Raw genomic sequence first — 72,089 nt, forward strand, 5'->3', positions numbered from 1 at the left:
TTTTGTCTGCTTCTTCCAGTCAGAGTATGGTAAAGAGTTCAGTTCAGCCTCTGATCCCATGGAGCAGATCATTCTTAAATGATGGACAACAAGGCGATGAACGCTGAGAGCGAGACTTGGATTAATCCTCTGCATAAGAACAATAAAGCTTTCCTTCTGGAGTGGATGGAAAGGTGTAATATTAATCTTGTACAGGTGGGGGGCGTGGCCTAGCAGGGCATGTGAACAGTCGTGTTCGACGGAGCTCCCGCTGTTCATCCTACAGAGAATCCTTTCCTCGCCACACACAGCACCCGCAAACGCATGGAACCGACCCCTAACAGGCTCCAGATGCCAGCGGACCCTAAAGCAGCAATTAGAACGGGTATGATGACCCGGGGGAACCGAGGAGACGCCGCAGCTTCGGCCTCCCAGGAATTCCAAGATGGCGCCGGGCACCCTCAGCCGCAGAGGACTCCACGAGGCCAGGACAAGAAACCGGAGCAAGGGGGTAAGCTACCTAAACTCCCTAAAACAAAAGACCAGCCCAAAGACATGATATATTATGCTCAGAAAATGGCAGGAACTCTGGAAGTTACACAGGCTGATTCACAGCACACAACAGTACCAGCGGTGCAGGCAGACAGAGATAGTGCTGACAGGCTGGAAGACACTGATTCCATGGAGTCTGTTCCTGATCCTATGCCTGCCTTGTTTGATATGCAGACAGAGGACAGCCCCCAACCATCACTGAGTGATATTCTGCAGGCAGTTCATAAATGCACAGCATCGGTGGATGATCTCAAAGAGAAATTTGGGGGGCTGAGGGAGACAGTCTCTCTACTACGCCATGATCTGCAAAAAATCAGAGAGAGAACCACCGCAGTAGAAGGGAGAGTGAGTGACATAGAGGACCACATGCCTCATCTGAACAGGGAAGTGAGAGTAGCAGCTCAGCAGGCCCACCAGGCGTTTGATAAAACAGATGACATCGAGAACCGCCTGTGACGCAACAACGTTCGTATTGTGGGGCTCCCTGAGAAGGTGGAGGGAAGGGACCCCACTAATTTTGTTGAAGGCTGGCTGCAGGAAGTCTTTGGGAAAGAAGCGTTCTCACCCCTATACGCGGTGGAAAGGGCATACCGGGTGCCGCCACGTCCTCTTCCGCCCGGCAGCCCCCCGAGGTCAGTGCTTGCCAGACTCCTGAATTACAGGGATCGGGAGGTGGTGCTTCGTTTGGCCAGGGAAAAGGGAGCAATACACTTTAATGGAGCCAAAATATCCTTTTACCCAGACTTTTCCGCGGAAGTGCAGTGAAAAAGGTCTAAATTTATGGATGTCAAGAAAAGGTTACAACGTCTACAGTTAAAGTACGCCATGCTTTTTCCGGCCAGGCTGCGCATTACAGCAGGAGATCAAAATCACTTCTTTGAAAACGCCCAAGATGCAGCTGATTGGCTAGACCGCAATGAGCAGGGCCTCCGAAGACCAGGAAGGGAAAATGGAGACGGATGACAGAGTCGAATCCACAATAATTGGGCAGGATGGGCACCCCATCACCTGTGCAGTCTTACAGAGTTCAAAGAGGACTTATGCTAAAATTCCACCATCAGCGAATGCCAGTTTAATTGCAATCTGTGTTTGAACACTCATAAGTTTAACCGCCTATTTGGCATGCATGTCAGTGCAATGTGCGTTTCCAACCTACTGTTCAGGTTGCTGTGGCACAGATATCTTTGCCCTGTTGGCAAAAAGTTGAAGGTTATTGGTCAAAACCTGTGGATGCTGAGAATCTTTTACTGTGCCAAGTTAGCAACTACAGGAACAATGACTGTAACTCACTTACTGATCCAACAGTATAATCGCAGGAAAGCGCAGTGGCGCAGATGTTCGTTTATCAGTTTTCTACCGCATCTCCGGTGTACGTGCCTCTAAATGATCCTTTGAAGAGAACAATGATATCTACGGTCATGCGAAGGATCCACCCCGCCATAATTGGCCTGCAGGAGACTCACCTGCAGGACAATACGGTTGGCTTTCTGCAATATGCATGGGTGGGGAAGGCATATCATTCCACATACTCTGCTTTTTCCCGCGGAGTAAGTGTACTGATACACAAGGCCATAGCATACCAAGAGCTAGACTCTCTGATAGATATATCCGGCAGGTTTATCTTTCTCCATTGCAAAATATATACAATTACCATGATTCTGGCATTTATTTACATACCACCCCCGTTCTCGCGGGAAGTGTTGCAACTACTGGTTTCATATGTGACTAATAAACCTGACATTCCGATACTAATTATGGGGGACTTTAACTGTTGCCTGGACCCAAGAATAGACAGACACCCTCCTATGGTTCCACCCAGGGGTGGTCGGGGAACTGCCCTTAGCCGTCTATTAATGGAAATGGGATGGACTGACTTATGGCGGGTCCGTTACCCAAACCATAAGCAGTTTTCATGCTTCTCCAAGACACATGGTTCTCTGTCCCGTATAGACCTATGTATTGGCACCCCAGATATGGTGGGATACACCTCGAGGGTGGAGTACTACCCACGGGGGGTATCTGATCATTCCCCACTAGTCATATGGCTGAATGCACAACCCTCCAGTCTACTATCTAAGGCCCCATGGAAACTAAATGCCTTCTGGCTTAAATTATTTACTTCGCATGAACGGATAGAGGCCCAGATTCATAAATTTCTTAGACTACATAGACAGCACACAGATATCCTGTACAAATGGGAACAGCTTAAAGCATATTCTAAAGGATTATTTATTCAGGAAATAAATGTGGTTAAACAAAATACCTCGGTCCTGCTAGAGCAGGCAGAGGACTTGGTGAGTCAACTAGAGTTGGCATTTGTGAATGATCCCACTGACTCTGCAAGGGAGGCATGGATCGCGGCTCAGGACTCATTAGACCGTGTGCGATCCTCCGCTGCAGAACGTAAGAGATTTTTTTCGAAACTGGCGTTTTACGAGGAGGGGGAAAAGACATTTAGCAAAAATCGCAAAATCACAACAACAATCACCGGCTATAGGAGCCATACGAGCTGCCAATGGCAGGATAGTTAACGCTCCCGATGATATCATCTCTGAGCTGGCAAATTTTTATAGGGATCTATACAAATCTAGAGAGACCTACTCTGATGAAGATCTCAACGCTTTTATGGCTAACATAAATCTACCCACACTGTCTGTTGAGGCGAGACAGCACCTGGACGCTCCAATAACCATAGAGGAGCTCCAGGTGGCGGTGAGTTCTTTCCCTACCTGTAAGGCGCCAGGGGAGGATGGTCTCCCAATGGAGGTATACTCACAGTACGGAGAAAAATTGTTGCCAGAACTAATAAAGGTTTTCAACACCAGCTTGGCTGAGGGTAGACTGCCAGACTCCATGACCAGAGCAAATGTGATTTTATTGCTTAAGCCAGGGAAGGATCCTGTTGACCCGGGTTCGTATAGGCCCATATCCTTACTCCAAAGTGATGTAAAAATCCTTGCTAAGGTCCTGGCAATTCGGGTCAATGGGATAATATCCTCAATCATACACCCAGATCAGGCTGGCTTTATGCCACAGAAATCCACAGCTACAAATCTTAGAAGGCTATATATGAATATGCAAATACAGGCGGACAATGAGGGACACAGAGCCCTTCTATCCTTAGATGCCAATAAGGCGTTTGACAGCGTTAGCTGGAGATACTTATGGGCGACACTGGACAAATTTGGCTTTGGACGGCGGTTTATAGCATGGACAAAACTGCTGTATGCGGTCCCTCAAGCCAACATTAGAGTAGCGAATAGGATGTCAGACGCTTTTGCTCTGGGTAGGGGGACGAGGCAAGGTTGCCCGCTGTCCCCCCTGCTCTTTGTGATCGCTATAGAACCTCTGGCGGCTTGGATAAGGGATAGTCCACAGATAGTGGGATTCAGGTACGGTGACTTGCATGAAAAGCTCATGTTATACGCGGATGACATGTTGCTATTCCTGGGAGACACTAGTCAATCACTGCTGGGGGTGATGGATATAATAGAGCAATTTGGACATTTCTCAGGCCTGACTATAAATTGGTCCAAATCGGCCCTGATGATGTTGGACGAGAGCCGGGATGTGAGTCTGCCTGACTCTTGCCCCATTCCAACCACCACTGGATTTAAATACCTGGGTGTCCAGATATCCCCACGCGTTGGGGACTTCTGCTCTTTAAATATATTCCCATTGCTATCCCGCTTTTGAGACAAAATAAATACATGGAACAACCTAATGATGTCGCTAGTGGGTAAGGCAAATCTCATTAAAATTATTTTAATGCCCCAGTTGTTATATTTCCTCCACAACTCACCAGTAGTGATACATTTAAAAGTTTTCAGAGTAGTCAATACCCTTTTTGGCGACTACTATGGCACAACAAAGCACCCAGAGTTCGGCTAGAGCAGTTGCAGTATCCAAAAGACGGCGGAGGGTTGGCGGTCCCCAACCCTTGGCTGTACTACATTGCGGCACAGTTGCAACACCTTGTGGGTTCTATGACACATGAACCAATGGGCTCAGCAGCGCAATTGATGCTTTTTGCTATGGGTGCTGAAACCATTCCTTTGGGTCTAGAAGCACAAATATTCGCGAAGTCTAACAAAAAAACTCCGACATTATCCCTGGTACAGAAAGTATGGAACAAAAGTAGACAATTACAAGGGGTGCAGGGATTTACAGAATACAGCCCAATATGGGGAAATCGCACATATGTTGAGCTAGCTAAGTTACAGCGTGAGCCCAGATGGAGGTCCCACGGGGTGACCATGCTCTTTCACATATTTAAACATGGTAGGCTGCTGTCCTTTGCAGAATTGCAGACCACATTTGGGCTCCCAGACACTATGTACTATCCCTATATACAGCTTCGGCACGCAATTGCGGCGCAGGGAGACACAGGTGAGTGGGAACTTTGTCCCACGCCTGTGTTCCATGTGTTGCAGTCATCCAGTGTAACCAAAGGGATTATCTCCATGTGTTACCAAATGCTACTCACCAAGTACCTAGGTGCTTACCCATGTAAGGCAATTGATGCATGGAGAAGGGACCTGGGTTAGATAACTGAGGATCAATGGGAGGAAGCGTTACAAGCCATACCTACGTGTTCCCTCAATGTTGCGCAAAAAGTGTCCCAAGTATATATAATACTTAGAGTGCACTACACTCCATCCAAGTTGCACAGGATAGGCAGAGTAACGGACCCCCTGTGCTGTCGATGTCGGCAACATAGTGCGGATCTTATACATCTTCTGTGGCATTGTCCGAAGCTCCATCGGTACTGGTATGAGGTGATTATTACACTAAATGGAGTGTTCCAAACGACGGTACCTGTAGATCCTATGTACTGTTTGTTAGGGGTACTGGATGAGGTAATCCCAGAGGAACAAACTAAAGTGTCTTTCTCCAGGGCTTTATTTCAAGCTAGAAAACTTATACTAATGGCATGGAAGTCTGCAGTACCGCCCTCTGTCAAAATGTGGATATCGCATATGGGTAAAACTCTAACTATGGAAAAATACATATATCAACATAGAGGTTGCCCACATAGGTTTGAACGCATCTGGTCAAGTTGGTTAGACACACCAGGACTTAGTCCGAGAGAACTAGTCATGACAAGGCTCTTACAGGGTCCTTAGATAAATAAATTAATGAAAATGGGAAGGATGTATAATATATGCGAATTGGAAGGATGTTGGGAGTCAATTATATTTAAAATTGTATAATGAAAATTAGAGGGCTACGTAGTAATACTATAAGAACCTATGCTATACACATTGTATGAATATGACACTGAAATGTAGAAAACTGTGCACCGGAAGATGTATTTACTTAAAATGTTCAATAAAGACCTTTTTGATTTAAAAAAAAATCTTGTACAGGTGAATGGTCAGAGGAAATATGGTGGCTCTCCTGCAGATCGGGTTGGAGAAGCTTCTCCACTTGGGACAGAAATATTTATCAACAATATCCCTCAAGAAATCTATGAAGATAAATGAATTCCACTTTTTCAGACTGCTGGAACATTATGTGAGTTTTGCCTCATAGACTGTTGTAGACTTTTACCGGACAGTCTAAGGTTGGGTAGGATCCCTGATTAATCAAATCATTGTCTGGGTGGGCAGTGACCTGAGTTACCTTGGCTTGTCTAGGTGACTGGTTGTTAATTAGCTTACTGTTTAATTAGATTACTGTTTATGTTGGCTGTTCGTTAGATATATTAATTATATTACTATTTACAGTTTGCATTATTTAGGATAACTTGATCAAACTGTTATCCTATTTTGTGTGGTATATATTCTGTATGAGTTTACAATAAAGTCAGTTCCAGTTTGCACCTAAGCTAGCGTTGTCTGGTTCTTCGATGCAATAGTCAGCTATAATACCTTGTTCCTGGTTCCAGATTAGAGGAAGCTGTATCTTGGCGGATTAACCCAGGCTGGGTGCTAGTTGTCCATCTCACATCTGCATATATGTGAATGGCCTCCATATAAACTCCTATTATTTCGCTTGTCATGCGATTCCATGTGTTCAGGAATGCATCAGAAATTGCATCAGTGTGAACCAGGGCTGACAGGCTAGGTTCACACTATTGCGAGTGGTTATGGGTGCAGGAATCACACCTGTTCTAGCACTCGCAACCACAACACGGTGCTCTTTAAAAACGGCAGGGCTGCCAGGGCACCCCCGCGCATCTAAAAATGCAGTGCGTCTGCAGGTGCGGGAACCGCCAGGAAATCACGTGGTGCAAAATCCCTGCTGCTGTGTTTTAAAAATTGTGCAGGAACCATTTTCCTGCATGAAACACAGACACAGCAGCCCAGTCTAATGAGTAGACTGTTTTGCCTTAGCAAATGCGGCTCATGGAGCCGCAATAGTGTGGACCAGGCCTTAAAAAAGGATAAAAGAAAGGTAAAAAAAACCTCACAATTGTTTGATGCACATTGCTTTAGTCAACTAAATGCCACCCAGTTAGGGTTTACATCTACTTTGATCTAAGACAAAACCATGGCTTTGATTACTAGTTTAAAAACATAAATAAATACATTATGATTGGTAATGGACATTTTAAGACTTTCAACTGTTTTATGAGAACAATGCTTTCAACTCAGCAGAAGATTGTTTTTCCTTTTTTTTAGGGGATTGTACATTAGAAATTCTATTTGTACAGTAGACACAATGCAGACACCAATATTATGACAGATCAGCGCATGCTATATAATTTAGTAGAAAACACTACTGATGCCAATGCAACTTTTGTGCCAAGTTTTGGCTTGTAGAGTCTTTCTGACAAGTGAATAAAGTCTGTGACTATCGTCATTCCCTTCTTACTACAAAATTATGTTTCTGAATGGCAGCTTTGTTGAATGTGACAGATAGTCATAACTAGAGATATCAATCTTCCGAATGTGAAACGCCTATGAAAAACACTCCAGAAAGAGATTGATGGTAAAATTAGGCAGTATTGAATGAAGTTTTGTAACGTCTCTATTGCACCGTGGCCTATTTATGCAGAAAAATAAGATCTCAATGTTCATCTCAAAAATGAAAAAGAAAGTCAAACACAATAAACCTTGTCAAAGTATACACAGTGCCTTGAGAAAGTATTCATACCCCTTGAAATTTTCCACATTTTGTCATGTTACAACTAAAGACATAAATTGGGATTTTATGTGATAGACCAACACAAAGTGGCATATAATTGTGAAGTTGAATGAAAATGATAAATGGTTTTCTAAATTTTTTGCAAATATGTGAAAAGTGTGGCGTACATTTGTATTCAGCCCCCCTGAGTCAATACTTTGTAGAACCACCTTTCTCTGCAATTAGAGCTACAAGTCTTTTTGGGTATGTCTCTACCCAGGGCCAGCCCAAGACATTGTGCTGCCTGGCCCAAGAATGAAATGCTGCCCCCCCACCCCACAAAAAAAAAAAAATCACACCCACCAAAAGGCCCCCACATTCATTTTTTTATATAATGATAACTAAAATTAAATTTATCAGAAAATCAGATTAAAAATGCCATAAATCTATTCCCTATTTTGTAGATGCTATTAAACAAACCAATCAATATACACTTGTTGAGATTTTTTTTTTTAACCAAAAATATGTAGCAGAATACATATTGGCCTAAGCTGGTGAAGACATTTTGTTTAGAGCTAATATCTATAGGAGTGGTTTTCACCATTGTTAGGGGCAACTCTTAAATAAGTTGCTTTAAGTTTATATTGCTTTATCAAATTATTGCTTCTATAAGAATAATGACACGGATTCAGATATGTCTGTGTCACAGTCTGGAGCAAGGAGAGGACTGCACCCTTTACTTCTTTCAAAGGCCTTTTATAGGCAGCTCTACAAGCAGTAATCTTATCGGCATTACCAAATGAGGTTAAGGTACAAAGAGTTTCTTATCAGCGAACATGTAATGATTATTCAGCAGTTCCAAATTCCATCTAGATACAGATTGATACGTACACAGAAGAGAAAAGCACAAACAATTTAAATAGAACAATTGATACGTACACAGGTAAGAAAAAAGCACAAACAATTTAAATAGAACAATTGATACGTACACAATTTAAGTGGAACTCTAAGTCATTATTTCAACCCTATCAATTTCCCCCTTTGACATCATCCTCTCCCTCCCCCTGGGTCCTCATGAATAAGTTCTAGTCAGTTTTTCCCCAGAGTCCTTTCCCTGACCGCGAGTTGTCAGAGGGGTAGAACCCATCCCCCTAGGTATTACCAACATCTTAAAATTCAAGAAGAGGAGTTTTATAGGAGTAGGGTGATGTCAATACACATTTATCGGTATGCCCTGTCTATTCTCCTAATTTTCCTATTTATTTTCCTGTATACACATATATTTGTGATTGTAAGTGATATTAATATTAGAATAATAATTACCATTGGACTTAACAACCAGTGAAAGGTATTGGTTGCTGTAGAAGACATTCCACTAAATATATCCCACCAATGTGGTGCAGTATCCTGTTGTATCTGTGAGGAAAGATGTACTAGTCTACCTTTGTCAATAATCATTTGCTACTTTAGGATCATCTATAGCCCATTCGAAAGTTGTTGTTTCCTCTATTTCAAGTACATTAATACCAGGAGTCCATGCATATATTTGTAAAACAACAATCTGCAACAACCAATATGTAAGTAGATATTTGATCATGTTGTTTTCTCAGGTTGTTTCTTGCAATGTGATGCGTGTATCCAGGTAGGTTTTCCTTCCAGCTTTACTGAGGTGGCTGTGGTCAAGAGTACTTGATAAGGACCTTCAAACCTGGGTTCCAATGTCTTTCTGGTGTGTTTCTTTACATATACATAATCCCCTGGTAGCAGCGTATGTGTACCTGTTATTGAATTAGGGTCTGGAAGAGAAGAATACACACTTTTGTGGATCTTAGTTAGACGTTGTTGTAATTGTATCACATATGCAGTCAAACTATCACATTGCAATTGCATACTCTGTGGAAAGTATAAACCTAATCTAGGTGCATTCCCAAAAAGTATTTCGTATGGGGATAATCCTGTTTTTCCTGTTGGAGTGTACCTTATAGAGAATAAAGCCAGAGGCAGGCATTCTGGCCAAGGCTTGTTTAACTCTTGCATGGCTTTTTGTATTTTTAACTTTATTGTCCCATTTACTCTCTCCACTGATCCTGAACTCTGTGGGTGGTAAGGGGTGTGAAAACTTTGTTGAACCCCTAACATGGTCATCACATTCTGCATGTTTTCTCCTGTAAAGTGTGTCCCCCTATCTGATTCTATGGTTTCAGGAAGACCAAACCTAGGTATTAACTCAGTGATCAGTTTCTTAGCTGTGGCTTTAGCTGTAGCCGATTTTACTGGATAACTTTCGGGCCAACCTGAGAATAAATCGATACACACGAGGACAAATTCAAAGGGGCCGCTCTTAGGCATTTGTATGTAGTCAATTTGCAGTCTCTGGAAGGGGTATTGGGCCCGGACCTGGGGTTTTCGTGGGGTTTTCACTTTCTGTCCTGGGTTATTCAGGAGACAGATTTGGCAGGCTGCACAGTAGTTTCTTGCAGTGCTACTGAATCCAGGGGTGAGCCATCCTTGGTTCACAATCCTGTACATGGAATTGGAACTGACATGTGTGGGTAAGTGAACTGCCGCTGCCATTGCTGGGTACAGAGAGGCAGGTAGGCATATTTTGCCTCCTTCCCTCCATACATTGTCAAGGTCTGGTGCTGCTCCCATCCTGGCCCACTTATCTTTCTCGCTCTCCCCTGCTTGCTCCTGTAATTTACTCAACTGCTGCCATGTTGGTTCTGGGATACTCACCTCTACCGCTGCTAAGGTCTCAGGGCTTCCTTCCCCTAGAGCTGCCTGTTTTGCAGTCAAATCTGCAAATGCATTTCCTTTTGCCTCAATTGTTTTTGCGCTCGTGTGTGCCGCTATCTTCATAATGGCCACTCGTTTAACCTTTTGAAGATTGTTCAGGACTCTCTTAATCCCTTCTCCATGTTTTACAGGTGTACCTGCTGCTGTCAGATAACCTCTAGCCTCTAGGGCTTGTTCTAAAGCTTTTAATTCTGCTTCCTGTGCTGACATGTGGGCTGGTAAGGGCTGTGCTTCAATTACCTGCGTATCAGTCACTACAGCATACCCTGTGTGATATTTACCCTTGTCATCAGCAAACCTGCTGCCATCTATATACAAGGTGTACTCAGCGTTTAAAATTGGTGTATCTGTAACGTGTGGGAATCCCATTGTCTCCTGTTCCATGAGCTGAAAACAATCGTGTTCATCTACTTCTTTAAACAAAAGAGTGTCAGTGTCCTCATTTCTTTTCTCACTAGTACTATTAGCACTATCATTCCCCCTTGCCAAATCTGGTGACTGAAGAGGCAAAAAGGTGGCCAAATTTAAGGTTGTACAGCGCTGAAAAGTGACATTTGGAGGTAAGAGTAAAGTACACTGTAACCTTAATTGCCTAGCCATTGAAATGTGTTTGGGCTGTACCTGAGACAAGATTGCATGTATGTCATGTGTGGTATGCACTACGACTGGATTGTCTAGAACAATCTCTGATGACTTATCTATGATAATTGACACTGCAGCTACTGCCCGTACACAGGACGGTGAACCTCTAGATACTGGATCTAATGCTGCTGAAAAGTAAGCGACTGGTCTTTGTTTTACATGTGCCTGTGTCAGAACACCTGTGGCGTGTCCAGTGATCTCAGCAATGTACAGATTAAATATCTTGGTGTAATCTGGTATACCAATAGCCGGGGCAGAAATCAACAACTTTTTCAAAGTGACAAATGACTCATAAGCTACTTCTGTAAGCATATACGGTACAATTTTCAAACAATCGTATAATGGCTGCATCAAAGTGCTAGCATGTGGTATCCACTGTCTACAATATGACACGATACCTAAAAACATACGCAATTGTTTGAAATTCCGTGGGGGTAACATTCCCTTTATCACTTGAACCCTCTCCTCAGTGAGATGTCTCGTACCCTGTGATATACAATGTCCCAAAAAGTTAACTTTTTCCTGGCACACCTGCAACTTTTTCTTATTAACCTTACAACCCTTTTCTGCCAAAAATCGCAACAAATTAAGGGTGGTGTGCAAGCTTTCAGTCTTTCACTTATCTGTGGAATTAATCCTTCCATAAACTGTCTATTGAAGGCTCGGATCGTGACTGGCAGAGCCAAATCCAATCCCTCATCTGCCATCATACTTTCCATAGATAAGTAAAATTCTGATACAGTCTGTCCTGGCATTTGTTTCATGGGTGATATTGACCCCCTCTCCTGTTGTTTTGCCTGACAGAAAGCTTCTAATCTAGCAATAAAAGGGGCCCTTGAGTCTATGTGTCTGACGTGTCCTGTCTCCAGATTGCCATCCCCCTCAGCTCGGTCTGCAGGTCAGTCATAAACTGGTTAAACAGGGTCAGAGTCATTTTATGTCTGCATGAATCCTCCCCATCCTGCCAGGTTGCTTCATGTGTATTCATTAACTGTGTCACAAATCTACAGAAAGCAGCTGGCTTTGCTATAATGCGTGTATCAGTGCGTACGGGAGCTACAGTTTCTGGATGAGGTTTTTGTGCCCCACAATGCTGACAAACCCATCCTCTCCCCTCAAGTACAGGATATATCTTGTGTGGTTTACGTTCTATGTCAGTATATGGGGGTGGGATGGCTGAGCTAAGATTATTTAAAATTTCAAAATTTTTTGTTCTTCTATCTTTCATATCCCAACCATCACAGTCTGGATTATATTTCCACCCCTCTTCTTTTGCTCTATTTGAAACCTTAATTAAGCATTGAACCTGACTCATCCATTGCTTCTCTAACACCTCTCCTTGTCTGTCCCTTTTTATTTCACTTTTTTTCACTATTTTTTTTCACTATTTCACTCCATACATCCGGGTCTAAACCCGCTGCTCCTTTCACCTTAAATTTACGAAAGACATCCTTTAAGTCCTATGCTTCATCTTTCCCACAGATGTTTTTAATTATCTGTGGCACCGTATAGTGCGCCACAATTCCCTGACGGGGTTTTGTGTTCCTCTGGCCCATTCTAACAGTCCTGCCTAGGTAGCGTGTGGGACACTTAGTGTACAATATAATGCGGCTACAACATATACAAGAATGAATAATTACTTTATATGCTAGCCCAATAACAAACCAGCTAAGTTACACTAGTTCCTCATTGCCTTCCTCCTAGGGTGCTAGAATACTAAAAACCTCTCCGGGAATGAGATTTCTAAAACCGAATTACCTTATATGCTAGCCCAATAATAAATAATTACTTTATATGCTAGCCCAATAACAAACCAGAATGCGGCTACAACATATACAAGCATTCCTTTAAGTGGCCAGGTATCCGACTAGATCTCCGGACTTTATGGAGACCTTATTCCCTCCCCGTATCTGGGATTCCTCTCATGCACTCTTATCCCTGCTTTATGGAGCAGACAGGGCTTATACTCTCAACCCGTCTATGGTTTATGAACTAAATTGAATATCAAACTTAAGCGTCAGACCCCCCGAAAGGCGCATTCCGTTGCTCATTGGGATGATATTCTTTCAATTCATACCAACCTTGGCAAGGCTCATTCACTTTCTCAACAAGACAGACAGACAGACAGACACAGACAACAAACAAACAAATAATTCCAGCAATATAAACTAAAATATGCAGTAATTCTAGACTCACCACTACAGAGGCTGGTGTTTTAAAACCAGGAGAACCGTAACTGACAGAACGGATAGGCACAAATCAGGGGAGCACAGAATATAAGAAAAATAAAGCTTTTTCTTACCTGCGCAGGTTTTCGATCTGTGGTTCCCGGAATGCCTGTCCTTTTGTTCCATCAGCGTAGCTCAGCCACCTCTTGTAGTATCATCGGTGAGTCCCTGTTCGGGCGCCAAAATGTTAGGGGCAACTCTTAAATAAGTTGCTTTAAGTTTATATTGCTTTGTCAAATTATTGCTTCTATAAGAATAATGACACGGATTCAGATATGTCTGTGTCACAGTCTGGAGCAAGGAGAGGACTGCACCCTTTACTTCTTTCAAAGGCCTTTTATAGGCAGCTCTACAAGCAGTAATCTTATCGGCATTACCAAATGAGGTTAAGGTACAAAGAGTTTCTTATCAGCGAACATGTAATGATTATTCAGCAGTTCCAAATTCCATCTAGATACAGATTGATACGTACACAGAAGAGAAAAGCACAAACAATTTAAATAGAACAATTGATACGTACACAGGTAAGAAAAAAGCACAAACAATTTAAATAGAACAATTGATACGTACACAATTTAAGTGGAACGCTAAGTCATTATTTCAACCCTATCACCATCCCTGCTAAGTTTCATTTTATACAGCATGTCTTGTTTTCAGTCTGATGTGTATTATATGTGAAGTTGCGTAACAGAGACCGGTATTGTCATAATTTTGAAGCCTATTGAGATTTCTATACATTAGAGGATTCCACCATTGTTAAGTTATTGATCAGTAAGTTAGCGTTGCACTTTTTTTTTTGTGGTTTGGGAACACATAACCGTGCTTAGCGGCAGGCCTTTTACTGACACTTTTTTAAAATTTACCCCAGTAGTTTATTGCAAATAGGAGTGTGGTGATTACCTATAATACTAAAGATTGGCCTGTGGAATTAACCCTGGTGGTAATCCCAAGTGTGGCTCTGGGTTAAATGTCAGTACCATTAGCGGTAACCCCCGAGCCACACTTGGGATTGCATTGCAGAATCCTGGTCCAGGTAACTTACTTTGTCCTCAGTATCCTGCAATGTCATCCCCGCTGTGCGTGCTCTGTCCTATGTCCGATGCCTCTGTGTGCCAGGCTCCATTCCCTGTGAGTGTTGCAACCAGGGCCGATCCTGGCCGGGGTGCACGGGGTGCACCGCACCCCAGCGCTGTAATCTCTTTGCAGAAGAGGGGCGCCGAGCTAGAATCGCCTGCCACCCGGCCGGCGTCTAGCTATCGAACAGTGACGTCAGTCAGGGACGCCGCCCCAGCATTCAGAGCGCACCGCGGCCGCCCCAGCATTCTTTGCACGCCGCCTCCGCAGCTAGTAAACAAGCTCCGCCCACCTCTGCCATCTTCAGACAGCGTGGCTAAGAGGGAGCGGAGCCGGAGAGGACTAGTGCCTGGCTGGTCTGAAGTGGGAGGTCTCATGGAGTGGCGGCTGCTGGTGCTAGGGATGGATCCCGGGTTGGTGTGATCCCCGCTGTCATCTAGTTGAAGTTCCTGGCTGTGTGTGCGGAGTTGCGGCGTGTGTAGTAGGCGGAGTCGGACCCTGTGCTTTGTTGGGAGAAGTGCCCAGAGTGGTTGCCTCCTGTCCTGTGTGTAGAGGTGTGAGTGGGGTCCCCCTCCTCCTCCCCGTCCTCTGATCATCATGCCGAATCAGATCAGTGTGTCGGAATTTATCACAGAGACCAATGAGGATTACAAGTCCCCCACCACCTCCAACTTCACCACCTGGCTCAGCCAATGCCGGAGCACCATCACCGCCATCGAGGAGGTAAGGGGGGGGCACTCTGAGTGGGGGAGAGGGCAGAGTAGGTGGTGGATGTGATGATTGGCAGTGCCATGGTGGAGATCACACACTCGGCTCCACCATGAGGAGGACCTGGGATCATAGAGAGCAGATCAATGTCCAATGTGTCTATACAATGTATACTACACCTGAGGGGTGTCACCTCTCATCTCCTCCTACTATAGTCATACTACACTCAGTGTACAATATCTCAGTGCACCAGTTCTTAGTGGTGGTTGCATTAGTTTTTCTTTATTTCCCCACTTTATTTTCACCTGTGATCCTGCAAGTAAGTCTGTTGTTTTTCAACTTTCTTTAACAGACCTTTCTGTCGCAAACGCAGCCACTGTGCCTATCAAACACTGCCACTGTGCTCATCAAACACTACCACTGTGCCATCAAAGGCAGCCACTGTGCAAATCAAACGCAGCCACTGTGCCATCAAACACTGCCACTGTGCCCATTAAATGCAGCCACTGTGCCCATCAAACGCTGCCACTGTGCCATCAAACGCTGCCACTGTGCCATCAAACGCAGCCACTGTGTCCATCAACCACAGCCACTGTGCCCATCAAACGCTGCCTCTGTGCCATCAAACGCAGCCACTGTCCCCATCAAATGCTGCCACTGTGCCCATCAAACGCTGCCACTGTGCCATCAAACGCAGCCACTGTGTCCATCAACCGCAGCCACTGTGCCCATCAAACGCTGCCTCTGTGCCATCAAACGCAGCCACTGTCCCCATCAAATGCTGCCACTGTGCCCATCAAATGCTGCCACTGTGCCCATCAAACGCAGCGACTGTGCCCATCAACCGCAGCCACTGTGCCCATAAAACGCTGCCACTGTGCCATCAAATGTAGCCACTGTGCCCATTAAAAGCAGCTACTGTGCCCATCAAACGTAGCCACTGTGCCCATTAAAAGCAGCTACTGTGCCCATCAAACACAGCCACTGTTCCCATCAAACGCTGCCACTGTGCCCATCAAACGCAGCCAGTCTCTGACCAACTCCCCACCTAAAAGCAGCCACTGTGCCCATTAAAAGCAGCCACTGTGCCCATTAAAAGCAGCCACTGTGCCCATAAAACGCTGCCACTGTGCCATAAGACGCAGCCACTGTGCCCATCAAACGCAGCCACTGTGCCCATCAAACGCTGCCTCTGTGCCATCAAACGCAGCCACTGTCCCCATCAAATGCTGCCACTGTGCCCATCAAACGCTGCCACTGTGCCCATCAAACGCAGCGACTGTGCCCATCAACTGCAGCCACTGTGCCCATCAAACGCTGCCACTGTGCCATCAAACGCAGCCACTGTGCCCATTAAAAGCAGCTACTGTGCCCATCAAACGTAGCCACTGTGCCCATTAAAAGCAGCTACTGTGCCCATCAAACACAGCCACTGTGCCCATCAAACGCAGCCAGTCTCTGACCAACTCCCCACCTAAAAGCAGTCACTGTGCCCATTAAAAGCAGCCACTGTGCCCATTAAAAGCAGCCACTGTGCCCATAAAATGCTGCCACTGTGCCATAAGACGCAGCCACTGTGCCCATCAAAAGCAGCCACTGTGCCCATTAAAAGCAGCTACTGTGCCCATCAAATGTAGCCACTGTGCCCATCAAACGCAGCCACTGTGCCCCGCCTAAAAGAAGCCACAGTGCCCATCAAACGCAGCCACTGTGTCCATCAAACCCAGCCACTGTGCCCATTAAAAGCAGCTACTGTGTCCATCAAACACAGCCACTGTTCCCATCAAATGCTGCCACTGTGCCCATCAAACGCAGCCACTGTGCCCATCAAACGCAGCCACTGTGCCCATCAAACGCAGCCACTGTGCTCATCAAACGTAGCCAGTCTCTGACAATTTCTTGTATCATGTCTGCAGTCTCTGACCAACTCCTGTAGTATTTCTACAGTCTCTGACCATCTCTTGTACTATGTCTGCAGTCTCTGACCATCTCCTGTACTATGTCTGCAGTCTCTGACCATCTTCTGTACTATGTCTGCAGTCTCTGACCATCTCTTGTATCATAACTGCAGTCCCTGACCATCTCTTGTATCATGTCTGTAGTCTATGACCATCTTCTGTAGTATGTCGGCAGTCTCTGACCAGCTCTTGTATCATATATGCAGTCTCTGACCGTCTCTTGTATCATGTCTGCAGTCTCTGACCATCTCTTGTATCATGTCTGCAGTCTTTGACCATCTTCTGTAGTATGTCTGCAGTCTCTGACCATCTCTTGTGCTATGTCTGCAGTCTCTAACCATCTCTTGTACTATGTCTGCAGTCTCTGACCATCTCTTGTACTATGTTTGCAGTCTCTGACCATCTCTTGTATCATGTCTGCAGTCTCTGACCATCTCTTGTACTATGTCTGCAGTCTCTGATCATCTCTTTTACTATGTCTGCAGTCTTTGACCATCTTCTGTAGTATGTCTGCAGTCTCTGACCATATCTTGTACTATCTCTGCAGTCTCTGACCATCTCTTGTACTATGTCTGCAGTCTCTGACCATCTCTTGTACTACGTCTGCAGTCTCTGACCATCTCTTGTACTACGTCTGCAGTCTCTGACCATCTCTTGTACTACATCTGCAGTCTCTGACCATCTCTTGTACTATGTCTGCAGTCTCTGACCATCTCTTGCATTAAGTCTGCAGTCCCTGACCATCTTTTGTATTATGTCTGCAGTCTCTGACCATCTCTTGTATTATGTCTGCAGTCCCTGACCATTTTTTGTATCATGTCTGCAGTCTCTGACCATCTTATGTATCATGTCTGCAGTCTCTGACCATCTCTTGTATCATAACTGCAGCCTCTGACCATCTTATGTATCATGTCTGCAGTCTCTGACCATCTCTTGCATCATAACTGCAGCCTCTGACCATCTTCTGTAGCATGTTTGCAGTCTCTGACCATCTTATGTATCATGTCTGCAGTCTCTGACCATCTTATGTATCATGTCTGCAGTCTCTGACCATCTCTTGTATCATGTCTGCAGTCTTTGACCATCTTCTGTAGTATGTCTGCAGTCTCTGACCATCTCTTGTACTGTTTATGCAGTCTCTGACCATCTCTTGTACTATGTCTGCAGTCTCTGACCATCTCTTGTATTATGTATGTAGTCTCTGACCATTTCTTGTATCGTGTCTGCAGTCTCTGACCATTTCTTGTATCATGTCTGCAGTCTCTGACCATCTCTTGTACCACGTCTGCAGTCTCTGACCATCTCTTGTATCATGTCTGCAGTCTCTGACCATCTCTTGTATCATGTCTGCAGTCTCTGACCATCTCTTGTATCATGTCTGCAGTCTCTGACCATCTCTTGTATCATGTCTGCAGTCTCTGACCATTTCTTGTATCATGTCTGCAGTCTCTGACCATCCCCTGTAGTATGTTTGCAGTCTCTGACTATCTTGTTCACTTTATTGTTAAGAGATCATGGGAGGATCCCAGGTTAACAAAGACTCTTTAGGGGAGCATATCTGTGTTTGAGTCATTGCCATAGAAACATTTGCAAAGGGGAGGAGTTAGTAAGATGACCACGCCCCCATAGGGGGCGCCCAAAATATTTCTGCACCCAGGCGTCTGTGACCCTAGGATCGGCCCTGGTTGCAACGCATGGGGGTGGAGCCCGGCGGCAAAATCAATAAGTACACAAAACATAACACATACAGTACACTGTAATCTTAGAGATTACATTATTGTATCAAATAATTTCACATCCCTTTTGTCCCTAATGCTTTGTCCAGTGCCCTGCATGCACTTTTAATATTATATATACTGTTTTTTCTACCTGGAAACTTGAGAATGTCCATGGCAACCAAAAAGTGTCCCTTTTTGTCTAAAGTGGTTTTAGACCAGCTAGAAAACAGCGATAGTAAATTGGAACACTTGCAGAATTAAGTGATAGTGAATCATGGAGAAATTAATTTTTTTATTATTATTATATTATTATTTTTTATAATTATTTATAGTTATTTATTATATTATAATTTATGATTTTGTGTTTCAAACTTTATCATACCTGGATGTCTACTAGACTCTTGGACAGATTTAAGTGAGTTATTCCTAAGAATTACAAGCCTACACTATAAAACGCCAAATTTCAAAGCAATGTACCGCTTTGAGCTTCAAAAATCTGACATACCACCAGGGTGGCTACTAAACATCAACAGATTTCAGTTGTACCGCACCAGGCCGTCCCCCCATGGACAATGTGCCTGGCTGCTGAGCTCATTGCCCCATCCCTGCACTCAGTGCACTGATTGGCACTGATTGGCAGCACTGACAGGCAGTAATGATTGGCACTGATAGGTGGCACTGATTGGCACTAATAGAAAGCACTGACACTGATTGGCAGCACTGATGGGCCCTGATTGGCACTGATAGGTAGCACTGATTGGCAGCACTAATGGCACTGATAGGCAGCACTAATGACACTGATAGGCAGTACTAATGGCACTGATAGGCAGCACTGATTGGGACTGATAGGCAGCACTGATAGGCAGCACTGATTGGCAGCATTTAGTGGCACTGATGGGCACTAATTGGCAGCACTGATGGGCACTGATAGGCAGCACTGATAGTTAGCACTGATGGGGGCTGATAGGAGGCACTCATAGGCATTGATTGGCAGCACTGATGGGCACTGATAGGTGGCACTGATGGGCACTGATTGGAAGCACTGGCACCAATTTGCGGCACTGATTGGCACTGGTAGGTGGCACTGATTGGAAACACTGGCACTAATAGGCGGCACTGATTGACACTGACAGGTGGCACTTATTGGAAGCACCGATTGGCACTGACAGGTGGCACTGATTGGAAACAGTGATTAGAACTGACTGGCACTGACAGATGGCACTGATTGCCACTGATTGGCACTGACAGGTGACACTGATTGGAAACACTGACACTGACAGGTGGCACTGATTGGCACTGATAGGTGGCACTGATTGGCACTGACAGGTGGCACTGATTGGAAACACTGGCACTGACAGGTGGCACTGATTGACACTGACAGGTGGCACTGGCAGGTGGCACTGATTGGCACTGACAGAGGAGAGAGAGTTTTACACTGAGCCGATACTGACGCTTGGTGAAACTGTGTGTGACACTGACAAAATTCAGCGGTTATATCGGGGTGGGCAGGGCCAGCCAATGATTGGGCTGCTTAAGAAATTGGGCGGGGCCACATACACGTAGCGGCCCGCCCAGATCCCATCCCATTGGCTGGTGTTTGATAGCTGCTGAGTCCCGCCCACCCCCGACATCAATGCTCAATTTTGACAGCTGGTCTCTCTCTGCATTCATTTACATTACATGACAATCTCACACACTCAGCGGCTCTTACAAGCAGAACGATCTTCTCAGTGTGAAACTGTCTCACAGGCAGCAGGGGCTGCACACTTATTGGATGCAGCCTTTCACAGCAGTCCCACAGGCAGATCTCAGGAGACAGCTGGCACAGGTGACTGTACAGGTACAACTTGTCACTCCTGGCTGCCTCCCCTTTTAAAATGCTGCTTGGGACCATGGGCCCCCTGGGTCCCATGGTAGGGCCAGCCCTGTCTCTACCAGCTTTGCACATCTAGAGAGTGAGATTTTTGCCCATTCTTCTTTGCAAAATAGCTCAAGCTCTGTCAGATTGAATGGAGAGTGTCTGTGAACAGCAATTTTCAAGTCTTGCCACAGATTCTCAATTGGATTTAGGTTTGGACTTTAACTGGACCATTCTAACACATGAATATGCTTTGATCTAAACCGTTCCATTGTAGCTCTGACTGTTTTCTTTTAAGATTGCCCTGTATTTGGCTCCATCCATTTTCCCACCAACTCTGACCAGCATCCCTGTACCTGCTGAACAAAAGCATCCCCACAACATGATGCTGCAGCCACCACCATATTTCATGGTGGGGATAGTGTGTTCAGGGTGATGAGCAGTGTTAGTTTTCCGTCACACATAGCGTTTTGCTTTTAGGCCAAAAAGTTCAATTTTGGTCTCATCTGACCAGAGCACCTTCTTCCACATGTTTGCTGTATCCCCCACATGGCTTCTCACAAACTGCAAATGAGGATTCTTATGGGTTTCTTTCAACAATGGCTTTTTTCTTGCCACTCTTCCATAAAGGCCAGTTTTTGTGGCTTGCACGACTAAGGCCTTATGCACACTGGACGTTATATTAACGTTAAAAAAACGCCAGTAGCTTTGCAGTTTTTGAAAGTTTTTCAACAATTTTGCAATAGTGTTTTTTAGCCTTTTTTATCATTTTTTTTTCAAAAACATAAAAAAACACTGGTGAGCCTCATTTTTTACCGTTAATCAGCGTTTATCAGCGCCCAGCCAAAACAAGTTGATAACAGCCTATGTGTACATGAACACATAGGATAACATGCTGGAGAGTTTAATGACTGTGGAAAAAAACATCTGAAGCCAAAGACAGCAGCTGTAAAAACATCCAAAAACGTCCAGTGTGCATGAGGCCTAATAAATTGTTCTGTGGACAGATTCCCCTACCTGAGCTGTAGATCTCTGCAGCTCCTCCAGAGTTGCCATGGGCCTCTTGGCTGCTTCTCTGATTAATGCTCTCCTTGTCCGGCCCATCAGTTTAGGTGGACAGCCATGTCTTGGTAGGTTTGCAGTTTTGCCATACTCTTTTAATTTTCGGTGATGAATTGAACAGTGTCACTTTGTGTTGGTCTATCACATAAAATCCCAATAAAACACTTTTATGTTTTTGGTTGTAATGTGATAAAATGTGGAAAATTTCTAGGGGTAAGAATACTTTTTCAAGGCACTGTAATACCTTGGTATCCAACTGATAATGGATGTGGCTAGTATATAAATAATGTTGGCTTATGTGTTACTTCAAGCTTGTGGGCTATAGTGACTTATATAGAGGTTACTGTTCACTTACAGTATATACTCAGTCTGAAATTATTTTTTGAAGAGGCTTCTGGTGATTTATGCACAGTTCAGGTCACATACATATATCTCTCAACTTTGTAAGATATAGCCACAATATAGCAAGAACAATATGAACAAATGACATGCCCATGTCATGCCTGCAGTAACATGGACTATGGAGATTCATGCATAAAAAATTATTTGCCTAAACTCAATTTTTTTTTTCTACTTTTCCATTATTTTAGCTTTTCGAACAACAAAGAGAATAATTTAAAGGTTGGATAAAAGGTTCAGTATACAAAGGGAAAAAAAAACTGCGCTAAAGTGCTTAGTACAAATATAAATGTAAGACAGAAGCCTCACAATTGTTTGAACACAGAGGCGTACCTAGAACCTTCAGGGACCCGGGGCAAGAAACCATAAAGGGCCCCCCCTGACCCCTGGCCAGGCCCTTCCCTCGGGGTCCAGGGTCCTTCCCACTGACTCTCGTCTCGGGACCCTTATTATGGTCTGGCAGCAGGACACTTTCACATGTTCTGCTGCGGGCCCCCCAAAGGCGGCGGAACACCAGGGTCCAGACACAAGTGCGACCTTGGTAGTTCCACCACTAGTATTGGTAGTTTTTTTATTTATTTATACTGTATTCTTTTGCCATTTTTTTTGCACTATAAACAAAAAAAGAGCGACAATTGTGAAAAAAACGCAATTTTTTTACTTTTTGCTATAATAAATATCCCTAAAAAAAGTTTTTAAAAAACAAATTTCTTCCTCAGTTTAGGTCAATATATATTCTTCTACATATTTTTGGTAAAAAAAAATTGCAATAAGCGTATATTGATTGTTTTGCTCAAAAGTTATAGCGTCTACAAACTATAGGAAAGATTTATGGCATTTTTATTATTTTTTTTTTACTAATAATGGCGGTGATCTGTGATTTTTAGCGGTACTGCAACATTGTGGCTGGCAAATCGGACACTTTTGACACACACTTTTTTGGACCATTGACATTCATACAGCAATCACTGCTATAAAAATGCACTGATTACTGTGTAAATGTCACTGGCAGGGAAGGGGTTAACACTAGGGGGCGATCAAGGGGTTAAATGTGTGTTCCCTAGGTGTGTTCTAACTGTGAGGGGAAAGGACTGACTGGGGGAGGAGACATATCGTTGTTCCTACTAGGAACAAACAATATGTCTCTTCTCTCCTGACAGAACACGGATTTGTGTGTTTACACACACAAATCCCTGTTCCTGCTCTTGTGCACACGATCGCGTGTGGCCGGCGGCGATCACGCCTGCTGGTCATACGCATTGGGATCCCCACCTGCAGCGGGAATGCCCGTGCGCCCCTCCGGCGGCACCCGCTATCACCCTTAAAAGTACAGATGTATCCATGCGACTATTCGTGGTAACTAACCACTTTGCAGCCGTATATTGGTATAGTGGTTAATATGCTTCAGTTATGAATGGACACAGAGGGATCGGTGCCAATCACTGACTCTGTCCATTTAGAAAGGGAAGTATGTAATTTACTGGCCCCTTCCCCGCTCCTCATCCTGACACATTCCCAGCAGCAGACGGCGGGAGAGGGGAGGGGGAACCCGGTAATGCTGCGGGGGGGGGGGGCAGGAGAGCACACAGGGCCCCGGGGAAGCTTGACCTGGATGTGAGGGGCAGCATGGTGGCATATACCTGTAGAAGAACAAATCCCCTCCATTTTCCTTTTGTAGCCGCTGAATACCTGTGGGAGGGTGGAAAGGAGAAACAGGTTCCCAGTGACTGCAGGAGGAAAATGGAGAGTATCGGTTCCTCTAAATTCCGTTGCCTCTCCTATCCAGGTGTACACATTGGTAACTGTCTTATGACCACATCTGCAGCTACAGTCAGGTCCATAAATATTGGGACAGTGACACAATTCTAATCTTTTTGGCTCTATACACCACCACAATGGATTTGAAATGAAACAAACAAGATGTGCTTTAACGGCAGACTTTTAGCTTTAATTTGAGGGTATTTACATCCAAATCAGGTGAACGGTGTAGGAATTACAACAGTTTGTATATGTGCCTCCCACTTTTTAAGGGACCAAAAGTAATGGGACAGATTAATAATCATCCATCAAACTTTCACTTTTTAATACTTGGTTGCAAATCCTTTTCAGCCAATTACAGCCTGAAGTCTGGAACGCATAGACATCACCAAACTCTGGGTTTCATCCCTGGTGATACTCTGCCAGGCCTCTACTGCAACTGTCTTCAGTTCCTGCTTGTTCTTGGGGCATTTTGCCTTCAGTTTTGTCTTCAGCAAGTGAAATGCATGCTCAATTGGATTTAGGTCAGGTGATTGACTTGGCCATTGCATAACATTCCACTTCATTCCCTTAAAAAACTCTTTGGTTGCTTTCGCAGTATGCTTCGGGTCATTGTCCATCTTCTCTGTGAAGCGCCGTCCAATGAGTTCTGAAGCATTTTGCTGAATATGAGCAGATAATATTGCCTGAAACACTTCAGAATTCATCCTGCTGCTTTTTGTCACTGTAACGAGCCCCTTGCTCGCTCGGTTCCACTCTCCCGACACTCCTCTGCAGCTATAGAATCAGACTGCAGATCGCAACATCTGATTGCTCAGTCATCCAATGCTCTGGGATTAGAACTACAGCTCTGTGCCGTTCTAGTCCAGTTGTGATAGCTCAGAACAAACACCAGGCAGGCTGTATGTAAGTTCGAACAGGAATCTCACTTTATTGCAAAATACAGGCTTTTATACACTAAAAGTGGAGGTGCAGACCTCCTGCTCATATTACTCTAACAATACAGCTGTAACCTAATTAACCTAATTAACATGAGCTAATGAACTAATCCCTTTAGACAGCCTAGATGACTCAGACATGACTTTTAGGCCAGACTGGCCGTCTTGTAGTTCAGAAAATCCAATCAACATTATCACAATCAACATAGACTCTTTTTCACACAATAGCAGAGTTAATTAACACAAACAACAATGGGGATCTAATGACTCTTAGATCCCATACTAGAGACTTATTTACAATACACATTTTAGCAGACAACAGACAGACAGGTGCTGGAATTTACATCAGCATCTCCTAACAGTATCTGTTCCAGCATTATGAATCAGCTACTATTCCAATATGGCAAATCCAGGGTCCCCAGAGTCTGTGTGTCCTGGGGGACCAGGACCGAATCCACAGTAATACCACCTCAAGGGTCCCCAGGCATACAGCTCACAAAGAGCACAGTTCCCCCAAATGCAAGGACCCCCGATCGATCGGCAAGAGGCTAGCATACAGTCCCCTCCAAAAGTCTCTCTCCCGGCTAGGTCTGTCACATTTCTCCCCTTTCGGCAGGAGACTAACACAGGAGGAGACCCCAGACGGGTTGACTCCGAAGTTAGTCAGTAGTTCCAGTCCTCTAATGCCTGTACCCACACAGTACCCCAAACAAATTGTTCCAAACAAAGCATTACTCACCCAGCCAACCTCTGCCTCTCTCAGAGAACATATCTGCCGCTGGGGAGAGGCCTGGACTGACCCTTCTCCCTGGAGTCCTTTCTGCCGCTGGAGAGAAGACAGGGTGTCTGGGCTCACTCCGTCATGCTGTTGGGGATCTGGGCCGACTGCCCAGCATCCCTGGGGTATACAGGTGGAGACTGAAGTCCCATCCACCTTCACAGGACATACATCCTCTGTTAGTTGAGGGAAGAGTCCAGCAGTACTCGGCCCTGTTGCCAGCCCTTCTGCTGAAAACCCCACACCATCTGCTCAGGCTAACTGTTGGGGAGGGACGACGAACACCTCCTCTCCCTTCTCCCCCTGTATCCTGATCTGCTGCTGGGAAGTGACCACCTCCTTCTCACCCTGAGCCTCCGGAACCCCGCAGGTGTAGGGCAGAGATCTTGGACCCTCTGTCCGTTTGCCAGCGCTTCAGCTGGGGAAGTTCCTTGTAACTTCACAGATACTTCTGTTGGTGCTGGGCAGAGCATAGTGAAGTTTGGCCCTAATAACAGCTCTTCTTCTGCTGGAGGCTCACCAGGTTGTTCTTCCTCAGCAGAAAAGTCTATCAAATCCCCTGTCTCTGCAACTGGTGTCTGGGGATAAAGGTTCACCATCTCCTCTCCGTGGAACCCAGAAGATGCTATCAGTGCTGGGCAGAGGTTAGCAGAGCTCTGCCCTGTTGTCAGCACTTCAGGTTTGGGAATGGCAATCTTCAGATTTTCCACTGCCAATTCTCTGGCATTCTGCTGGACAGGCACATTCCTCCATCCAAGATCATCCAATGCAGAAACAGGTTCATCAAGGTCAGTCAGCGCTTGCTGCATCTGCCATAAGACCTTCCACTCCATAGCTGCGGGTGCAGGTTGGCAAAGCACACCGTTACTCGGCCACATTGTCAACTCTTCAGCCAGGATTTCATAGTTGTCAACTGGTATTTCATGATAGTCCAAGGCAAAGGGAGCACCACCCTGCTGCTGAGCAGAGTCTAACAGCTGTTTGTAGGCGATCTCCAACTCCCATTCCTGAACGGCCAGAAACTCCAAATTTTCCAGCGCCCAGTGCACTTCTGAGACATTCAGTCTCCGCTCTCTGTGCTCCATTATTTCCTCCAAAACGCCACTCCCGATCACTTCCAAAGTCAGGGTCCCTGGACAGCCTCCAGTATAACAATCCCAGGCCATCGTAGTCAAAGCCTTCCGTGGGGCTGTCATCCGCTGTCCATGGGCACACTTGGGCTACATACCACTGGAGGGCTCTGTAGCTCTCGTCCAAACGTATTTCTGCCTGGATCAGCCTGCTTAACTCGGCTGTCCACTCCTGGTTCGGCTGTTCCCCCAAAAACAGCATTCGCACTTCATACTGCGACCAGTACCTCACATGGATGGAGGGGAGAACTTTTCCCTGGTGTCGCTGCTCACGGGCTAGAGCTTCCTTCCAGAGTTCACAGCGGATAGAATCAAACCATCCTAGCAGGACCTGCTCTGATACTGGTCCTCTGTGCTGTATCTCCTTCTCTCGCAACCTCCTTCTGAATTCCTCATCCATGGTGGCTGGTATCTCTCCTCTCCTGCTATCCTGCTACCTTGGATCCAGGTGATGGTTTGGATGTGTTCACGGCAAGGAAGCACGATCCCACCATTCCCTCCATGGCTCTCAAGTAAGTCTTTCAGCGTGGCTCTCCTGCAGGCTGGTTTGGAGTGTCCCAGTAACTGGAGAGCAAATCCCACGGCTGCCAACCAATGGAACGAGCCCCTTGCTCGCTCGGTTCCACTCTCCTGACACTCCTCTGCAGCTATAGAATCAGACTGCAGATCGCAACATCTGATTGCTCGGTCATCCAATGCTCTGGGATTAGAACTACAGCTCTGTGCCGTTCTAGTCCAGTTGTGATAGCTCAGAACAAACACCAGGCAGGCTGTATGTAAGTTCAAACAGGAATCTCACTTTATTGCAAAATACAGGCTTTTATACACTAAGTGGAGGTGCAGACCTCCTGCTCATATTACTCTAACAATACAGCTGTAACCTAATTAACCTAATTAACATGAGCTAATGAACTAATCCCTTTAGACAGCCTAGATGACTCAGACATGACTTTTAGGCCAGACTGGCCGTCTTGTAGTTCAGAAAATCCAATCAACATTATCACAATCAACATAGACTCTTTTTCACACAATAGCAGAGTTAATTAACATAAACAACAATGGGGATCTAATGACTCTTAGATCCCATACTAGAGACTTATTTACAATACACATTTTAGCAGACAACAGACAGACACGTGCTGGAATTTACATCAGCATCTCCTAACAGTATCTGTCCCAGCATTATGAATCAGCCACTATTCCAATATGGCAAATCCAGGGTCCCCAGAGTCTGTGTGTCCTTGGGGACCAGGACCCGAATCCACAGTAATACCACCTCAAGGGTCCCCAGGCATACAGCTCACAAAGAGCACCGTTCCCCCAAATGCAAGGGCCCCCGATCGATCGGCAAGAGGCTAGCATACAGTCCCCTCCAAAAGTCTTTCTCCGGGCTAGGTCTGTCACAGTCACATCATCAATAAATACAAGAGAACCAGTTTCATTGGCAGCCATACATGCCCGCGCCATGACACTACCACCACCATGCTTCACTGATGAGGTGGAATGCTTTGGATCATGAGCAGTTCCTTTCCTTCTCCATACTCTTCTCTTCCCATCACTCTGGTACAAGTTGATCTTGGTCTCATCTGTCCATAGGATGTTGTTCCAGAACTGTAAAGGCTTTTTTAGATGTTGTTTGGCAAACTCTAATCTGGCCTTCCTGTTTTTGAGGCTCACCAATGGTTTACATCTTGTGGTGAACCCTCTATATTCACTCTGGTGAAGTCTTCTCTTGATTGTTGACTTTGACACACATACACCTACCTCCTGGAGAGTGTTCTTGATCTGGCCAACTGTTGTGCAGGGTGTTTTCTTCACCAGGGAAAGAATTCTTTGGTCATCCACCACAGTTGTTTTCCATGGTCTTCTGGGTCTTTTGGCGTTGCTGAGCTCACCGGTGCGTTCTTTCTTTTTAAGGATGTTCCAAACAGTTGATTTGGCCACACCTATGTTTTTGCTATCTCTCTGATGGGTTTGTTTTGTTTTTTCAGCCTAATGATGGCTTGCTTCAATGATAGTGACAGCTCTTTGAATCTCATATTGAGAGTTGACAGCAACAGATTCCAAATGCAAATAGCACACTTGAAATGAACTCTGGACCTTTTATCTGCTCCTTGTAAATGGGATAATGAGGGAATAACACACACCTGGCCATGGAACAGCTGAGTAGCCAATCGTCCCATTACTTTTGGTCCCTTAAAAAGTGTGAGGCACATATACAAACTGTTGTAATTCCTACACCGTTCACCTGATTTGGATGTAAATACCCTCAAATTAAAGCTGAAAGTCTGCAGTTAAAGCACATCTTGTTTGTTTCATTTCAAATCCATTGTGGTGGCGTATAGAGCCAAAAAGATTAGAATTGTGTCGATGTCCCAATATTTATGGACCTGACTGTATATTAGTTTTTTGTAAATGAACATGGCCATTTACGCTGCCACCCCTAACTAGTGAATTTAATGCAAAGGGGAGATGTAAACAAGGGTAGATACCACCACTCCAGGCTATTCAAGTATCCCGTCTTCCACTGTGTGAACAGGTGAGAGCTCCAGGTGCTGGCAATTGCTGTTCCAATTGGATATGTGCAGGAAGAAGATCTGGACAGCCGCACTCCGGAATAGGCAAATGAATAAAATCTTCTTTATTTAATAACGTAGCATGAAAATTAGTACATGACACTGTTGGAGCAATACAGCTTGACTGCTAGCGCTCTTACGGAGCGCTTACTCATAGCTGGTTTATACAAAAGGTGTAGGCAGCAAGTGGGTGCAGGCAAATAATAAATTTGAATAAATACATTCTAAAAGACTGATGGCTAAGGTCATTCTGTGCCTGTGTCACTGCCCCACATTGTTGTTGTTTACATCTCCCTCTGAAAGAGTCATTCATTAGGCAACGGCCAAACTCAGAATTACCTCGGCTTTCAGTCATTCAGGATGATTGATGAGTAAAGTCATACTGCATTTGTGCAGAAGTGATCGTAATATTAACTTAGAACATTCTCCAGACTGGTTTATAAAAAAGGTGCATGCTATGGGTAAAGGTGTAAGTTCTATATTTTGGCTAGTGAATTTAAAGAAAAGTATGGACTCACAAAAAAATGTAAAATTATACTCACTGCATTGTCCCCCCCACTGGCTCTAGGGTTGCCACATTTTCTCCAAGCCAAACCGGCCCCTAATCTACTTTTCTTTTTTTTTTTTTGAAGCACATGATTAGAGCCTGATGCTCCAACTGGCTTGAAAAAAGGGTGGGCTCTGGGTGCATAGCACTGCGCTTCAAGCCCACCCACTTGTGTGCCAATAGCGAATTAATATTCGCTATTGTCTTCCTGATTCTCCTCCCAGCCAATCAGGGAGCGGGTCCTGAGACCCATCACCCATTTGGCCAAAAGGAGAGGTGATCCTATTGGCCAGCCGACAGCTTGGCACTGTCTCCACCTCGCCATGCAACACTACCCTCACAAATCCTTAGGCAGCCACACTGTCAGAGCCCTCAGTGATCATCCCTACCCTCCATCATCTGAGTAGCCTGACAGCTCCATCCGCAGCCACTCTCACTCCCCGATCAGCCCGATACTCCACCTGGAACCACTGTCACATTTCTTCTGCCGCTACTATTATCCATCACGAGCAGCTCAACACTCCATCTACAGCCGCTGACATCCACCCAAACAGCCGGACATCCAACCCACAAGCCGCCGACTTTGACCTGTACAGCCAGACTTCCCGTCTGCAGACTCCACACCACTGCATCACAGGCATCTTTATTTCACTTTTACCAGCCGTCCTCCTCAGATCCTGAGCGGGACCCACGGCTTTCCAGAAGATCCACACCCCCTTCATTTACAAAAGTGAGTTTTACTCATTATTTCATTCGCCATTTATTCATTGTTTTTTGTCTTACCACCGTATTTAACATCCTTTGACAGGGACATACTTTTACTCTTGCAGCAGCTGCAACATGTGTACACCCCTGGCCACTGCAGCTAAATGGGATACGGTCGGGGTGGGGGTGATAAAAGCATGTCTTAACTATGGGGTTATACCACCCCCTAAACTGCAAATGTAAATTATCTCTCCCCTACCTCCAGAGCTGCCACTTTAGCCATGCTCCAGCCAGCACGGCCGTGTGTCTTACTAAGTACTTAAGTAAGAGTGTTTGAATTGAACCTGCCGGGAAGCTGCCTCTGCACACCACCAATCATATACAGCTTGTGTATGTGCAGCTGCCGGTCAGGAAATGCCTCACTGCCTACGATTGGCGGTGTGCAGTGACGGCTTCCTGGTGGGTTTGATCCGAACACGCCTGAGCCCATCACTATTACTAAGGAAGCAGAGTGTAATCTGAGCCGGACGGCCCGGGTGGGGGTGTCCTCCACTATCAGACTCTGTCCTCACTGAAGACTAGGTGTCTATCTGGTCACAGACACAGTCCTGCCTCTGCTCTCCACTGGGGGTGCCACATCCTCTCCTCCTCATTAGGCAGCAATGGTGAGAGCCGCAATCCAGTTTTATTACGTCCGGTTTTCAGATGGACTGAAAACTGGACACATGATTTAAAACCTGGACTGTCCGGGTCAAACCCCTATAGGTGGCAACCCTAGCTGGCTCTGCAGTGAGAACTGAGCGATCAAACATCGCTGATTGCTCAATTCTCCCCTCTGCTCTGAGCTGTGATCCATGACTGTCAGTCTCCAGCTCTCTGCTCTGCCCAACCAGCACTTACTGGAGCACTGGCTATGGAGGGGCTGGCTCAGGCTCTCAGCAGATTGCTGAGAGGCCGAGCCAGGTGCCAGTCCAGGTCAGTATCTATTCAGAGCCTGGACGAGCTCTGTGACGTCAGCTGACAGCGGGCTTTGGTAAGAACGAAATCTTTGGTCATACATCTCCTTTAGGGCCAGTGGAAGATGTAAGCATAAACATTGTAGGCAGCAGCGCAAAATTACTTTGGCTTTCAGACATCCTGAATGACTGCAGGCCAAGGTCATCATGCACCTAAACCACTGCCTAGTTAAAGCGGTAATAAATAAGCATGTGCAATTGATTTTGTTTCAAATTCGTTTTTTTGACAAAATTTGACAAAATTGTTAATTCGGAAATATTCAAATTAACGAAAACCCGTTTAACAAATTTTTCCGAAAACGAAAATTAGAAAGTTCGAAAATTCAAAAACCCAAAAATTAGAAAAATTAGAAATTCGAAATTTGAAAATTCGATAATCAGAAAATTTGAAAATAAGAATGAAAATCCGAAAATAAGAAAGAAAATTCAAAAACCTGAAAATTCCAAAATCTGAAATAATAACTAACTAATAATAATAACTATTACTAACTATTGAATTATAGGTATTGGAAATTCCTTTCAAATTTGTCTGTTAGTGAATGTAACAAATTCAAATTTAACCGAAGTTATGAATTATCCAAAATAATGAATGCCGCATCTAAACAAATGGAACGTAACAAAATAATAATAAATAATAATAATACTAATAAAACCTATTTATTATTATTAATATTTATTATTATTAATTTGTTTATGTTCCATTCGTTTAGATGCGACATTCATTATTTTGGATAATTCGTAACTTCGGATAAATTCATATTCGTTACGTTCACTAACAGCCAAATTTGAAAAGAAATACAAATACCTATAATTTCATAGTTGATGTTAGTTATTATTTAAAATGTTCGGATTTTCAAATTTTTGGTCTTCTTTTTGGATTTTCGAATTTTCGGATTTTTACGAATTAACGAATACCGCATCTAAACCAACATAACATAGCAAATTTAAATTTTTACGAATTTACAAATTCATTTCAAATAACAAATTTCGATCATAATGAATGACCCAAAAAAACGAAAAACAAAACAACGAATGAAACAAAAACAAACAAATTTTTCGCCAGTGCGCATGTCTAGTAATAAACCCAAAATTGTAATATATTGCAGCCTACTAAACAATAGATGCAGTGGCTGTATTAGTTTTCTTTTTTTGGGCTTTTTCCCCCTGTTCTCCCATGGTGATCTGGCCAGTAACATACCTCCTATATTATACAAACACCACTCTGGATGAATGTGCACAGGGGGCAGACTTGGACATCAGCGAGGCCAGTCTGGGGGGAAGAGAGTGGTAAAAGCACTAGCAGATTTACAGTACATCTTCTAACAGCCTGAAACTGAACTACAGCCAATACTTTATAATCAGTTACAGCAGTTTTTTTTTTTTTTTCAGGATAAAGATTTTATATAAATAAATAAAAGCTGATCAATCTAAGAACCCCTGCCAGTGTTATAAGATCTGTCTAATACCTGTGACTGCAAATGAGCTTTTATGTTAACAAAACAACCGATTTACTGGCTGTATCACCAAATGAAAATAGAAGAAACAGAGACTAAAATAGGAAACTAATACAGCCAACACATCAAAGAATGGGTAATCTGCAATATGAAAAAGGTTTGCTTTTGTGTTTAATACTGTTTAACCACTTGCTGACTGTCTACAGTACCACATGTGAGCAGGCAGCAGCTGCAGACACCACCATGTACAGTGGAGAGAGTAGATCACGGCGCTCGGTACCCACCTGCTGTAAGCGGCCGGGGTATCATATGATCGTTATGACCAATCAAATAAAAAAACAGTCACAAGTGGCTTCAATTCATGAATTCTTGCTTACTATTGTGATGCTGTGATTGGCCCAAAGCTATAACATGGTACCTGGCACCATGTACTATGTAATTAGCTGTAGCCAATCACAGATCACAATATTAAGCATGCTGTTTAACCACTTCCCGCCCGCCCTATAGTGGATTGACGTCCGGGAAGTGGTTCCGTTATCCTGACTGGGCATCATATGATGTCCAGCAGGATAACATGCCGCCGCACGCCCGCGGGGGCGCGCATTGCGGCGATCGGTGGAGCGGTGTGTCAGCCTGACACACCGCTCCACCGATCTTGGTAAAGAGCCTCCGGCGGAGGCTCTTTACCACGTGATCAGCCGTGTCCAATCACGGCTGATCACGCTGTCAATAGGAAGAGCCGTTGATCGGCTTTTCCTCACTTGCGTCTGACAGATGCGAGTAGAGGAGAGCCGATCGGCAGTTCTCCTGACAGGGGGGTCTGCGCTGATTGTTTATCAGCGCAGCCTCCCCTCAGATCACCACACTGGACCACCAGGGAAGGGGCAACATGTGGATGGCCAGGTATGTACCCCATGGCCATCCACATGTGCCCAATGTGCCCAATCTGTGCCAATCAGTGCCCACAAATGGGCACTGATTGGCACCATTATGTTTTACTTATGCCCAGCAATGCCACCAATACATTTTATCAGTGCCACCAATCAGTGTCACCAGTGCCACCTGTCATTGCCCATCGGTGCCACCTGTCAGAGCCCATCTGTGCCCATCTGTGCCCATCAGTGCCCACCTATCAGTGCCCATCAGTGGCACCTATCAGTGCCACCCATAAGTACCCATCAGTGCCACCCATATGTACCAATCAATGCCACCTACGAGTGCCCATCAGTGCCGCCTATAAGTGCCTGTCGGTGCCACCTATGAGTGCCCATCAGTGCCGCATACCAGTGCCACCTATCAGTGCCCATCAGTCCCACCTATCAGTGCCGCCTATCAGTGCCCATCATCAGTGCCCATCAGTGCCACCTCATTGGTGCCACCTCATCGATGCCCATCAGTGCCGCCGTATCAGTGCCCGTCAGTGCAGCCATATCAGTGCCCGTCATTGAAGAAGAAAACGTACTTATTTACAAAAAATTTTAACAGAAAGAAAGAAAAACTTGTTTTTTAAAAAACATTTCGGTCTTTTTTTATTTGTTGCGCAAAAAATAAAAACCGCAGAGGTGATCAAATACCACCAAAAGAAAGCTCTATTTGTGGGAACAAAATGATAAAAAAATTTGTTTGGGTACAGTGTAGCATGAGCGCGCAATTGTCATTCAAAGTGTGACAGCGCTGAAAGCTGAAAATTGGTCTGGGCGGGAAGGTGTCTAAGTGCCTGGTATTGAAGTGGTTAAGGTACCTGTTGAGAGGTTTAGTCCAGAGTGGAGCTTTGGCTGGGGGTTGAGCTTAATCAGGTAGGCCGGGTCAGCAACAAGTCTTGTCAGCAAGGCACAGAAGCGTACAGAATCCAGAAGTGTGGTCGGAAACAGGCAGGGTCATACACAGACTGGCAGAGTAGTATAGAATCATCAGGTAAAGAGAGTAGTTCAGTAATCAGACAAGATTTAAAAGTCTGGCAGTTCAGTAGTATAGCACACACCCAAGGATACAGAGGAAATGGGCACTAAGCACAGGAAGTCATGCAATTTATAAGCTGAGCTGATTGCGGATTGACTGCAGCTGGAAGTCCCAGGAGCAAAAACGTCACGCTTGATATGTGCTGAAGACAGGGCCACAGCCCTACCATGGGTCCTGCTGGGTCCATTGGACCTAGGCGGCACTTTGAGAGGGGTAGAAAATTGACACCTAAGCAGGGTGGACTGCCTGAGGGCCCAGGGTCAGTAGGGGGCACCATGAGAGGCTCAGTCTGCCCCTAGAGATGCCCACAGATTATTATCCAGAAAAGAGGAAGCTTAAGCCCGGAGCAGGCAGTGAACCATATTATCCCTGTCAGCTGTTGATGCAAGAGAGAAGACTCACGTGCTGGCCGGGAAGAGAGAGGGTTGGTGGAGTCATGAGGATCTGCGCAGTGGCAGCCGCTCTGGCCACCTCTCCTCCTAGGAAGTTCAGTAGAGGGGCGGGGCCACAGTCTGCATCCCCACCATGGGGGGACAGCAAGTCGGACTCTGTGCTGAAATTGGAGTTGGAGGTGGCAGAGTGGCTGGTCTAGGAGGAACCTGCATTATGGTCAGTGACAGTGATCATTAGCCCAGCTGCTGTGTGTCACTCTGCTTTAATGTATACCAGCCAGGTTGAGTGTTCCTGCCCAGTGCCCATCCACCAGGTGCTATTCCGTATCCCTACCCTATAACCCTGATACTGTATACACTGAGTGCACAGCAAACTGATATCTGTACACTGATTGACATCTACACTGGGTGCACACTGATATCTGTACACTGAGGGCCACTCAGCAAACAAATATCATTGTTACATACTGTATAGCGAATAGAACTCAGGGTACAGATATCAGTGTTATACAGTATATAGCACTTAGTGAGCGATATTGGGGTCTAATAGTACTTGTCACCTGCTCATGCTATCACATATGGATAACTTTTTTTAATTTAAATAATCTTTATTCAAATCTTCAGAACATATAAAATAGATTCTCATTACAAAAATTCTTAAATACATCATATCCAAAACATTTTATATATATATTCGCAAAGAAGAAAAATGTTACTATCTGATTTTCCCCCTTTAACCCTTCCCACCCACCCCTATATCCCATATTCACCCTCCCACCTATCTTAATCGCAACTTACAATATACCTTCATAAATACACTTAATACCATACCTTCATTACCTTATCTATTTCCTACACACATCTTACGTAGGATAACCCAGTTCCTCTAACCAAGGCTTCCATATTTTTTTAAATTCCTTTAAGTTTCCTCTCCTTGCATATACTACCCTTTCCTTCCATACTGTTTCAGTTACTGTTTTAAACCAGTCATCTTTTGAAGGGGGTTTCTCTGCCTGCCATCTCTGTGCTATTAATTTTCTCGCCTGGAAAAGGCACCTTAGCACCGTTTTAGTTTTAATATTCCCCAGACTCTCCCCTACTCCCAAGATACATAGTTTGGGGTCCATTCTGAGAGTCAGCTTAAAGATCTTATTTATGGTATCTAATATTTCCGTCCAATAACGGAATAATTTCGGACATTTCCAGATCATATGCATCAGGTCCCCTATATTCTGGCACCTAGGGCATTTGGCGTCCCCCCTCCGCCCCCATTCAAACAGTTTTTTAGGGGTATAGTAGGTTCTATGTAAGAGCATTAAATATGACATCTTCTGGGCCGGCGAAACTGTAGCTTGGTTCCCTCCTGCCAGTATCTTCTTCCATTGTCCATCCGAAATTCTACCCAGGTCCCTTTCCCACTTACTTCTACACTTGAGCTTCCCTGAACCCATAATGATGTTGCTACATATATATGGATAAAGTTCCGCTATGGATCCACTGGATCCACCAGAACTATTTATTCTTTCAAAAATGGGAGAGCTATTCCACCGCGGACCTTGTTCCCCAAACTGAGCTTTTAAAGCATGTCTAATTTGTAAATAATTATAATATGAGTAGTTAGGTATCTCAAACTCTTCTTTTAATGAGGCAAACGTTTTAAGGGAACTGCCATTATATAGTTGGTCCAAGCTAACTATGCCCTTTGTTTCCCATATCTTAATTTTCCCCATTGGCCTTAACTCTTGTAAGTTCTTATTGTCCCATAACGGGACACCTTTAACCATACCCCCCATTCCCCTCAGATCCTTTATGGTTTTCCAAACTTTTATTATTAGCTTAACCGTAGGGGGTCTGTAGACGAATGAGTTTGCCTCCAAAACCTTCACTAGTGTCTTATGTGGTGCCCCTATAGTCATCAGTCCCCCATTATTTTCTCCTTCAGGGTCAGTTACTGATATCAAATGTTGTAGTTGGGCTGCTAAGAAGTAACCCCGCAGGTGTGGTACTGCCAGGCCCCCCTCTAAAGTTGATAATTGTAAGGTTTGTAAGCTTATCCTAGATTGTCTACCTTTCCAAATTAGAGCTCTTAGCAATGTATCTATTTTTTTAAACCATTTCCTATGAATCCATATTGGCGAGTTGTGCATTATATATAATAGCTGAGGTAACCACAGCATTTTAATCAAGTTACATCTTCCAGCAACTGAAAGAGGGAGTCCTCTCCATATATCGATCTTATTCTTAAATTTGGATAACAGAGGGGTTAAATTATTTTTAATAAAGTCATTGGGGTCTTTAGTTATATATATGCCTAAGTATTTTGTTATCTCTACTATTTCTATTTGGATCTTTTCCAAACAGGAGCTCTTCCTAATTGGGTCTAACGGCAACAATGCTGATTTCTCCCAGTTTATAGTGAGACCAGAGAGTGCTCCGAATCTTGAGAAGATGTCTATCACCTGTCTAAGTGATCTCTCCGTATCTCCTAAAAATATAAGAACATCATCCGCATACAGCGCAATCCGCTCTTCTCTGTCCCTTCTCTTAAACCCTTCCATAGTTCTATCCTGCCTTACTGCAATGGCTACTGGTTCCATTGCCAGCGCAAATATCAAAGGTGACAGGGGACACCCCTGCCTTGAGCCTCTTCCAAGTCTGAACCCCTTCGAAGAGACATTATTAACTCTGACTTTTGCACTGGGGTTATTGTAGAGAATTTTAACCCAATTAATATAAAAGGGACCAAATCCAAACTCCTTCAGTACACGCCAAATATACCCCCATTCAAGACTGTCAAATGCTTTAACAACATCTAGCATCATCACCGCCCTTGAGCCTACATTTTCAGTTGGGATCTGCAGGTTCAAAAACAGCCTTCTAATATTCTTGCTAGTTGATCTATGGGGTATAAATCCCGTTTGGTCAGAATGAACCAATTTATGGATTACTTTCTTTAATCTGGCAGCCAGAACCTTTGCTAGGATCTTTACATCCGAGCATAGCAGAGAGATAGGCCTGTAAGACCCAGGCTCTAGAGGGTCTTTCCCTTCCTTATGTAACACTATCGTAGCTTCGGTCATTGATACGGGAAGCTTCCCCTCTTTCTTTGCCCACTCAAACACTCTAAGTAGTTCCGGCAGTAATACCGTCCCATAGTTTTTATAAGTCTCAGCGGGGAGACCATCAGGACCAGGGGATTTCTGATTTTTCAATTCTGTTACCGCTAGTTTAATTTCCTCCAGAGTTAACGAGGCCTCCAATTCCTCGTTGTCAAGCTCTGTAAGGGAGGGCATCCCAATATTCCCAAAAAATTTATCTAGTTCCCTCCTCCCATGGTTCCCCGGGATGTATACAGTTCTTCATAAAAGTTCTTGAATGTGTCTGTAATCTCACCCACCTGAGAAGAGATCTCACCCCTCCTAGTCCTAATAGCAGGTATCATGGAAGGGGAGGAGCCAGACCTGACCAAATGGGCCAGCATCTTCCCGACTCTTTCCCCCTCCCCATATACAATTTGGTTCTGAAATAATCTCTTATTTTCAGATTTCCTAATCATTACATCCTTGTATATTTGTTGCTTATTTTCCCATATATTTTGTTTTCCTGGAGTTGGCTCCTTCACATACTCCCTTTCTGCTGTTATTAACTCTTTCCTAGTCTTATCCTCCCAGTTCAACGAAGATTTTTTAATTCTAGAGACTTGTTGGATTAATAAACCCCGCAGATAAGCCTTCAATGCATCCCACATTATCCCTCTTGTTGTGGTATCTGCATTAAAGCTTATGAACTCATTTAGCTTAGCTATTATCCCATTCTGATCCTCTATTATTCCAAACCATATTGGGTTCATCTTCCACACTCTACGAAACTTATTATTATTTATACTTATCGAGACCATCAGCAACGAGTGGTCGGAGACTCCCCTGGGTTGATAAATTATATCTTTTTTTAAATCAGAAAGGTTTTTATTTTGCATAGGGAACAAAATCATACATCATACATGTTAACATATTGATTGTACATATATTTTAGAGTATTAGTGCAGTTTGTCATGAACACAGTTGGCCACATTTTAAGGTTGTCAAGAGGAGGTTCTATTTGTATTCCACCAAAAGTAAAGGTGATTGCATTATTATCCTTGAACAATAAATTTGACATATAATATGCCTCTTAGAAAGTACATGTCTGATTGTCAAATGGTGTACTCGGATATTGACTAGAATACTATCTCCCTTGTATAGGAAAACTCCTGTGTTATACAGTATCTTTAAGCTGTAAAAAGGGGGAGACACAGTTATCTTCCTATAAAATCAGCGAGATCCACCACAGTATAATACAGCTCTATTATGATTGTCTGTGTTCATTGTATTTAGTGCAATATAACATTCTCCAGTATAGGGAGGAAAAAGAAAATATCAATCAATAAAAAGAAGAAGAAAAAAAGAAGGAAAGAAATCGGAAAAAAAAAAAAAAAAAACCATAACAAAACAAAACCAAATCTTGCCATACATTGTAATATTGCATAATCTGTCTCATACCTCTCGGGGAGTGTATTGCCTTGTTTATCCCTTTCTTTTTACATACTTTTATTATCCATATAGTGGTCATGTCCACATTAGCCCAAGAGTAACCTATCTTTGATTAGTTGGTGTGGGGCTAGACCAGGAACATCCAACCATGCCTGCCATATCGATAGAAACTTTTGTGGGACTTTTCTATGTTGGTAAGCAGTCTTTTCTCTTATTAAGAGCCTATTGACACTGTCTATCCATTGCTTCTTGGTGGGCACTCGCGGAGTGATCCACCACTGAGCAATTAATTTTCTTGCCATATACAGCATTCGGATGAGCGCTATGCGGGTGGGTGGTGGTATCGACTCGTCTTCTATCCCTCCTAATATACATGTTACTGGGTTTCTCTCAAGGGGTATCATAAATATTTCTGTTATTGTGTCTAGTACATCTTTCCAGTACCTAAATAGTTTGGGGCACTTCCATATCATATGGAGTAAGTCTCCATGATCACGTTCACATTTTGGGCACATGGGAGAATCTCTAATTCCCCACTTATATAATTGAAGGGGCGTTCTATATGCTCTGTGAAGTAAATAAAGGTGTGAGATTTTCTGAGATGCAGATAGAGAGACCAAGGGGGCGTTTGCCAAGCATGTATCCCAACTATCTCCGTCTATTGCCCCTATGTCTTCCTCCCAGCGCTGTCTACATGGTAGTCTAGAGGGGTCTTGTATTCGCGTGACAAGGGTGTTATAGCAGTGGGATATCATTCCTTTTTTATTTTCTTCCATGAGAACTTCCTGAACAATCGGATGTTCTGTGTGGTGGATTCTGACAGTTCTGCTCTGGGTTTGTAAAGCATGTCGCAATTGGAGATACTTATAAAAATTGTTATGTGGAATCTCGAATTCTATTTGGATCTGTTGGAATGATTTGAGGGTATTATTTTGGTATAGTTGCGAAACAAATTTGATACCTGCGTCCTCCCAGTTCTTAAAACCTTTTAGTTTTTGTATTTCCTTAAATTGCCTGTTTCTCCAAAGAGGTGTGCAGGACAAAAAACCTGTAACGCCCAGTAGTTTTTTTACAAAAGACCATAGCATGATCAACAATTTAATTGTAGGGGCCTCAGGGTCTAGATGTAAGAACCCCGCTTCCAAATTTGCCAGTGCTGAATAATTATTTTCGTTTTCGTTCCCCACCACAAGCATTCGAATCGGGTCTGTGTGATCTGATAGACCCCATCCTCCCAACTGTTGCAGTTGGGATGCCAGGTAGTACGTTCTAGGGTGAGGGACAGCAAGTCCCCCCTCCTCCTTGCCGTATTGTAATGTGGATAGTTTTATCCTTGCTACCTTTTTCTTCCAAATAAGCTCCCTGAACTGGGTTTCTATCCTATCGAACCATCTCTTAGGTATCCATATTGGGGAGTTGTTAAAGATATATAATAGTTGTGGCGCCCAGACCATTTTAATAAGGTTAACTCTCCCAGCCACTGACAATGGTAATTTACACCAAGCTCTGCTTTTTTCCCGGAATTTAGTCAGGAGGGGCATCAGGTTCTGATCAATATAGGTGTCCGGGCTCGATGTCACCTGAATCCCTAGGTAGCGAAATGAGCTCACCTGTTGTATCATTTCTGCACCCTGGGGCAGCGGGGTATTCAGGGGGTCAAGCGGCATCAGCACCGACTTGTCCCAATTGATGGAGAAGCCCGATAGTTCCCCAAAATCCTTTATGAGGGACATGACCGTTTGTAGCGTATCTTTTGTGTCTCCTAGGTACAGTAGAGTATCATCTGCGTACATGGATACCACATCTCTATTTCCACCCCTCTGAAAACCCACTATTCTTGAGTCCCCTCTGATTTTGGCCCCCAAAGGCTCTAAGGCCAGGGCAAACAGCAGGGGCGACAGTGGGCACCCCTGCCTGGTGCCCCTAAACAGAGGAAAGGGTTCCGAGAGCTCCCCATTAATGCGGATCCTGGCGGTGGGTGTGGCATACAGAAGCTGTATCCAGCGGATAAAGGTGTCCCCCAATCCCATGCTCCGTAGTGTCTTCCACAGATAAGGCCACTCGACACTGTCGAAGGCCTTAGCTGCATCTAGTGAAAAAATTGCCCTATTGCCTGGGTTGTCCACTGGGAGTTGTAGATTTAGGAATAGCCGCCTTATATTTTGGGCCGTGGATCTCGTGGGTATGAATCCAGATTGGTCTCTGTGTACTAGTTTGTGAATTACCTTGGCTAACCTGTTTGCTAACATACGAGCCAGCAGTTTAATGTCTGACGTGAGCAATGATATGGGCCTATAAGAGCCAGGGGAGTTCGCATCTTTACCTGGTTTTAAGAGGACAATGATGATTGCCTCGTTCATTGAGTTTGGTAGGGACCCTTCCTCTAGTGCCTCATTATAGACTTTTAGTAGTGCAGGGAGCATAGAGTCCGCGTAACGTTTATATATCTCTGACGGGAGACCATCCATGCCTGGTGATTTGTTATTTTTGGTTTGGGATAGGGCAAGGTCTAGTTCTTCTGCTGTTAGAGGGGCATTAAGCATGGTTCTGTCTTCTATCTGGAGACTGGGGAGCTCACAGCTTCCCAGAAAATCTTCTATTGCACTTTCAGTGGGCATCACCCTTGAGGAGTAGAGATTGGTATAAAAATCACTAAATACTTTCAGGATATCAGAGGTAGAGGTTTTCAAGGATCCTTGCTCATCTCTAATGGCGGGAATGAGAGAGGATGATTGCTGGGACCTTGCCATTACTGCAAGCATATGTCCAGTTGTCTCTCCCTCCTCAAAGTGTGATTGTTGCAAAAAAAAGCGTTTATTTTCCGCTAACTGCAGTGCTAGTTGGCCCGACATTGTCTGCGCGCTTAACCACGCTCTTTTGGTATCTTCCGTGGGATCATTAGTGTAGGTATTTTCAGTCTCGGTGACCATATTTCGTACCAGCAATTCCCAAGCCTTAGTGTCAGTCTTGATTTGTGAGATTGTTTTAATAAGTTGTCCTCTCAAAAAGGCCTTCGCTGCATCCCAGACCACCCCCAACTTAGCAGTGCCAATATTATCCTGCATAAACAGCCTGAGTGCTGCATGTATGGGGTCAGGTTCGGCAAACAGCGAAAGCCAGAAGGGATTAAGCTTCCAGACTGGGCGGCTGGTCTTATTTGGCAATGAAATGGTCACCCAGAAGGCAGAATGATCAGAGATATTCCTATCTGCATATCTCGATTCCAACACCAGTTGTAGCATCTTATAGTTTCCCAAACCCAAATCTATTCTAGACAATCCGGCGTGGGAGGCCGAGTAGCAGGAGTATTTTTTGTCCTCAGGATGTTTGCATCTCCACACATCTATCAATCCTATTTCTTCAAGCATTTTAGCAAAAGGAGTTTTGCTTTGTATTTGACCTGTATTAACAATGGGTATAGGCATTTTATCCTTAGTGGCGTTTAAAAAATTATTATAATCTCCCATTGCCAACAGGGGTACTTCTGGGTATTGGGCCATGAAACTTGCCAGATGTTTAATAATCTCGGATGTATACGGTGGGGGAATATAAATACTAGCAAGAATACATTTTAGGTTTGATATTGTGCATAGGAGAAATATATATCTACCGTCCATGTCTATGCGTTTTTGTATACAATTGAATTGAACATCTCTCCTGATCAAAATACTTGTACCTCTAGAATAGGTGGAATGGGTTGCATGAAACTGGGTTACATATAATCGTGGGTTGAGGCTGGGGGTAGGGTCCGCCGAGAAGTGAGTCTCCTGTAGGCAGACCACCCCCGCACCCAACGACTTGAGATGCCTGAGGACCGCCATCCGTTTAATTGGACTACCTAGCCCTCTGACATTCCAAGTCACGATCGTTAGCTTAGCCATCCCCATGTCACTTTAGAAACTTTAGGCAGTCTAATAAGACCTCTAGTAGCACCCACAAGTTGTGTACCGGTATGATACCAATTGTATAATAGAAAAAACATATCAAACTTAATTTCCCTCTTCTTGGGACAGTTAGGCATCTGTGGGCATGAAATCAGAATACAAAACAGCAAGAAAAAATATTTCAATATGTTAGGGTATAGGCACAGAAAAAAATAGCTTTCTAGCTCAAAATATACTGCTCTGTATGGCGTAACTCTAAAGGGTGATAGTGCACCCAACTGTAACAGTTGCATTGTTAGCTTTTCCTCCACACAACAGGTGTGGGGGGGGTAAAAGCCTTGAAAACTCCCGGTTAACCAGCAGGTCAGTTCTTGCAGGTGTTTTACAGAAGCGGCAGGCACGTATCCTTCCTTGCTTGCAATTCAAAAAAAATGAAAAATAAAGAAGGGTGAGGGGAAGGGGAAAAAAGCAGGAAGAGTAAGTTGAGATGAACAGGACTCCTCATCCGCCTAAGCAACGGATATGGGTGTAGGAACTGTCCACATTTACCAGCAGGCTCAGGTCTTGAGGCCCGCATTCGGCTCAGGCGCCCTCTCCAAAAAAAAGGGGGGGGGGGGGGAGAGAGAAAGATGGGGGAGGGGGGGACAGCATGCTGGATCCCATCAGTCCAACATCAACACAAGACATATCGCTTAGGGGGGAACATCTCTTTGCGGTCTAGCTGCTTTAAGGGCTCTATCTTCTCTATCCAGCCACTGAGCCGCCATATCCGGCCGGTCAAAAAAACGGGTTTCTCCAAGTGCGACTACTCGCAGGCGGGCAGGATACAGCATGGCGTAGGGCAAGTTTAGATCCCTTAATCTTCGCTTGACATCCATGAACTTTGCTCGCTGTTTCTGGAGTTCAGCCGAGAAATCCGGGAATAGGGATATCTTGGAGTTTTCTATAGCTAGTTTGCCTCCCATGGTTCTGGCCTTGGCAAGGATGGCATCTCTATCTTTGTAGTTGAGAAGTTTAAAGAGAAAAGCGCGAGGATGATTGCCAGGTGGTAGTGGGCGAGATGGGACTCTATGCGCTCTCTCAACTGCAAATAATGGAGAGAAAGCGTCTTTTCCGAATGTGTTGAGAAGCCATTGCTCGATGAAGGTGACCGGGTCTTTACCCTCTATTCTTTCTGGGAATCCCAGTGCGCGTACATTATTGCGGCGCATGCGGTTCTCTAAATCATCCAAACGTGCCGCGTGCTGGTCTACTACATGACAGTTATACTTTAAGTCCCTCTGCATGGGTACAAGATCATCTTCCATCACACTGACCCTGCTCTCTATTGCAGCTGTGCGCTCTCTCAGTTTTTGCATGTCCTGTCTCACATATGATATCTCAGCTTTGACTCCTTTAACTTCATCCGTCAAATGTGATATGGATTTGTTGCATACAGTCACTGCTGAGAGAATGTCTCTGAGAGTGGGTTCAGTATTATCCACTGGCATGCTTGGTGTCTGGGTGTCCTGACATGTGTGTGATACTGTACTCACTGCGGTCCAATCTGTAGGGGATCCAGTGCCATCCTCCAGTGGTATAGTGTTGTCTAACTGCAGCTGGCCTCCCTCTTCTTCACTGAGGTCGGATGCGGGCGAGGATGGCTCTTTGGAAGACTTGTTGCCAAACAGGAGTCTCTGAGCGGCCTCCTTGTATTTCTCCTTCTGTGATCTCTGTGGCAGAGCGCCATCTTGGGCCTGAGTCACAGGCGGGCCGGTGCCTTCTTTTCCCCGTTTTGGCATGCTAAACAGCCGCGGATCAAACGCCGATATGGACCGGGTTAGTCACCCGTAGTGTGCGGTTCCAATCGGGGGTGTTATCGGGTCGGATGAGTGATCCGCAGGATCAATTACAGGATTCTCGGCGGAGCAGAGGAGAAGTGCGTCCTGCTACATGCGCTGCCTGGCCACGCCCCCCATAAATTATATCTTTAATTATTTGAGACCCTAGCTCATTTGCCAGTACAAGATCTATTCTTGAAAGTGTAGAATAAGAGCCCGAGTAGCATGAGAATTGTAATGTCACCGGGTTCCGTATTCTCCAAAGATCCAACAAACCAGCTTCACAAAGGAAATGACTCATACGGTTTCCCTGTAACCCCTGTCCCTGATTACCTGGAGGGAACCTATCTATTTTTTTATTTATGACCACATTGAAGTCCCCGACCACAATAATTGGTATGCTAGTCTTGTCCATGATAAACTCCAATAGGCAGTACAAAACATCTAATTTGAAGGGAGGTGGGATATAAACGTTTGCTAATACATATTCCTGATTTTCTATTACACAGTGCAAGAAGATATACAGGCCCTCAACATCTATTTTGCACTGTCTGCAGGTGAAAGCCACCCCTCTCCCAATTAACACTGACACCCCCCTAGAATAGGTAGTGTGCATGGAGTGAAATTGGCACTGAAATCTCTTGTTCCTTACTTGGGATTTAGTGTCTTGATTCAAGTGTGTCTCCTGCAGACAGGCAATTCTTATTTTAAAAATATCCAACATATCAAATACAGCTGCTCTTTTGGCAGGGGTACCCAACCCGCGGACATTCCATGAACCAATATTTAATACCATTGGTTTTTTAGGTAACATCCATCAAAAAGAAACAGAAAGTAGCAACAAGAATTCAAACCTAATAATGTCAAGGAGAGATACCCAATTAGCCATAGGGATTCTATAAATATTAACCCAGTAGTATATTTCTTACTCTTACCCTTTGTGTCAACAATTACCTTCCCCATGATTGCAAAACAAACCCATATTTTCACGCTGTAAACATTCATATTCTATCTGTATTTCTTTTTAGTGCCCAATGTGTTATCCTATATATTATCCTATCTTCCAGTGTACTATGTGTATTTAGTTTTACCAGTGCCCAATGTATATTCCAGTGTACAATATATCTTCTTGTGAATCTGTGTACTATAAATTCCCTTATTAGGTATATTCCTACTCTTATACCCATTACCCTCCCCCTCCCACCCCAACCCCCATCCGCCCAAAAACCCTCCCTCAATGACCTCCCTCCCCCCACCCATTCTAGGTTACCCCTAAGGGCTTTTTTAATGACCGTCATACACCTCCATACCTTAACCAAACACACTCCTCCCTTCCCCCTATTTCCCCTCCCCCCTCCCCACCCCTCCCTCCCTACATCCGAGTATAGTCTTAGTTTTAACCTTCCCCATTCTAAACCTGATTCCATTTACCCGTGTAAATCCCCACCCCACTCCATGAAATCAATATCAGTATTGTTATTCTACATTTGTGCCCCACCTCAGTGTATCATCTTCAACAGATTCCCCATTATTTCAATGGCAGTTGATCTCTCTTCTCCTCCATCCATGCTAACGCACCAGCAGGAGAGTCAAAAAACTGACTCCCTCCGAGTGCGTTTATCCGAAGCCTGGCAGGATAAAGGAGGGCATACTTAATATTAAATTTCTGAAGGCTGCGTCTAACTCCTACAAACTCAGCTCTACGCTTCTGTAGGTCAGGAGAGTAATCGGGATACAGTGATATCCTAGCGCCATTATAGGAGATATTCGATTGAGAACTGCTGTCAAAACGTCTCCCTTCCAAAGGTTTCAATCAGCCATCTTTCCAAAAAAGCCATCGGATCTGAACCTTCGCTCCCCTCAGGTAGCCCCACCACCCTCACATTGTCCCTACGGAGCCTGTTTTCCATTTCATCAAATTTTTCCGTAAGCTTGATTATCTTCTCTTTCCAAGCTTTAGCTTCTTGTTTCATAGGGTGCAAGTCGTCTTCTATCTGACTTATTCTCCTTTCTGCTTCTGTTACTCTTTCAGCTGTTTTCTTGAGTTCGTGCCGCACCAGGGTTAGCTCCTCTTTAATATCCTTCATTTGGCCACCCAGTTCACCCAAAGACTGTTTACATGAGTTAATTGCCAAAAGGATATCTTTCAGCGATGGTTCTTCCTCTGCTGAGGGTGTCAGATTGGCAGAAGCTTCTGGTTCTTTTCCGGCCACTCCTGTTCCTTTACTAGTAATGTTCTTTGTTCCAGTGGCACTTGTGGGTATGCTCTGATGGCTCTGGCTCCTTCTGTCCAATGCTGATTTGGTTTGAGCCTGCTGCCCCCCTTTATTTGGTGTATGGCCTGCTGCATGGACCATTCTCTCCAACTTGGCGGTTGCTGCGACTGCTGCTGCCGTTACCCCCACCACTGCGGACTGCGCCCCCTTTTCCTTATCTTTCTCCTTGTCTTTAGCCGAGCGCAATGATTGGGTTCCCACATACTCCTGGCTGGCATGCTCATCCCCTTTCTTCCTTACTGACATGGTACTTTACCAGTTATTATCAACTGTTAATGTAGCAAAGAGGTTAACGAGGAAACTTTATTAAGGACAAAAAAAAAAAGACACACAGGGCGATTAACCACTTTCCTTAGCTCATGAGGTATTAAGTGTTTCTCAATCAGCATACCCGCCGTTTAAGACTTATTTATGGCAAGTCAGTAGCATCAGGGATTACACTCACACTGAAAAGGAACCACTTCTCAAGTTTCCTCATAAATTCACAGTCTCTAGAGGGTTCTAATCCCTTGATTAGGCTCCCATCCGCTTCTACTTACAGTAAAGGAAAAAAGGTAAAAAAAAAAAATAAAAATTGTAGAAAACAGTACCTCCGTTCTGTTGGTTTAAGCAGATTGGTTCTTTTCCCTTCTATCAGTGCTCAGAAGTCCGTAGCGTTCCCCTGCTTCACCTCAGGATAGCTCAGATTACCTCCGTCCCTCCGTCCCCCCGAGCGCACACACGGGAGCCTCCACTGCTGACACCTAGGCTTGGTTTCTACAGCAACCGTCCCTCCTCCCCTTCGTGTTCTCGTAGGATTACACAGTGATTAGCAGACCCGAACACCTCAGTGGTCTTGGTGGCATCCGATATTTTGACAGTTTCTCCCGGGAGACGTTCAGGGGGGGCAGTGGGGGAAGAAGAGGCAGGCAGGCAGTGAGCATAAAGGAATCCGTTCCTACCAAGGTACATTACTCCCGGGGCACCGCATACATGGAGCGTACATGGAGCGAGGTGATCACACGCTCTCACTCCTCACAGACTCTCTCCTCCATCTGCTTCCGGTCCCGCCCACATATGGATAACTTAATTAAGTTTAAAAAAGTGCTGAACACAGCGGTACTCTTGCGAACGCACGTGTGCCATGGGGAACAGGTAGGAAACAGTCAGACACAAGCAAAAAAGGTACACTTTGCAAACACCCACAGCTAGCCCAAAACTCCCCCGTGTGGTCACCACACATAGGTGTCCAGCCTCTAGCTAGCTTGACTGATTGTTACAATCACTGGGACACCCCACAATAATAGTAAAGGGGTTTTGTTTACCCGTCTAGGCGCAGGGCAGCTTAGAAACAAAGAGCCCAAACTTCACCCATCACAGCGGGTTCCTATCACTTGAGGACCTTCAAGGACTGGGTACCCTTTTCATGTTTAGGGTCCACTCCCTTGAACCTGTACAGCACCCTGCAGGAATGTCTTAGCGCTGTGGTGTCCAGGATTCCACTTCACAGGGTCCAGTGCCCGGAGGCCGGATTACAGGCAAAACCTTGCAGGATCTTGAGTCTTCTTTGCGAGGCTCAGGTACCATTTATCTAAGCATATAAAGCCTGTGTTAAATGGATCCGATCGGTCAATCCCTTGATTCGTTTAAGAACCGTTTGTGAGACTAGAGACCTGGAGTTCAGAGAGCTCAAACAAACCGTGCCAGCCACCTTGCAGACACTGGTAAAAAACTGATGTGCTTCCTGTGTGGGAGGGGTTATATAGGGATCACTTCCTGTCTGAAGCCCTTTTGTCTACCAGTATCCATTTACCTGGGGATAGAGTATAACCCAGTATGTAATGAATATTAAAGAGAGAGTATCACCGCTCCAGGTGGGTCAGATCAAAGTAATAGGCATCTCTTTCAGTCTAGAAGTCCAGGTGCTGGCAATGCAGTTAGACATCAAAGAAATCCTGGACAGCCGCACTTCAAAAATACTTGCTTTTATTCAATAAAGTGTCACCCAAAATACAGGTCACAGCAGAGTGGAATAATACTTACGCGTTTCGCGCTACACAGAGTGCTTAGTCATAGTCTGTTCTTATGGCTTAAGAACTGGTCAGTGGAGCTTCCTTTTAAAAAGTTATTGGCAGGTTTCCCTTTTCATGGGGAATGTTTATTTGGTGATCATATGGACAAATATATCCATAAGATCTCCGGAGGGAAGAGTTCTCTACTTCCTGTGAAGAAAATCACCAGACGTCCCTCGTTTAAAACCTCAGGGACTGCTTCCTCCAATGTCTCAGCATCAAGGTGGCTCTGCCGCCAACAGGGCGCTAGGGCCAGGGGCAAGCCGCAGGGCCAGGGCCAGTAGAAGCCCTGGGTCCAAGATTCTAAACCCAGCCCAAGCCCCCTTTTGAAGGGATGCCCTCACTCCATCGAGTGGGGGGGAAGGCTGCTGCACTTTGCGGATATTTGGAGAACAATAATTCAGGACAAGTGGGTCACCCCAATTATATCTCGCGGTTACAAGCTAGAGTTGCGGGGGGGTTCCCCCTCAGAGGATTCAGTGTTCCATCAGATCCTCCAAAAAGAAACTTATTGCTTCAGGCACTACATCATCTAGTGCATCAAGGAGTGATTTAGAGGTTTCTGGTATCTGAAAGGGGCACAGGGTTTTACTCAAACCTCTTTACGGTTCAGGAACCAAACGGGGACACAAGGCCCATTTTGGACCTGAGATCCCTGAAGTATCTACTGATATAGTCCTTTCAGATGGAGTCTGTCCGCTCAGTAGTAGCCTCACTCCAGAGGAGAGACTTTCTAGCCTCCATCGATATAAAAGATGCGTATTTACACATACCTATCTTTCAGCCTCATCAGAGGTTCCTACATTTTGCAGTAGAGGAACATCATTTTCAGTGTGTGGCTCTGCCCTTCGGGCTGGCTACAGCTCCGCGGGTGTTCAAAAAGTTTCTAGCATCAGTACTGGGTCTTGAAAGGGCCCAAGGGATCCTGGTGCTTGGGTATCTGGACAACCTCCTACTCAGAGATCACTCATTACAGGCTCTAGAACAGAGCATAATATGCACAGTGCGGTATTTGAAAAGCTTAGGGTGGATCATAAATACCGAAAAGTCAGCCTTGAAACCAGCTCAAAGTCTAAAGTATTTAGGTCTGATCCTAGGTTCAAGCAAGAATATTCTTCCCACCTGTAAGGATCTGTGCCCTGAAGGTTCATGTCAGGAAATGTTCCATCCGCTGGTAATATCTGTCATTTGGCATGCAGTACTGAGGTCCACCAGCAGGTGTCTCCTGGCAGTTTGGAACTGTCAGGAGAGCTTTTCCCTGCTGATGTTATGTCATCTTTGGGCCGCAGTACTGGCGTCCACCAGCGGATGGATCCTGGCAGTGTGGAGCAGACAGTACCTCCTACAATCAGGTGTCACTTGAGGCCAATCACAGGCCTATAAATACCCGGCAAGCAATCACATGCTTGCCTTGGTATCTTTCTTCCTTGCTCCCTGACCTGGAACCTGTATCTGGAACCTGAACCTGAACCTGAACTTGAACCTGAACCTGAACCTGCTCCTGCTCCTGAGCCTGTATCCGATCCCATCCTGATCCTGTCCCTCCTGTGTTCCTATTCCCTTGTAGCCATATCCCATCCATTATCTCCCTCTCCTAACCTGCCCTTGTTTAGTTGCTGATCCCCCTGTGTTTGACCCTGGCCTGGCTTACGTGTTTGATTTCGGTACTTCCCTTTGGCTGTATATATTATCTGTTGTCTGTGGGTTTCTGTTGGTTGGTTGAGCACTATTTGTAATTGGGGTGTTGTTATTTATATCACTTATCTTAAATAAACATTATTCTATTTCACTTTACATGCGGTTGGGTTTCCTCTTTGCAGTCCACAAAATCTGGTCACACCTGTTCATGACAGTATACCAAGGCCATCTCTGACCAGAAGTGGCTGCACAGGGGAACCATCTCGGTTCCATTTCACATTGCTGGGATGAATTCAGATATAATTGTTTATTATGCTCGGCTGGCAACAGAGAGTTCTGAATATCTCCGCCAGACATTGGAAGGGTGGTCCAGTGATCAGCTGCTGGAGTTTAGCTCACTCTGTGGTCGATCAGGGCAGTATACGGTTTGAGGATGTTCAGCCTTTGAGTGGAATGTGTACAGAGCTGGCTCTGCCTTGTATCCCAAAGGGCCATGATGACTTTTCTCCCCCCTTCAGCATTAACCAGGTTGCGTCCTTAGTATGGCTGTTGGAGGATGACTCTGCATCCTTTTTTGGGCATTATACGGTTTGTCCCAAACAGTTGCTGAAAGATTGTATAGATGAAGTGCAGTCCCTGGTCAGACAGAGGATATGTGAGCCCACTTTTGTGCTACCTGTACTTCAGGCATGGTCAGACCTGTTATGCCCAGCTTCTGTCAGCTCTCCACAACCCAGACCTGCTAATAAACACCTGCCTGTTTAGATGTCCTTTCTCCCATCACCCCTGGCAACCTCAGCTACAGTCCAATATACCCCTGCTCCCCACCAAGTATCAATACCCTGTTTCTACTCCCTGCACTTATCCTGCCTTTAACCCACCTGTCTCTTCTCTAATACTTGCAACTTCCCCACAAGAACTTCCTCTGGCCGCTGTTCCCCCTTCCTTGCCATATCCCAGCCCTTCGTTTCAGTATGCCTCACCTCCTGTCTACAGTCATACAGCCACCTACAGATCTCCAGCAGTTAAGCCAAAGAAGAAACGGAAGTTCTTCCCCACTCACACGATCCTGCCAGTAACCTAACTTGCTTCCACACCAACCAACCTGTTCCAGCCTGTGTTCATGCCAGTTGAACTTGATGACCCACCTAAACCTGCCAACCTGGTGCCTGCCATCCAGTCTGATGTGCCTGCCTCCCAGTCTGATGTCCTGATGTCTACCTTCCAGCCGGATGTCTTGGTGCCTGCCTTCCAGCTTGATGTCTCTGCCTTCCAGTCTGATGTGCCCACCTTCCAGTCTGATGTGCCCGCTTCTCAGTCTGATGTCTTGATGCCTGCCTTCCAGCCGGTTGTCTCGGCGCCTGCCTCCCAGATTGATGTCTTTGCCTCCCAGTCTGATGTGCCCGCTGTCCAGTCTGACGTGCCCGCTGTCCAGTCTGTCCTGATGCCTGCCTTTCAGCCCGAAGTCTCGGTGCCTGCTTTCCAGTCTGATGTGCCTGCTATCCAGTCTGATGTGCCTGCCTCCCAGTCTGATGTCCTGATGCCTACCTTCCTGCCTGATGTCTCGGTGTCTGCCTTCCAGCCAGATGTCTCGATGCCTGCCTTCCAGCCGGATGTCTCGGTGCCTGCCTTCCAGCTTGATGTCTCTGCCTTCCAGTCTGATGTGCCTGCTATCCAGTCTAATGTGCCTGCCTCTGTCTGATGTCTTGATGCCTGCCTTCCAGCTTGATGTCCCTGCCTTCCAGTCTGATGTGCCCGCCTTCCAGTCTGATGTACCCGCTTTTCAGTCTAATGTGCCTGCTTTCCAGTCTGATGTCCTGATGCCTGCCTTCCAGCCTGAAGTCTCGGTGCCCGCTTTTCAGTCTGATGTGCCCACTTCCCAGTCTGATGTCTTCATGCCTGCCTTCCAGCCTGATGTCTCGAAGCTTGCCTTTCAGCCTGATGTCTCAGTGTCTGCATTTCCACCTGATGTCTTGATGCCTGCCTTCTAGCCTGATGTGCCTGCCTTCCAGTCTGATGTGCCAGCTTCCCAGTCTGATGTGCCAGCTTCCCAGTCTGTTGTCTCAGTGTCTGCCTTACTGCCTGATGTCTCGAAGCTTGCCTTCCATCCTGATGTCTCGATGCCTGCCTTCCAGCCTGATGTGCCAGCTTCCCAGCCTGATGTGCCAGCTTCCCAGCCTGATGTACCAGCTTTCCAGTCTGATGTGTCAGCTTCCCAGCCTGATGTACCAGCTTCCCAGCCTGATGTACCAGCTTCCCAGTCTGATGTGCCTGCTGCCCATCTTGAAGTGCCCGTGCCTGCTGCCCATCCTGAAGTGCCCATGCCTGCTGCCCATCCTGAAGTGCCCGTGCCTGCTGCCCAGCCTGATGTGCCTGCTGCCCAGCCTGAAGTGCCCATGCCTGCTGCCCAGCCTGAAGTGCCCATGCCTGCTGCCCAGCCTGATGTGCCTGCTGCCCATCCTGAAGTGCCCGTGCCTGCTGCCCATCCTGAAGTGCCCGTGCCTGCTGCCCATCCTGAAGTGCCCGTGCCTGCTGCCCAGCCTGATGTGCCTGCTGCCCAGCTCGAAGTGCCCGTGCCTGCTGCCCAGCCTGAAGTGCCCATGCCTGCTGCCCAGCCTGATGTGCCTGCTGCCCAGCTTGAAGTGCCCGTGCCCCCTGCCCAGCTTGGTGTGTTCCTGTCTGCTGCCCAGCTTGGTCTGTTCCTATCTGCTGCCCAGCTTGGTGTGTTCCTGTCTGCTGCCCAGCTTGGTGTGTTCCTGTCTGCTGCCCAGCTCAATGACCCGGATGTGCCAGCTATCTGCCCAGATGTGCCTGACGACCAGCCTGAAATACTTTCTGCTTGATGCCATAGACTATGGACAATTACAACCAGTTGGAGGGTCCGGAGGCCACTCCTTTGAGGGGGGTACTGTCAGGAAATGTTCCATCCACTGGTAATATCTGTCATTTGGCATGCAGTACTGAGGTCCACCAGCAGGTGTCTCCTGGCAGTTTGGAACTGTCAGGAGAGCTTTTACTTGCTGATGTTATGTCATCTTTGGGCCGCAGTACTGGCGTCCACCAGCGGATGGATCCTGGCAGTGTGGAGCAGACAGTACCTCCTACAATCAGGTGTCACTTGAGGCCAATCACAGGCCTATAAATACCCGGCAAGCAATCACATGCTTGCCTTGGTATCTTTCTTCCTTGCTCCCTGACCTGGAACCTGTATCTGGAACCTGAACCTGAACCTGCTCCTGCTCCTGAGCCTGTATCCGATCCCATCTTGATCCTGTCCCTCCTGTGTTCCTATTCACTTGTAGCCATATCCCATCCATTATCTCCCTCTCCTAACCTGCCCTTGTTCAGTTGCTGATCCCCCTGTGTTTGACCCTGGCCTGGCTAACGTGTTTGATTTCGGTAATTCCCTTTGGCTGTATATATTATCTGTTGTCTGTGGGTTTCTGTTGGTTGGTTGAGCACTATTTGTATTTGGGGTGTTGTTATTTATATCACTTATCTTAAATAAACATTATTCTATTTCACTTTACATGCGGTTGGGTTTCCTCTTTGCAGTCCACACAATCTGGTCCCCCTGTTCATGACAGTTCAGGTGCATCAGATAAGGGGCACCAGACAACCCTCCATTCGGCTCTGTATGAGTCTTCTAGGGAGGATGGTATCCTCCTTCGAGGCAGTGCCCTATGCCTAGTTCCATTCCAGGCCTTTACAACAAGACATCTTGTTGGCCTGGATCAGAAGTGGAAAAGCCCTGGATTATCCAATGTGCTTATCTCCTCGAGCACGTTTAAGCCTAAACTGGTAATTGCCAGATCCCTCTCCTTCCACATTTGTTGCGCAGGATTCGGAAAGAGGGAGTTCCAGTCATTCTGGTGGCACCAGCCTGGCCCAGAAGGCAATGGTTCCCGGAGATTGTGAGACTGACAATAGACGGTCCATGGACGTTTAAACGTCGCCCCGATCTACTGTCTCAAGGTCCTATATTCCACCCTGATTTACAGTCTCTAAATTTGACGGCATGGCTATTGAAGCCAGGGTGTTAAAGGACTATGGCATCTCGGGATAAGTAGTGTCTACCCTAGTGAATGCTAGAAAAGCTGTCACTAGAAAAATTTAACATAACGTCTAGAAGACTTATACTGCTTGGTGTGAAGCCAGAAAATGGCATCCTCAGAAATACGTGATTGAGAGAATTCTCTCTTTTCTACAGTCAGCTGTGGAAATCAAATTTTGGCTTTGAGTACAATCAGAGGTCAAGTTTCGGCCATATTTTGCCCTAACGTTCGGATCAGTGAATGGGAGGCCTTTAGCCTGAAATTCGATTGCATTACCAATTATCCACAATTCTTTCTATGGGTTTGTAAACTTCTGTGTAGTTTCCTGTGCACTCCATTGTTTTATATTTCCTGTTGCTGGCTTATTATGTTTTCTACATCAGTGTGGAACCATCTATTCTGAGACAGTAAGTAAAACCACCCGAACTTCCAACACGCCAGTCTGTTAAAAGAGAAGTACTGTATGTGTTTTTTTTTTTTTTTTTAATCATACTTACCTAGGTGGATGCAGCATTGGTCTGAGACAGTGGCGGCCGGTGCTCAAAATTTTTGGGGGGCACAAACAAACCGAAAAATCCTGAAAAATCCTCATAAAAAAACATCAATTGCAGCCTCAGGGTGCCCATCAAATGCAGCCACTGTGCCATCAATTGCAGCCACTGTGCCCATCAAATGCAGCCACTGTGTCATCAATAGCAGCCACTGTACCCATCAAATGCAGCCACTGTGCCATCAATTGCAGAAACTGTGCCCATCAAATGTAGCCACTGTGCCCATCAAATGCAGCCACTGTGCCTATCAATTGTAACCACTGTGCCCCATCAAATGCAGCCACTGTGCCCATCAAATGCTCCACTGTGCCCATCAAATGCTGCCACTGTGCCATGAAATGCTGCCACTGTGCCCATCAATTGCAGCCACTGTGCCCATCAATTGCAGCCACTGTGCCCCATCAAATGCTGCCACTGTGCCCATCAAATGCAGCCACTGTGCCCCATCAAATGTATACAATATTTTGTTGCCCTAGGGGAAAAAACAGCTGTGGATTGGGGTAAGCAATACACAAAGGGATATTAAGTAATAAAGAAAAATTAATAAACAATAGCTTGTATGAGACAATGATTGTATAACGGTTATATATAAAAATTGAAATACAGTCAATATTGATAAAAAATGATAAAAAGAGTCCGGGGATGATGGTGGGTTGATGAACAATAGTCCAGGCATAAAATGGGGAGAAAATGGATAAGTGGGGAGGGGAAAATTGGGGGGGGGGAGAAGCAGAGTATAGGTCTATGACCTCAGGGGAGAGATACTGACACACATACAAGTACAGGAGGCAGCATGCTTGAAGGGCAGAATTCACCTTTGGAGGGAGATAAAAAAGAAGGGAAGCAGCGCCAACCTAAGTGCAGTATTGAAGCATAAACAGTTTTTTACAGGTTAAAATGCACTCACTCAGAGTAAGGTAGATAAAGGCACATCAGGTAAAAAATCTGTCCGAGTAGGCTGTGTGGTGGGCAGCAGGGCTCCACAGGGGCGATCCTATGTGCTGGAGTGTGTAATACTCGTCTCTTGTCCCGTCTGGCAGCGTCGGTGGTAACCAGTGTCGCAGGCTGGGTTGAGACAGGCACAGCGTGGATCGTCTGTTTAGTTGTATTTTCTGGGTTCAGTGACGCTGGGGGCATGCACGCGTTCGGAGCATGAGTGCTCCTTCATCAGGCATCTGATGCCTGATGAAGGAGCACGCATGCTCCGAACGCGTCTGATGCCTGATGAAGGAGCACGCATGCTCCGAACGCGTGCACGCCCCCAGCGTCACTGAACCTGGGAAATACAACAACTAAACAGACGATCCACGCTGTGCCTGTCTCAACCCAGCCTGTGACACTGGTTACCACCGGCGCCGTCAGATGGGACAAGAGACGAGTATTACACACTCCAGCACATAGGATCGCCCCCCTGTGGAGCCCTGCTGCCCACCACACAGCCTACCCGGATGGATTTTTTACCTGATGTGCCTGTATCTACCTTACTCTGAGTGAGTGCATTTTAACCTGTAATAAAATGTTTATGTTTCAATACTGCACTTAGGTTGGCGCTGCTTCTCTTCTTTTTTGTGCCCCATCAAATGCCTGCACTGTGGTCATCAAAAGTTGCCACTGTGACCCTCCCACCCGCTCGCCGTCTGACCGACACTTATCTTGGTGGCGGGTCAGGCAGCGGGTGACGGCAAAATGTAAACAAAAAAGATTAACTCCTGTGACCGTGGGGGGCGTTGTTTATATGGGTATGTAGTGCTGTTATGATGGCCAAACTGGAGAAAGTGATCATGTATGTCCCACTGCCTGGACTGACCCGGGGAGGACTGAAGAGGACAGTGTGGGAGGAATGGATGGAAGGTGCGTGATCAGCACTGGCATCACATCATACAGTTTATTCATAAGCAATAAAATACATACATGTAAGGAATATAAACATACTATGTTTTGTGAAGGGGGGGTTACAAAATGTACATTCGTAGTGTTAAAAGTGGGACATGCCCAGACAGGGGCAAGTGCTAAAAGAATGGCTGACGCGTTTCGAGGATAACCTCTTCTCCTTAGCTCCATGTAGGCCCACATCAGAGCGCTGTTGCTTTGCTTTCTCCTATACTCAGGGGGTGACGGAAGCAAGCTGTGGGACCTTGCAGCGAGTCAGACAGCAGTGAGCTGTGTCCTCCATGCATCTCCTCCCCTCCTCCTGATAGGTGTCCAATTGCAGCACCTGTCCTTTCAGCCAACCAGGTGACGGGTAACAGACCCACTCTTCCTGATTGGCGGAGAGGCAGTTCAGTGTTAGAAAAGTAAATATTTATTTGCTTTTCTAACACACCTGGATGGACTCTGAGCTCAATGCTTTGCACTCTGAGTCCACCTTTTTTGAAGGCTATTAGAGCCTATGGCTCTAATCAGGTGCTTTAAAAATACACCCCCATGTAATTCAGGTGCTCGCCATCCAAAAAGGGGCCGGAAGCCTGAATAGAGGGTGGCGACGGTGGCCATGGATAGATTCATGTTATGCATGAATCTATGCATTATTCATAGAGACGGTGGCTGGAGAGAGGGGGAGGTGCTCGTGTGCTCTTAATGGATGGGCCGCCCCTGGTCTGAGAGATGAAACACCACTTATCGCCCAGTTCTCAGCCTTCACTGAGCAGAGAGCTATCAACTGTCAGTCACCGGCTCTCTGCTCTGCCCCCCCAGCATTCACTGGAGCGTCAGCCTGTGGAGGAGGCAGGAGCATCCGGCTCAGGCTCTCAGTGACTCGATGAGAGGCTGAGCCAGCTGCCAGTCTAGGCATCTTGGTGGATCCCAACTGTACAGTTGGACTCTTTCCCCAGCCTGAATGATGGGTCACAGGGGTGCAGAATGGACTGAACTCTTGTGAGCCACAGAAGAAGTACAACCAAACTTTTCTTTTCTATAATAATCATTTATTTGGATATAGAGTAGATAAATCCCATGACAAATACATGTAATGTGGGCAGTGGGGGCTTTGTGGGCATATGTAGGTGGGGCTTTGTGTGGGTGTGACTTGATTGTGGGTGGCATAAGAAAAGAGAAGAGGGTTCAACAAGGACCCCCTGAGCGGATGTTAGAGGCACAACAAACCTGAGAAAGCATAATCAAAATAACAATATAATCAATTTTATTCAATATAAATACATACAATACAAAGACATTGACAAAAGATAGTAAAAAATCATCTATACAAAAAAAATATAGATGAGGTGGATGATCATCAACTGTTTCCATTTACAACCAATCTCGGGGTTCAGTTCCAATGAGGAAGGGCCAATAAATAGCCAATAATAAATAGTAGCACTGCAGCAACCATGGGGGGGCACCAAAGAGCCCGTAAACCGTGTCTGCTCAATGGTCCATGTGGAACCGTGCAAATGCACTGGGGGAGCTTAAGGTAGAATTGGATGTAGATCCCCAGGAGGATACAGAGATGTTCCTATGCTTTCTCAGGTTTGTTGTGCCTCTAAAGTCCGCTCAGGGGGTCCTTGTTGAACCCCCTTATCTTTTCTTATGACATACAATTTATACGGATGTGGCCATAGGAGTGTCCCTTTTTCTATACTTTTTTGAGTGTGGGTGGGACACATGGGTGGGGACACAGGGAGCCCCATGATCTCTTATTGCCTGGGGGCCGCATGAGTTATCAGTCTGCCCCTGCACCCAAGATTTTTTTCCAGCAGTTTTGTGTGTCATCCAGGGGAGATTAGGCCAGGGGGCAGGGGGACAACTGCTCTTCAGGCCACTCTGCGGCCTTTAAAAAGGCCGCCCTGCTGCCCTGAACACGCATACTCATAGTTGCTGGGCTGGGCTCACTATGGTTACTTGCAGCAACTGCATTGCTCCTCCTGCTTGTTATGCTGAGTACACCTTCCGTAATGGCTTACCTCATACCCCAAGTGTGCTTTACTGACCCTAGTTTATTCACAGGCTCGGAACCATCATGCACCCCTTTAAATTACTTCAGGCCAGGCTTAAGACAGTTGATGCAACTTTTACTTAAACACTTTGATAATACAATCCAACTTGAACAAATACATTAGAGTGTCCCCTAACTAAGTCTATTAGGCTGCCTAGGCATACCTCCATAAGCAGGGCTGACCCTACCATGGGTCCTGCTGGGTCCATTGGACCCAGGCGGAACTTTAAGAGGGGCGGCAAATTGACGCCCAAGATTTTTTCCCCAGCAGTTTTGTTTGTCATCCAGGGGCGGACTGGGCGGGGGGGCAGGGTTGCCCTGTAAAAAGGCCACCCTGCTGCTCTCAACATGCATACTCATAGTTGCTGGGCGCGAGGGTGCTCACACACAGTCTGACACCGGCTGTTAAACACCCGAGCACACATGACGAACTCAGGTGTGTGTGCTGCCAGGGGTGGGGTACCCACAGGAGACAGAAAGCAATGAAAGATCCCTTCCCCACCTCCACCAGCAGCCAATGTTCGGGTGCAGCTAGCCAGGCTTGCATTTCTTTTGGGTGGAACTGGAGGAGGAGGTGTGGCCGGCTTCGCGCCCGGCCCCCTTCTTCTGCTCCGGTGCATGCGTGAGGCTAGGCACTGAAGACTGTGGGAGCACTGGAAAAGAGCAACAGAGAGGTAATATAAGTTAGTTCTGTGTGGCAGGACACAAAGGGTGCCCATCTTTTTTTCTAGTAGTGGCTGCTGATCTGCTGGATGGCCAAATGTTGCATAACCTGTCATTATTATTATTATACAGGATTTATACAATGCAAACAGTTTGCAAAGCGCTTTACAACATTGGGGGAAGACAGTACAGTTACAATACAAATCAATGTCATGCTCAAATATCACTATACAGCCCTAGCTTGCAATTATACTACTGTAGCCTGCCTAGGGTTGCCACCTATTCTTCAAGCCAAACCCGAACACATTAGCAGCGCACGGCAATTTATTATTTTTTTTTCATTGTACCTCTGTACAATGCAAGGCAATTTTTATGTAGTATACACTATACATATATTTTGTGATTAAATAACATTTCTAATCATATAGAGTTAATCACAAGAGTCCCCCTTTACATCAGAGTCAACAAAGTTGACACTCTTGGCTTACAATTGCAGTGAGCAACCCTGCTGGGTAGCCACAGTCTGGGCCAGGGGCGGACTGATAACTCATGGGGCCTCCAGGCGATTGAAGATCATGGGTCCCCCAGGTTTAAAGATGGCTACCATGGGAGCTATCATGGGAGCCAACATTAATGTGGCAGGCCGAAGCTTAGAGGCACTGAGATCTGTGACATTCAGAGTGGCAGAAGGAGTGTGGTGGGTATGATGGGGGCAGTATGTACAGGAGGGGAGTGTAAAGGTTATGATGGGGGCAGTATGTACAGGAGAGGAGTGTAGAGGGGATGATGGGGAAAGCCCCCCAGTGCCCCCGTTTTACTTACCTGAACCCTATTCTTCTCACGCCGGGGATGAGCACGCCAGCTCTAGCCGGTGTCTTGTGTCCTGATTGGCTAGATTGATAGCAGCGCAGCCATTGGCTCCCACTGCTGTCAATCAAATCCAATGACGCGGGCGCCGGGGGGTGGGGCGAGTCATACTAATTGCTGGACTCGGGAGCGTGCCCGCAAGGTAATCCCCTTTGGGGAAGCGCTTCCCCTAGGTGGTTATCTGCTGCTGGGAGGAGCCGCGAGAGTCGCCGGGGGACCCCAGAAGAGCAGGTTTGGGGCCACTCTGTGCAAAACGAGCTGCACAGTGGAGGTAAGGATGATATGTTTGTTATTTTAAATAAAAAAAAAACGAACCCTTACAATCACTTTAACCCCTCACTGCAACTCCTGCAAAACAAACCCTCCTGAAAGTTTGTCAGCTTTCCACCCTAGGAGACTCCTCAGACAATACAATTCTGCTCACCTCCTCCCTGCTTGTAGTGTGAGCAGCTTCAGCCTGATAGCAGTGAGCTTCTCAGCTCCGCCTCCCGGTTTTCTCAGCACACCGCACTAGTGATTGGGGGGGGTGGGTTAAGTCACAGATAACAGAGATCGTGCAAGAGCCGGGGGGGGAGACAGAAATGAGCTTCAGATTCCCAACACGCACACCAGCACAGTGTATTTATGGAGAAGCAATGACACTGCTGCTGTCTCCACAGTGGCACATATGCTAATATGCTCCCCCTGCCTGAATGGTCTGTCCGGGTTTCAGATGATTCAGAACCCGGATTGTTAGGGTAAATCCCATACAGGTGGCAACCCTAAGCCTGCCCCTATACTACTCTTGCCCGCTCCTATACTACACTAGCCCACCCCTATACTGCCTTAGCCTGCCCCTATACTGCCCTAGCCTGTCCATTTACTACCCTAGCCTGTTCATTTACTACCCTAGCCTGTCCATATACTGCCCTAGCCTTTCCATATACTACCCTAGCCTGTCCATATACAACCCTAGCCTGTCTATGTACTACCCTAGCCTGTCCATATACTACCCTAGCCTTCCCCTTTACTGCCCTAGCCTGCCCCTATACTGCCCTAGCCCGCCCCTATACAGCCCTATCCTAGTGGCATACCATCCATGGGTGCAATGTGTTTACTGCAGATGGGCCCTAAGGGGTAGGGGGGCCCATCGTGCTGACACACACTGCATCCATGGATGCCCTATAGGGCGATAAGATGGGGGAGCGGTAACATGGTGGTATGTCATATAATTTTGCATATAGACAAGGTGCTGTTGCATGTAAATCTGACTGATAAATCTAATTTTAGTTTTAATTATCATGATAGAAAATAATGGATGTGGGGGCCTTTTGGTGGGCGTGATTTTTTTTTCATTCTTGGACCCAGGCAGCACAATGTCTTGGGCAAGCCCTGGTAAGGGGTCATGCAGCCTCATAGGGAAGCCAGAGGAGAATGAAAACTTCTCCTACAAGCTTTAACCAGTGCTCGGCCAGGCACTGATATAAGTCACAAGACTGCTCTGTGTACTGTGGGAGACCAGATATAGTGAATGCAGGGTCCTGGGTTTAGTAACACTTTTCTTTTTTTATTAAAGATACTCTTTATTAGGTGTTTTGAAGTTAAGGTACAAAACAAAGCCTACTGGGCATACCCAGGCTTATAAGGTAAAACAAGAAGACATAAAAACAAAAACAAAGAACAAAACTATCAACTATCCATTTGGCAACCAAGATGTTGCATTTGAAAACAGCTCATTGGTATAGGCTTAATCAAAAAAAGCACCACCAGAGCGCATGCGCAACCGGCCGGAGCAGATGTGTCTCTGAGCCGCTCCGCACACCCCCCCCCCCCACAGATACAGAGAAAATTAGCGGCCCCACACCTTGCCCGCTACATTTAACTCCCCGATCCTCCTAGGGTGAGGACCGGAGGCACAACAAATGCCACACCAGCCACGTGGTAAGCCCCAGAGCTGCCCCCGCTACTCTTCCCAGGCTGCAAGCCGGGAATCCAAGATGGCAACCGGCTATACAACACGAGGGACGCCGGCATCTAGAGGGCAGAAGCCGCCCTCATAGAAGAGGACTGCCATGCCTTCCTTGGCTTCAGGTGAGCACACAAGAATACACTGCTCACCCCCTAGCCCTCCCTCACAGGCTGCAGCCCTGTCACCCAGCCAGGACTCCCACACTTCCTCTGTTCTGGATAGAGAGATGGCAGACCTTTTTTGCAGCCAGCCCAGCAGCCAAGAGCCAGATCAGGACACTGCTACTGACTTCCCTGCTATTTCATCAGCTCAACCCCAGTATTCAGGTCACCCAATACTTTTAGCCCGCTTTGCAGATTTGCTACAAAGGGAACTGGCTAAGGCTACTGACAAACTGACCCTGGACATAAAACAGGATTTCCAGGAGCTGGGGAATCGGCTGGAAAGCATTGCATCGAAAGTAGATGATACGGTTCACAGAGTGTCCCAAAATTTAAATATGATAACCGACTTACAAGATCGCCTCGAGGAAGCATACTCCAAAATCGATGATCTCTAAAATCGCACCAGGCGCTATAATTTTTGTATCAGGGACACTCCAGAAAATGTAAAGGATGTCACTTCCGTCACTTATTCACTAATGCAAGCAGCAGTACCTGATATTCATGAAATCCATATGGAAATTCATCGCATCCACAGGGCTCTGATTCCTCCAAAACCCAATGGCCCCCCCCCCCAGGGGTGTTATTGTTAAACCGCACTTTTTCCGGATCAAGGAAGCAGTGATGCGTCATGCCAAAGAAAACCCGGATCTGGAGATAGATGGTCTCAAGATTCAAATATTTGCTGATATCTCTCAGGCCACTATCCAAAAAAGGCGATCGTTTAAACCCTTTTTGCTACCGCTGATCCAGCGCAACATTTGCTATAGATGGAACTACCCCTTTAATCTCCAATTCTCCTTAAACAGCAAGTCCTACTCCTTTTCTACATTTGCTGAAGTTGAAACAATCTTATTGAAATTGGGCTTCATCTCTCACAGCCCCTCATTACAGAACCAACCTGGATCCAACAACCCCCCTCCTCCACTCTCCCTATGGTCAACAAAGCCGAGAAAGGCAAAGAAGACATCAGCCTCTTCTTCTCATGCGACTTGAGAACCAGTTTCATCCTGTTGGATGGACTTTTCGGTTGGTGCGGCGGCTTCTCAGTAGTCCCATTACGGGACATTAGTCGCTGATTTTGCCCTTTTTTTTTTTTGCCCTTTTTTTGATAACTTTGATACACCATACACCTGTTGCCTAAGGGTTCTAGATGACCCTGAAATGGTTGTTTATTATGGTTAATATGTTTTCCTTTCCAGGTTGGACTTCTTTTATTAACGTTCATCCCACTATGTTAGATACCACGGTCGATCCACTATGTGGTTCTATCAGTTTCTCTAGGTTGAGATGTGGGACCAAAACTTTATTTAAATGTGTCTTTACTGCTGGGGGGTGTCTATGCACTCTCCCCATTCGAATGACTCTTCCCATCACCTGTTTTTGGTGAAGACTCCTCCGCACTCTGAGCTTCGGCTCCGAGATACTTGACTTGTTTTTTGACTGTTATACATTATTTTTTCAACTGCTATGCAGTGTTACTCAGTGCCGGGGGTTTCCTGGCCTGATTACCCTATTGCTCTTTTTGTTCTTTTCCCTTTTCTCTTTCCCTATTCTTGCTTTAACTTTTTTCTACCACTGTTCTTTCTTGAGGGTTGCCTGGAGGTTCTCCTGGTGTTTCCGGTTCCGGAGGTTTGCAGATCGGTGGGTGAGTCTGTTTATCAGAGATCGATTGACTGTTTCCTATGTCTAGTGTAATGTCTACCTCCCAGAATATCCACCTGCTATCCCATAATATTCAGGGTTTCGGGTCACCCGCCTATGGATTAAGGCCTTTACACACTATTGATCTTTGGGGGCAGACAGGAGACACACTTTACCTCCCTATTTACCCCTCGATATCTCCACAAAGACTATCCTCTTTGTTTTTATGCAAATGCGTCAGAGAAGAAAAGGGGAGTGGCTCTCTGTTTCTCTCGACGCGCATCATTTACTGAAACCAAAGTTATTAGGGATAAAGACGGATTTTACCTTTTAGTTAAAGGTCATCTGGGGGAATCATTGATTACTTTCCTAATTTATTACGCTCCCAACACCAATCAAACCGCATTCTTTCACTCCCTCCTGCGGTCCATGGCTCCTGAGTTTGAGGGCGAAGTGATCCTAGCGAGTGACTCTAACTTAGCCTTGGATCTTATTAAAGATAAATCATACGCTGCAGGGCTCCGTCCCCCTCCTAAACAGAGTCACAAATTTTCACAACTACTTTATCACTATGATTTAGTGGATGTTTGGAGGGAAGCAAACCCCACCGCTAGAGATTACTCTCATTACTCGAGAGCACATGGACACCACTCCCGTATTGATCACATATCTTTCCTCTCGGGACTGCTACCTAAGTAGATCCATAACCTCAATTTCAGCAGCACGGTCCAATTGGGATGCTCCACTCGCCAGGGTACTCTTGCTCCTTTCATTGGACCTTAATAAAGCCTTTGATAGCCTAAATTGGAGCTACCTTTTTGTTACCCTTGAGACCCTAGGGTTTGGCCCTACGTTATTTCCCTACTGAGAACGTTATATTGCTCCCCTATAGCCCAAGTTTCTATTAGTGGTCATAAATCACCACTATTCCCTGTTCAGCGGGTATGAGACAGGGATGTCCACTTTCCCCTTTACTATTTGCATTGGCAATAGAACCCCTAGCTATGGCAATTCATTCCCACCCTGACATTCACGGTATTCGTTGTGGCCAACAGGAACATAAATGTGCATTATTTGCCGATGATGTTCTTATGTATATCACTAATCCACAAGTAAACTTGTCCAACTTGTTGTCCCTATTAGATCATTTCTCACGACTCTCCGGTCTGTGTCTGAATTCCCAAAAAACAGTGGCATTAAATGTATCACTAGCCTCTGCCAAGGTGCAGATAGTTAAAAATACATTTAGCTTTAAGTGGACTCATCATTCTCTCCCGTACCTAGGGATCCAGCTAACTTCCTCTATAAACACTATATATAAGGCAAACTACCCCCCCATTATTTAAAAGACTTAAGGAGGATCTTCGTTGTTGGGCAGACTACTCCCTTTCATGGTTTGGCAGAGTCAATTCCATAAAAATTACGTTACTACTTAGACTCCTTTACTACTTTAGAACTTTACAGGTGGCAGTCCCGAGGGGAGACCTACAACATCTACAGGCTGAGGTTCTGCGGTTCGTATGAGGTAATAAAAGACCTCTGATACAAAAGCGAACACTTTACACACCTAAACCTTTGGGGGGGCTTGGTCTCCCCAACTTAAAGGCATATTATCAATCAGCTCAGATAGCCCAGCTAGCTTACACCACAGCTAAAGGTTCAGTCCCTCTTTGGGTCTCCATAGAGGAGATGTAAATAGTGTAGCGCTAATTAAGATACAAGGATTTTGAATTACAAAAAAGTATAAACCAAACAATCGTTCATAACAACATATGTCCAGAAGAGATATTGAAAAAATTTTTTTAGTACACATCTATTGTATAAAAAAGTCTGAAGACTAATAAAGGTCCCATATAGATGGTAGTATTATACACCACGTGGAAAGCAGATTGAAGGGAGTGACACAGAAATGTTGAGTCCCCCGTGTGGAAGCAATGCAGGCTTACCAGAACCGTTGGACTCATAGAAACATACGTCCCCTGAGTCAGTAATGTTTGTATTGCCAACAGACAATGAAGTGGGGTCTCCTCGCAGAACGATGTGGAATCTAGATGTTGTTTCTAGGACTCTAGGCAAAGCTCTTCCATATATAACTCAATCTCGTGGTGGCCCATAGAAGGTAAAAGAAAAGGGCCGCATAGTGTAATAACGTTTTTAAAAGAAATTTATTTAAAAGTAAAACACTTACATTCTCTGTGTTAAAAAAGCGCTTGTAGTAAAATTGTGGCAGGCAATGGAGTTTCCCGATGCATTTCGTCTACTCAGACTTCATCTGGGGTACCCTGCTACTGCTGCCACACTTGCTTATATAGGTTCCAAGACCCCCCTTGATGAGAGTCCGGCCTGTGCCCATTGTTTACATGCACTTCCGGGTGTCGCCAAAATGGCGGCCCCGCGTGCGTTCCAAGCCTCTTTGTGTTGTCTACTATGCGTTCCAACGTTTCTCTATAAATACTGTATAAAAGGTTTTATAAATAAACTAATTTGCCCCAAGGTGTGTAATTTATAAATCATAAGTGTCTGAATTGGTACATATGGTCTCCATAGAGGCACTTGCTTGTCATCCGTTTGCTATAGGATCATTAATGAGGCTTCCTAATCGTCGACGCCCACCCATACTATGCCCCACCTTATCGCATTCTTTAGCAATATGGGATAGGACACGCACCCGCAGTCCTCTATCATCCCCTCATACACCACTGGCTCTCATTTTCTGTAACCCGGAGTTTCCACCTGGTTTGACCCCACAAGTGTTCCAGTGGTAGCTCAATAAAGGGCTGCTGAGAATCTGAGGTTTTCTGAATGGGCACCAACTGCACACTATGCAATATTTTAAAGACAAACTTCTAATGCCCCCTAAAGAACTATTTTGATATAACCAAATTGCATCGTTTGCCAAATCTAAACTTAACCAAGTAATGGGCCCCCTTACAACATTCAAATTAACGTGTCAGGCCAGAGACTTCCAGAGGGGTCAGATTTCTGCGATATATGCTTCCCTCACTGAGCTGGATTCAAAACTTGCCTATATGGACCAGTGGGAAAGAGATTTGAATCTAACTTTTGATCTTTCTGAATGGCAAGATATTGCATATCAGTTATCCAAGATCTCCATTAACACTACTCTTATAGAGGCCAACTATAAAACGCTTCTACGTTGGTACTTGGTACCCACTAGAGTAGCTAAGATGCATCCTTCTACTTCGCCAAACTGCTTCCGACGATGTGAACAGTTGGGAACGATGCAACATATCTGGTGGCAATGCCCCCTCTAAATTAGATTTTGGATTCGAATTTACAACTTAATCAATTCAGTGACGGGGGTAAACATTCACAGATCTCCTGAAGCCGCTCTCTTTCACAAATTACCTGACGAAATACCCAAAAAATAAGTAAAATTGATTAATTATATACTACTGGCGGCAAGAATTATGATCGCAAGACATTGGAAACAATCAATAATCCCTCTTGACCAGGTTAAAAATAAACTCAATTGGATTATGATCAATGATAAACTCACTCATATTCTTTGTAATAAAGTCAAGAAATTTAATAAGATATGGGACCCATGGATTGACTACATTTTGACTCCATAGCGAACTCCAGGACGACCCTCTCCTTCCCCCTTCACTTTCTCTCTTGTTTCTTCCTTTCTTCTCTACCCTCTTTTCTTTTTATTTGTTTTTTTTTTCTCTTTCTCTAGAAATTTCATACACAATACAGATGATCACATATGAGGCCTCTAATGACCATGAGCCTTGGGACTATCCCAGAGACCATGACTGGGACCTCCCAAGACTCCGGGTCTATACCATCCCCTCACACTGGGGTTGTCCAGATCATAACTGGGAGGTTATTGTTCAATCCCACCAATATTTGGATACTTATCACACTCATTATGTTCTGTTATTGCAATAGATGATGGATAAGTACTATGAACAAACGTTTATTTTTTTTGTATTGGAATGTGATATTTTGATAACTTGATGCCAATCTGCCTATGTGTATGGCTATTCTGTACTTTGTTATTCTTTAAATAAAAACATTGACATTTAAAAAAAGCACCACCAAATCTGTACTACCCTACAGATGCCCTCAATAGGACAGTAGAATTAAATCGGGGGGGGTGGATCTCATGGGGGCATCCCCAGAAGGGTTTGTCCTCAGGGAGGTAACACGGATATCTCATGTTTTGGTGAATTTCCTGGGACATCCTCTGGACTCATAAATGAACTTATACAGCGGTATTGCTGAGTTAACCAGAGCTTTCCAAAAATCAAGGGTAGGTGCCAATGGGGATTTCCATTTGAGCAGTAAAGCCTTGCATAGTAACACTTTGGCTACTTTCACATTGGGGCCGCAGCTGCGTTAGCAATAAAGCGCCGCTCGTTTTAGCAGCGATTTAGCGCTGTTTAGCTGACACTTTTCAGCCTCTAGCGGGGTGCTTTTAACCCCCGTTAGCGGCCAAAGAAGGGGCTAAAACTGCCCGTGTTGCTGTGCCTCCCAAGCGCTTTTCAGTTCAATGGGCAGGGTGTTTTGGGAACACTGTATACACCACTCCCAAACCGCCCCAAAGATGTTGCTTGCAGGACTTTTTCTAACATCCTGCAAATGCACCGCCCCAGTGTTAAAGCACTCAGGCTTGCACATCTGGCGGCATGGGAGGCAGTTTTCAGGCGCTTTACAGGCGCTATTTCTAGCGCCAAAATGCCTGAAAACTGCCTCAGCGTGAAAGGAGCCTTTAAGTAGCAACTGATTTCTAGTGTGTGATTTAAGGGTTGTTCGTAAAAGTCTTGGTTGTGGTTTTATATACAACATAGCAGTTGGTTTGTCATGGTGCTTATATACCATGTATTAATTGACAGATGATCTCTAAGCAACATCAGTTATGTATTTAGATTAGTCCTTTAGTAATATGTAGCTGTGAAAATACAGTTAGCTTGGGGCATGTTTGAATGTGAACCAATTTTGCATATGATAGTCCTATTGTTTGTAAGATCTACATTGGCTTAATACAGCTCCATTCTGTGTGGTTTAGTCTCAACCGATTGATACTTTTGTATACTACATTTTGGTACAGTAGTTTATTTAATCAATTTCGGTGTCCAAAATGCATATATGTTCCTGGTTGGGGACATGTGTACATGTGCTTGTAAGCTTGCCTTTTCAACAACATTTTCAAGTACCGTACATTAACTAAACAAACAGAACTGCTGGCAGCTGCATACAGTATTTTGTCAGTTAGAGCTTTGCTGTCCTCTGCTGACATTCTGAAATATAGCACTTGCCTAAAAAAATACACAGATCAGCCATAACTTTATGACCACTGACAGGTTAAGCGAAAAACATTGATAATATCGTTACAAGGGCATGTGAAAGTAGGTGGGATATATTAGGCAGCACATAAACACGTTCATGAAGTTGATGTGTTGAAAGCAGTAAAAATGAGCGTCACTTTTTTTGTGTAAGGGGCTGTGTAACAAGTCAGGGTGCCCATGCTGACCTGTGTCCTCAGCCTAAATGGGCATGTGAGCATCAGACCTGGATCATGGAGCAATAGAAGAAGGTTTTGGTCTGATGAATCACCTTTTCTGTTACATCGTGTGGATGGCCAGGTGTTTGAGCATCACTTCCCTGGGGAAGAGATGGCACCAGAATGCACTATGGGAAGAAGGCAAGCTGCCAGAGGCAGTGTGATGTTTTAGGCAATGTTCTGCTGGGAAACCTTGGGTCTTGCCACTCTTGTGGATGTTACTTTTACACATATCACCTACCTAAACATTGTTGGTGACCAAGCTCACACCTTCATGGAAACTGTATTCCCTGATGGCAGTGGCCTCTTTCAGCAGGATAATGTGCTCTGCCATACTGCAAAAAATGGTTGAAGAGTGTTTGTGGTGTTGACTTGGCCTCCAAATTCTCCTGATTTGAATCTAATCGAGCAACTGTGGGATGTGCTGGAAAAAGTTTGTGTGTTGAAAATGATAAACTCTGTCCCTTCTGACACACCAGGTTGAGTGTACAAACATACAATATCACAGGAATTAACTGAAAGTAATACTTAGTAAAACCCAATAGTAGTGCTATATCCAATAAAACAGGCACCAAACCAGGTAGTAAAGGCAAACTTAATATATTGTCACCCAATATGGTTGATAACTGAGCAAGCATAAAATGGATTAACAATGGTAATACAATTTTTTTTAACAGAAATGTTTTTATTTATCAAAATGTAAAAAATTGACATGAAAACATCATACAGAACTGTAAGGCACACAATCCGTCAAGACATATTATTCAAAACAGTACTTCATACAATCAGATTAAGTGAGGTAGTTAAGACAGATATCTATAGTAAAGTCAAACTTTAGACTCTAAAGCATTAGATTATAATCAGGTGTAATTACATAAGTAAGGTATATTTCAGATGAGGAGATGGAGGAGGCGGAATGGGTCGGAAAGGGAGAGGGGGGGAGGGGATAGGAGAGAAAGTAACATTACATACCCAGCACAATAGTACATAGATCAATCTTATAGTAATGGATTATAACATCAATTAGTCAATGACTAAAGGTCTAGATTTCATCCAGTCTCCCCAAATTTCGATGAACTTTTTAGGGCATTTGCGGCTCATATAAATGAGTTTATAGAGGGGTAGAACAGCATCTAGAGTTGATCTCCACTGTGAGACCGTGGGGGGGTCTGTCTGCTTCCACTTGGTTAAAATGGCCTTTCTGGCATCAAAGGTTGTGTAAAATATAAACAGCTGTTTA

This window comes from Aquarana catesbeiana, linkage group LG11 (genome assembly GCF_042186555.1).
Source record: "Aquarana catesbeiana isolate 2022-GZ linkage group LG11, ASM4218655v1, whole genome shotgun sequence".
NCBI lineage: Eukaryota > Metazoa > Chordata > Amphibia > Anura > Ranidae > Aquarana > Aquarana catesbeiana.